At 43.5% G+C, this 72,089-nt stretch overlaps 1 long non-coding RNA gene across 1 annotated transcript; it reads right to left on the reverse strand.

Moving 5' to 3' along the window:
* Positions 1–11,767: 11,767 nt before the first annotated feature.
* On the reverse strand, positions 11,768–50,410 carry LOC134480009 (uncharacterized). Its single transcript, XR_010054110.1, has 2 exons — positions 50,275–50,410; positions 11,768–50,165 (listed from the first exon to the last, which is right to left on the reverse strand). It is a non-coding gene; the product is annotated as an uncharacterized LOC134480009 (long non-coding RNA).
* Positions 50,411–72,089: the final 21,679 nt, after the last annotated feature.

Raw genomic sequence — 72,089 nt, forward strand, 5'->3', positions numbered from 1 at the left:
GAGACAAAGACAGACATTACCTCAGAGTGAAAGGCTGGAAAACAATTTTCCAAGCAAATGGTCAGAAGAAGAAAGCTGGAGTAGCCATTCTAATATCAAATAAAATCAATTTTCAACTAAAAGTCATCAAAAAAGATAAGGAAGGACACTTCATATTCATCAAAGGAAAAATCCACCAAGATGAAGTCTCAATCCTAAATATCTATGCCCCAAATACAAGGGCACCTACATATGTAAAAGAAACCTTACTAAAGCTCAAAACACACATTGCACCTCACACAATAATAGTGGGAGATTTCAACACCCCACTCTCATCAATGGACAGATCATGGAAACAGAAATTAAACAGAGATGTAGACAGACTAAGAGAAGTCAGGAGCCAAATGGACTTAACGGATATTTATAGAACATTCTATCCTAAAGCAAAAGGATATACCTTCTTCTCAGCTCCTCATGGTACTTTCTCCAAAATTGACCATATAATTGGTCAAAAAACGGGCCTCAACAGGTACAGAAAGATAGAAATAATCCCATGCGTGCTATCGGACCACCACGGCCTAAAACTGGTCTTCAATAACAATAAGGGAAGAATGCCCACATATACGTGGAAATTGAACAATGCTCTACTCAATGATAACCTGGTCAAGGAAGAAATAAAGAAAGAAATTAAAAACTTTTTAGAATTTAATGAAAATGAAGGTACAACATACCCAAACTTATGGGACACAATGAAAGCTGTGCTAAGAGGAAAACTCATAGCGCTGAGTGCCTGCAGAAAGAAACAGGAAAGAGCATATGTCAGCAGCTTGACAGCACACCTAAAAGCTCTAGAACAAAAAGAAGCAAATACACCCAGGAGGAGTAGAAGGCAGGAAATAATCAAACTCAGAGCTGAAATCAACCAAGTAGAAACAAAAAGGACCATAGAAAGAATCAACAGAACCAAAAGTTGGTTCTTTGAGAAAATCAACAAGATAGATAAACCCTTAGCCAGACTAACGAGAGGACACAGAGAGTGCGTCCAAATTAACAAAATCAGAAATGAAAAGGGAGACATAACTACAGATTCAGAGGAAATTCAAAAAATCATCAGATCTTACTATAAAAACCTATATTCAACAAAACTTGAAAATCTTCAGGAAATGGACAATTTCCTAGACAGATACCAGGTACCGAAGTTAAATCAGGAACAGATAAACCAGTTAAACAACCCCATAACTCCTAAGGAAATAGAAGCAGTCATTAAAGGTCTCCCAACCAAAAAGAGCCCAGGTCCAGACGGGTTTAGTGCAGAATTCTATCAAACCTTCATAGAAGACCTTATACCAATATTATCCAAACTATTCCACAAAATTGAAACAGATGGAGCCCTACCGAATTCCTTCTATGAAGCCACAATTACTCTTATACCTAAACCACACAAAGACCCAACAAAGAAAGAGAACTTCAGACCAATTTCCCTTATGAATATCGACGCAAAAATACTCAATAAAATTCTGGCAAACCGAATTCAAGAGCACATCAAAACAATCATCCACCATGATCAAGTAGGCTTCATCCCAGGCATGCAGGGATGGTTTAATATAAGGAAAACCATCAACGTGATCCATCATATAAACAAACTGAAAGAACAGAACCACATGATCATTTCATTAGATGCTGAGAAAGCATTTGACAAAATTCAACACCCCTTCATGATAAAAGTCCTGGAAAGAATAGGTATTCAAGGCCCATACCTAAACATAGTAAAAGCCATATACAGCAAACCAGTTGCTAACATTAAACTAAATGGAGAGAAACTTGAAGCAATCCCACTAAAATCAGGGACTAGACAAGGCTGCCCACTCTCTCCCTACTTATTCAATATAGTTCTTGAAGTTCTAGCCAGAGCAATCAGACAACAAAAGGAGATCAAGGGGATACAGATCGGAAAAGAAGAGGTCAAAATATCACTATTTGCAGACGACATGATAGTATATTTAAGTGATCCCAAAAGTTCCACCAGAGAACTACTAAAGCTGATAAACAACTTCAGCCAAGTGGCTGGGTATAAAATTAACTCAAATAAATCAGTTGCCTTCCTCTATACAAAAGAGAAACAAGCCGAGAAAGAAATTAGGGAAACGACACCCTTCATAATAGACCCAAATAATATAAAGTACCTCGGTGTGACTTTAACCAAGCAAGTAAAAGATCTGTACAATAAGAACTTCAAGACACTGAGGAAAGAAATTGAAGAACACCTCAGAAGATGGAAAGATCTCCCATGCTCATGGATTGGCAGGATTAATATAGTAAAAATGGCCATTTTACCAAAAGCAATCTACAGATTCAATGCAATCCCCATCAAAATACCAATCCAATTCTTCAAAGAGTTAGACAGAACAATTTGCAAATTCATCTGGAATAACAAAAAACCCAGGATAGCTAAAGCTATCCTCAACAATAAGAGGACTTCAGGGGGAATCACTATCCCTGAACTCAAGCAGTATTACAGAGCAATAGTGATAAAAACTGCATGGTATTGGTACAGAGACAGACAGATAGACCAATGGAATAGAATTGAAGACCCAGAAATGAACCCACACACCTATGGTCACTTGATTTTTGACAAAGGAGCCAAAACCATCCAATGGAAAAAAGATAGCATTTTCAGCAAATGGTGCTGGTTCAACTGGAGGGCAACATGTAGAAGAATGCAGATCGATCCATGCTTATCACCCTGTACAAAGCTTAAGTCCAAGTGGATCAAGGACCTCCACATCAAACCAGACACACTCAAACTAATAGAAGAAAAACTAGGGAAGCATCTGGAACACATGGGCACTGGAAAAAATTTCCTGAACAAAACACCAATGGCTTATGCTCTAAGATCAAGAATCGACAAATGGGATCTCATAAAACTGCAAAGCTTCTGTAAGGCAAAGGACACTGTGGTTAGGACAAAACGGCAACCAACAGATTGGGAAAAGATCTTTACCAATCCTATAACAGATAGAGGCCTTATATCCAAAATATACAAAGAACTCAAGAAGTTAGACCGCAGGGAAACAAATAACCCTATTAAAAAATGGGGTTCAGAGCTAAACAAAGAATTCACAGCTGAGGAATGCCGAATGGCTGAGAAACACCTAAAGAAATGTTCAACATCTTTAGTCATAAGGGAAATGCAAATCAAAACAACCCTGAGATTTCACCTCACACCAGTGAGAATGGCTAAGATCAAAAACTCAGGTGACAGCAGATGCTGGCGAGGATGTGGAGAAAGAGGAACACTCCTCCATTGTTGGTGGGATTGCAGACTGGTAAAACCATTCTGGAAATCAGTCTGGAGGTTCCTCAGAAAATTGGACATTGAACTGCCTGAGGATCCAGCCATACCTCTCTTGGGCATATACCCAAAAGATGCCTCAACATATAAAAGAGACACGTGCTCCACTATGTTCATCGCAGCCTTATTTATAATAGCCAGAAACTGGAAAGAACCCAGATGCCCTTCAACAGAGGAATGGATACAGAAAATGTGGTACATCTACACAATGGAATATTACTCAGCTGTCAAAAACAACGAGTTTATGAAATTCGTAGGCAAATGGTTGGAACTGGAAAATATCATCCTGAGTGAGCTAACCCAATCACAGAAAGACATACATGGTATGCACTCATTGATAAGTGGCTATTAGCCCAAATGCTTGAATTACCCTAGATCCCTAGAACAAAGGAAACTCAAGAGGGATGATCAAAATGTGAATGCTTCACTCCTTCTTTAAATGAGGAAAAAGAATACCCTTGGCAGGGAAGGGAGAGGCAAAGATTAAAACAGAGACTGAAGGAACACCCATTCAGAGCCTGCCCCACAGGTGGCCCATACATATACAGCCACCCAGTTAGACAAGATGGATGAAGCAAAGAAGTGCAGACCGACAGGAGCCGGATGTTGATCGCTCCTGAGAGACACAGCCAGAATACAGCAAATACAGAGGCGAATGCCAGCAGCAAACCACTGAACTGAGAATAGGTCCCCCGTTGAAGGAATCAGAGAAAGAACTGGAAGAGCTTGAAGGTGCTCGAGACCCCAAAAGTACAACAATGTCAAGCAACCAGAGCTTCCAGGGACTAAGCCACTACCTAAAGACTATACATGGACTGACCCTGGACTCTGTCCCCATAGGTAGCAATGAATATCCTAGTAAGAGCACCAGTGGAAGGGGAAGCCCTGGGTCCTGCTAAGACTGAACCCCCAGTGAACTAGACTATGCGGGGAGGGTGGCAATGGGGGGAGGTTTGGGAGGGGAACACCCATAAGGAAGGGGAGGGGGGAGGGTGATGTTTGTCCGGAAACCGGGAAAGGGAATAACACTTGAAATGTATATAAGAAACACTCAAGTTAATAAAAAAAAATAAAAAATAAAAAAAATAAAATAAAATAAAATAAAATAAAATACGGCTCATGGTCAACCAAACCAAAGTAAACAGTGGGCTAATTGAGTACAAAGCTTCGTAGTGTTCGTAGGAATGTTTCATATCAATAAAGAACTGGTGAATTAAAAAAAAAAATCAGAGGCCAAGCTAACAAGCCTTGTGGTCATATGGGATGCCTCTGATGCTCACATTGGAAGCACAAATTCCAACAGGAAGCCTACTGTTGATGCAGGCTGCTCAGACATCTTTTGCTGGTCACCCACTATATTGAACCATTTCTGGAGGCCTGAGACCATCTGACATACCTGAGACAGGAGCTGAACAGAGGAAGAGCTCCCAGACTACCCAAAGGCTACCCTACACCAGAAAATTCTCCCTTAATTCTAGTTTCCTCTGTGTCTCTGCAGCATTACTCTTTCACCCACTGAACAAACACCTGCCAGTTCTACCATTTGTCAGACCTTGAGCTAGGAACAAGATCCACAAAGGTCTATTCAACAGGAAACCATCTTCAAAGAGGATTCTGTCTGAGAAGCAAATCACATCTACATCTCCTGGATAAACCCCATGAGTCTGAGGGAATGGACTTCATTAAAGCGATGGAATCCCAGGCTGTCAGGTCATCTAGACCCAACTCAGTGACCCAATTTATTTTTTTTAAGATTTATTTATTACATGAGTACATAGTCGCTGCCTTCAGACACAGCAGATGAGGGTATCGGATCTCATTACAGATGGTTGTGAGCCACCATGTGGTTGCTGGGATTTGAACTCAGGACCTCTGGAAGAACAGTCAGTGCTCTTAACCACTGTGCCATTTCTCCAGCACCAGTGACCCAATTTATTAAGGGCAAGAAATTCTTCCACTCTTTGTAACCTTTCCCCTCTCAGAGTCAAGCATAAGTGTCATGGATACACACACACACACACACACACACACACACACACACACACGCACGCACGCACGCACGCACGCACATACAAATCACATAAATATTTGTTGAATGGAAATAATAAATGAATGAGTATCCCATATCCCCCCTTGAGCCCAATGTCCTATTTTCCTTTTTTAATAAAAGCTACAATTTTTTTTCTGTCCCTTGGTCTCTGGGAATTATAGTTCCTCTTAAAAGCTGAAAGAATGTGGGGGGTTTGCAAAACAATGAATGGGGGGAGAAGAAACTCAGCCTTAGAGGGTGCTGATCCCTTATGCTTTCCAGGCTCTTTCAGCACCTGGTGCCTCTGAACTTCAAAGGTGGTCAACTTCCTCCCCTCTTTAAGCTGTATGCTGCTTAAGATAGGCACACCCTCCAGAGATTACCATCCACTTTGGGGGGCAAATTAGACACCACGCACAAAGTCATCATCAAAGGCCCACAACATGTGACAAAATATTTCAACAGGAAGTTCATGTGTGGAAGAATGTATCTAGGAGGCAAGTCTCAAAGACAACTGAAAAGGAAAGAGGACTGTCTTAGTAGTGGTTGGGTTGGGTTGGTTTGATTTTGGATTTGGTTTTTGGTTTTTCAAAACAGGGTCTCTTCGTCAGAGTTTTCTATGTTATGAAGCCATGCACAGCAACTCTTATAAAAGGAGACATGTAATTGTAGATTGCTTACAGGTTCAGAGGTTTATTCCCTTATCATCATGGTGGGAAGCTTGACGGCGCTCAGGAAGACATGGTGCTGGAGAGGTAGCTGAGAGTTCTTCATGGGTATCAGCAGACAGCAGGAAGAGAGAGTGACACTGGGCCTGGCTTGAACACTTGAAATTTCAATGCCCACACCCAGTGACACACTTCCTCCAAGATAGGCCAGACTACTCCAACAAGGCTACAGGTCATAATCATTTTAAACAGTCAATCCCTATGATCCTATGAAGGCCCTTTTCATTCATGTTACCACCAGGACTGAGATAGGTGGAGCCTAGGGCCTTCTAGGGCAATACAGAGGTAAGGAAATCTGTACTCGTTGCTATCTCAACAGGCTATCCACCTAATCTCATTTGATCTACCCCACAATCATGAAAAATAATTATTATTGTTTCTATATGATGAAACTAAGGCCCAGAGAGATTAAGTGATTTACCCATTATCATAGTTCATACACAGGTAGATGTCATCTCAAAGTTCATATACAGGGTTCAGAGGAGGCCTTGGTGCCAGTTACCTCAAAATGATGTAAAAAGGCAATTGGTAGACAGGTTATAATGTATATGAAACACCTTTGTTGTTTCAAAGAATCATTCACAGTGTTTTGCTTTGTTTTTTAAAGTCCTACTTCTATCATCGTTGTGATGGTTTGAGTAGGTTTGGCCCCCATAGATTCATATGTTTGAATGCTTGGCCATAGAGAGTGGCATTATTAGGTAATGAGGTCTTATCGGAGGAGGTGTGGCCTTATTGGAGGAGGTGTGGCCTTATTGGAGGAGGTGTGGCCTTGTTGGAGGGAGTAGTCACTGAGTCACTGCATAGCTAGGCTTTGAGGCCTCCTGATGCTCAGGATGCAGAAGAATCTTCTCCTGACTGCCTTCAGATCAAGGATGTAGAACTCTCAGCACCTCCAGCACCCTGTCTGCCAGATCACTGCTATGCTTCTCACCTTGATGGTAATGGACTGAACCTCTGAACCTATAAGCCAGCCCCAATTAAACGTCCTTTATAAGAGTTGCCTTGGTGTCTTTTCACACCAATCAAATCCAAATCAAGACAAGTTGCCATCATCACTGTCATTGTCTTCACCATCATCATCATGGGATGAGCAGCAACCAAGTCCTAGTCACTGACTAAGCTGTTATTCCACCCCAGTCTTCCAATAGTACAATGGATATAAGTATGAGACCATTGAACATTGCCAATAAGAAAATGGAATTCAGATAAAATAGACCCAAATCATACAAAGAGACAGAGCTAGGATGCAGTCCCAGTAACTGACCCCCAGAGCTCATGCCACAGAGTTACTGCTTATTGCTGGAGATTCTGTGTGTGTGGAAGTGGGAAGCAACCACGCAAAAGCAGGATAAAAGGCTAAACATACAAGAGCCATTGGTTTGATGGGTATGTAAAGTTCTGGGTAGTAATTATGGAGAGAAAGGTGCTACAGATGCACTTGGTATTAAATGCTATATGAAGGATATGAGGCTCCGGGAGCTGTTGATTAAGGGAGGACAGGGCCTCTTAGGCTGTGGGAAGTCATGCCTGACTGGCTTTGTAGAAACCCAGGGAAAGTGTAGACAGGACTCAAGGCCACAACTGTTGCAGATCTAGCCCTAGGCCCCATATGGGCCCATCCCACACCTGCTAAGCACCCCAATGGCAGCTGGAGTCCCCACAGTTCCTCTGTCCCTATGAAATGATGGATGCCAGACGCTTTATCCTTCAGAGAAGGAAATGTATCTTGGAACATGATCCCTTGTCAGAGTACATGTTGCTGCTTTTATAGGTTGTGAGTGGAATCCCACAGACCCCTGCCTTCTTTTCCTCCCCTCTCCTCATCCATTCCAGATCGGTGTTCCTTCATAAATCATCAGCTTGGTGCAGCCAAATTTTCCTCCCCCCCCCCAGTTTAATTCTGAGGGCATTCATTCATGCTGATAAGCTGTATTTAGACAGATCAACAAACCCCCAACCATGGCCAAGCTTATGAAGGTAAAATATTCATTGAGTTTTGTCCTGTTGAGGAAAAGAATTTATAGTATAGGCTCAAACTGGCATGTTTCCCGCCTGTTACTGTTCAAGGGAGAATTACTTTTGTCAGGGACTGGAGCATGTTTGGAGGTTGGCTGGAGATGGAAGTCAGGACGATTGCATCGGTGCATCCCACCATACTCCCTCAAAAGCAAGCAACACTGCGGGCTCTGGTTCAACCCTTGGACATAACCCATAAGGCCCTTCCACCGTTCATAGCAGGGATGCACACATAGCCATGCTTATCACCTTCCTGTATGAGTAGGGGAGCCCTGTGGTTCATAGCCAGGGTCCAGACATCCTCTGCGGTGTCTGTATTCCTCTCCTTCTAAAGGATTTTTGCCAAATCTTCTTACAGAGTCACTGCCTTGTGACACACACCATAAAATAGTGTTCATTCACAGACTGTTCAAGGATAAAAGACAAAACTCGTGTGTTTCCAGGAGAGTTGAGGGTAAGAAAGGGGATCAAGTCCATTAACCTTTTCCTTCCCACAGAAGTTACCACTGCCTATGGTTATCCAACAAAGCCAAAACAGAGCACAGGTCTGCTGCCCATCCACTCTGAAGAACAAATATGAGCACAGAAGGATTCAAGCAGCCCCATTCCTCAGAGGCTGTGTTCTGGAACACATTCCCATGCCCATAACCGTAGATGATTGACAGAGGGCAGGTGGTAAAAGCCAGGGTGGCTGGGCGCCTCCCAATGTCATGCATGTTTACCTCGGCATTCATTCCCATTTATCTTGCTATCATGGTCAATGCCATAGAAAGACATGAGAATGTTGAGAACCGGAATAAGATGCTTGTGGGAAAGTCATTCTGAAAGGAGGCTCTTGTCAGACTATAAGAAGGGTTAGTAGTAAGATGTACTGAGTGGGGGCAAGAGTGCTGGCTTGCCAACCAGCCTTGGAATCAACCTTCTGCTCTTCATCAGCTGTGGCTATCAGCCAGTCACCTAATTTTTCTGAGGTGCTGTTTCATCACCTGCAAAATGGGAGTAACATATTGATGTGGTATGAAGAGGTCTTTATGCATCCTGGGTGAAGGGTGAACGCCCACTCCCATTGCTCTGGGTTACAGCATAAGGGCATGTAGGTACCCTCCCCACCCTATAGCCATGCCATTGGGCTGGTTGGCTATCACATCATCTAGCAGACTAGCCAAACACTAGCTCATGCTTCCTTTTTGTAAACAGTGCCACCCTAGAACCTAGAATGGTTTAATACCCTCCAAAGCTAAGAAAACCCCAGACAGGGCAGAGTCTGGTTGTCCTAGAAACAGCATGGATCCTGGCTCCCAGATCCCTATGTCCTCTTCTCCTGGCTCATGTACTTCTCCCTGGTCACACCACGGCTTTTCCTGGACATACCCCAGGTTCCTCCATTAAGTTCTCTGCCCTCTGTCCATTCAGGAAATAGAAGAGGAAGGAATGTCCTGGACCACTTCACAGAGATCACTTTCAATAGGAAAAGTAACAGATTACTGAAGTCAGACAGTATAAAATTCCAAGCATAGGAATTTATTATACAATATGTGTACATTAAGTCTGGTATGCTTTACAATTACTTTTCAGATGGTACATATGTTTTATACACTCCACTGGAAATGTGATACATTCCACATTTATTTAAAATGTTTAAACAGTTAGCCTCCTACTCCAAATCCTGTCTACTTCCCCTGAAGGAACTACTAGGGCAGCTTCCTGTGCACACTTCCAAACTGTTCTATTCATGTACAAACATACCCTCAACTGTCACCCAAATAAAAACTTCCTGCACATAACGTTCTTTGCTTTATTTGGTTTGTCACAGATTTAGTTACTGAATCTGGGGCCTCACTAATGTGACCCCCCATTTTCCCTTTTTATTTTCAGACATAGAGCCATTTAGTTGCCTAGGCTGGCCTTGAACTCCCTCGGTAACCCAAGCAATTCCTGAAATTGAGATCCTCCTGCCTCAGCTCTCTAAACTGCTGGGGAGACAGGCTTGGATCCTTAGTTAACTGTGTGTGGGTGGTTGTAGCATTCCTCAGATGCTAGCTTCCTTTTTGTTTTTAAGACACGGTTTCTCATTGGCCCAGAACTTACCAAGTAGGCCAAGCTGACTGACCAGCAAAACCCAGCAAGACAGGAATCCTCCTGTCTCTAAAATCTATTTAGCTGTAAGACTGAAAGATTTGCTCAGTTTCACTTCCCGCATCTCCCTGTACAGAATGGAAGTCCTGCAAAGTTGAAGTTCATTCCTGCTGGAATTCAATTCTTGGCTTCTGAAAGAGTTCTAGCCATGAGACCCAGGCTCTGCCCCTAGGCTCCTACGGTTTGCATCTGGCTGCTAGCCATCTTACCCTCCTAGTCTATGTGTCTCTGGAGCCTAGACCATCTTGGATCGTTTTTCAGAATGCAGGCCCATGGGTACATGAGCCACAGCTGGTGTACGGTCCGACGGTGACCTTGTGCCTAGAGTTGCTGGTTACACTGTGGGGCAGGGAAAACAGTCAGTGACATTCTTTCTTTTCTCCAAGCAGCCTGTGATGATGTAGGCAGGCCTTTCAAAGGAATGAGAAGCCAAAACCAAGGCCAAGCCCTAGACCCTCAGAGCCCCAGGGAGTCTCCAACGTGCTGCAGCAGCAGACAGAACATTCACTTTGGTGTCTCCTGTCACAGCTCCCTGACTGTGACATCACTCTGGAGTGGGGTCAGGGGGGATGTAGTAGAAAGTTTTAGAGACTCTGGCAAAGTTTCCCAAGTAAGTTTCCCTAGTGAAAATTTAAAAACCAAAGCAGAAAACATTCCAGCTGACTTGGACCCCTTACTGTAACCTACAGACCTAGCCTCTTAGTCTGTCTTCACCATCTATAGGAAGGGAAGGACAGACTAAAATTCCTTTCTGCTTATCTCAAAAGCGAGCTGCAGGGGTCCAAGAGCCCACTGCGCATGCTCTCCTTTCTTTTCCCTTCTGCATTGGGCAGATGTGACTGGGCTCTAGCTCCTTTCAGGCATTCTGCAAGCAAAGGAAAACCCGTGGACATCAAAACTCCTCTGATGGCAGTGAAATGACAGCACCTGCCGCTAGGTCCAAATCCACCCATCCAGCACGTCTCTTTTGGATTTGTCAGTAAACTAGAATCATGTCAACCCAAGAGGAAAACTTCTATAGCCCCCCTTAGTCCCAGCCCCCATGTCACATTAGGAATATGTCATCTTTCTATGACTCTCACTCGCCTACACTCCTTTCTAGCACTTCTCCCCCGATTTTGCTCCATATTTGACTCCCTTCCAATTCCATCATTTTCTGACTTTCTGGGCACTAAAAAAATATCACTATGCTTCAGAACCAAAACAAAGCCTTGTAAACCTTCACAGGGGAACCCTAGCCTCTTCTAGGGGGATGTGGGGGGGGGGATGAAATTTATGAAAAGGGGAGTAGGCATGAATGTGTCTCATCCATCAGTCCCAAACACTTGCAGCACATAGCTAAGGGCAAGCATCTGCACATCTCCTCTTCTGTGGCTTCCCAACTTCTTCCTCTTTCTTCCTTCTGTACCAGGAAGTACTAGAAACCCTTCCTCTTCATCTCCCATAGCCACTACATACTCTTTGCCTCCTTACCCTGTTAGTAATTGTCTAATGCATCTGCTGCAAAATAGACCAGGGTAGGTGGTGATGATAATACAGCATGTGCGCAAACACACACACACACACACACACACACACACACACACACACACACACACACACCAACACCATGGCTTCTCTTTTCTAGAGAACTTTGATTAATATACTTGCCCTTATACCCCAACTTCTGCCCTCTGCTTCCGTACTTCCCTTTATCCTGAGACAGAACTTTTTCGCCTTGGGAAGATCTAACAAAATGTTCGTCTGTGTGCTGAGTGTGTGCATGTGTGTAAAGATTTATTTATCAAATTGGCTTATGTGGCGGCTTGAACAATAAATGCTTCCTGTGTCTCAGATATTTGAATGCCTGCTCTGAAGTTGGGGTACTGTTTGGGATGTTTAGGAGGTACGGTCTCATTGGAGGAAGTATGTCATTGGAGAAAGGCTTTAAGGGTCCAAAGACTCAACTCTATTTCAATTTTTACTTTATCTGCTTCATGCTTGTGGTTCAAGATGTGAGCCTTCAGCTTCCTGCTCCTGAAAGCACACCTATGCTCTACCACCATGGACTCAATCCCTCTGAAACAGTGATCCCAAATAAACATTCTCTTCTATAAGTTGCTGTCTTAGTTAGGGTTACTATTACTGTAGTGAAACACCATGACCAAAAAGCAAGTTGGGGAGGAAAGGGTTCATTCAGCACATACCTCCACATCATAGTTCATCATCAAAGGAAGTCAGGACAGGAACTCAAACAAGACAGGAACCTGGGGACAGGAGCTGATACAAAAGCCATGGAGGGCTGTATCTTATTGGCTTGCTCCTAATGGCTTGTTCAGCCTGCTCTTTTTTTAAGAACCCAGGACCACCAGCCCAAAGGTGGCACCACCTACAATAGACTGGAACCTCCCACACAGATCACTAATTAAGAAAATGCCTTATAGGCTTGACTACAGCCCAATCATATAGAGGCTGCCTTAAGGTTTCTATTGTTTTGAAGAGACACCATGACCATAGCAACTCATAAAGAAAACATGTACTGGGTCTGGCTCGCAGTTCAGATTTAGTCCATTATCTTCGTGGTAGGAAGCATAGCAGCATGCAGGCAGAACTCGTGCTGGAAAAGTAGCTAGGAGTTCTACATCCAGATCGGTAGGCAACAGGGAATGACTATCAGCCACTAGACTTGGTCTTGAACATCTGAGACCTCAAAGCCCACCCCCTACTGATACACTTCCACTAACAAAGGCATACCTACTCTAACAAGGCCACACCTTCTGACAGTGCCAGGTCCTATGAACCCATGGGGCCATTTTCATTCAAACTACCACAGAGGCATTTTCTTTATTGGGGTTCCCTCCTCTCTAATGACTTTAGCTTGCATCAAGTTGACATAAAACTGGCCAGCACAGTTGCCTTGTTCATGGTGCTTGACCACAGCAATAGAACAGGAACTAAGACAGCTTATGTGATGTGATCTGTAAAACCCCACAATGGCCTCCTGCACACTTGAGAGGATGAGAACACAGTAGCTGCTCACAGAGCTGGATGGCTTGGCAATCGGACCTGACACTTAATTGCTGGTATTGAGTGGACTCAGAAGGATGTAGAGTCTGGAGCCTGCTGTGAATAGAGGACGCCAGTAGGCAGCAATAAACACACTTGCTTGGAAGAAAAGGCAAAAGTAGGCAGGCGACATTGCTCTTTCTTGAGACCTCTTTATCCATGCCCCATCCAAAGGAAGGTGCCCACTTGGAAGGGAAGTCTTCCCCCTCAGCTAATCCTTTCTGTAAAATGTCCGTCTTCATAATCACCTCTGCATTTTCTAACTGGCACAGATGTTATTAAACACAGCTTTTATTCACTGCAACACAGGTAAATACTCACCAGAGGGACTGGGGATGGCGCTCCATTTGGTTGAGTAACTAACAGACATGAAGCCCTGGTTTCAATCCCTAGCAGAACATAAATGAGGTACAAACCTGCAATCCCGTCATTCAGGAAGCAGAGATAGGATAAGGAGTTCAAAGTCGCCTTCAGCTATGTAATGAGTTTGAGGCTGGCTAGGATATAGAGGCCAGCTGTTGGGAGAGGGGATGGTGGAGAGGGAAAACCATGCCCTACCCACTGGCATGGAAGTGTGAGAAAATGACAATGATCTGAGCCCCCTTCACATCTTTTACTTCTTTTTTAACTAAAACCTGACCAGCTCTATGATATACAAACAAGAAGCCTCCAACCCTACAACAGGATGGAATGGAGCTAGAAAGCAGCGAGAGACGCAGAGCTGTGCATCCTGAACAATGCTGGAGTCAGATGGTGGCGAGGAAGATGGTGGCGAGGAAACTGCTACAGCAGAGCGGGGGTGGGGGTCTGCTTAGATCATTGAATCTGGATGTCCCGAATCCACTGAGAGAACTCAGAATGGGACTGCCATGGCTTTTTGTTAACTGGAAGATGAATCATTCCCCACCCCTCCTCCCATGACCTTTGTCCTGCCCTGCACTGCAATGTCTCCTTACACAGCACTTACTGGCAAATGACAGAGGGAAAGGAGCATCTGGCAGGGTGACATTCTGCTTTTCTTTTGCCACAGTGCTCCCCCAACCCGGACAGCCTGGGAGCACTCTTTGCAAGCTTGGGAACAAACCCTCAGCAAGCCATTCTTCCCATGGAGCCTCCACCCTGCCTAAGACAGAACATTTCAAGACCACTAGATGATCAGAAAGTTTTCTAAGCCAAACTCCCTAAGGTCAGCAGCTTCTTCATTACCACTGGCCTTTAAGGGCTCTTCGGGCAACAAATGTATCATTTTTTGATGGGGAAATAGAGACAAAAAGAATTCAAAATATACAAAAATATAAAGAATGCAAAAAAGGATGATATCTTGATGGGTAAGTGTACTGGTTTGTGAGATAGTTAATCCCCAATTCAAACCTTTCATATACTTCTAGATCTGGAAGCAATTAGACCCTCCTTGTCATATTGTGTCAAGGATTTGAGTTGGTGCATTTGATGCACTTAACGTACTCCAGATACGGAGTCAGTAGTCAATAAAGAGAGCCGAGAGGCTAGAGCTGTTGGCTACCAAGCTGTTTTCAAGGCTGAGGTAAAGCTGGGGGTTTCCTCCAAAACATACATAAAGGGAACATGGCTAAAATACTGGCAAGACATTCTTTCTCCTGGGAACATGTGACGTACAGACCATGTCTTCCGCTGTAATCTGTGGCATTTCACAGAGAACTCAGAAAGTTGAAGAGCAGGCGTGTTAGTGTAGGCCTCTAATCCCAGCACCAAGGAGCCAGAGATGGGAGGTCAACCTGGGCTACATAGTAAGACCTTGTTTCAAAACAACAAAGAGAAAAGAAAAAAGAAAAAAGAAAAAAGAAAAGTTGCAAAAGAAAACCCACATGTAGTTACAAAATTTGACTGTCTGGTTTCATGAAAATTTTCAATTTCTTCTATTTAAAAAGAGTCATTGAAAGTGAACTCAACCTACAAAATAAATACATGGTTTACAACAAAGGTTGTGAGGGTAAATTGGCAGAATTGAGAGGTGACTCTTCTGAAATAGTTATTCCCGTTCCTCACTGGGTAAAGCATATATCCTTGCCCCTTAACTTTCCCCCTGACCATAAGACTCACTGTGACCAATGACAAAGTATGTCTTCAGAAATGCTCTTGCAATTGCACTCTTGCTCCTGCTCCCCTGTCACCATCTCATCAAGAACGTATCCAGCTGGCCTGTTGGGTCCCATGAGACTGGTAAGCCACACATGGAACAGAGCTTCCCCAGCTGGCTCCATCCTGGATCAAATAACCCAGGGAAGCACTGGGTGAAAGAGAAAGGAAGGAAAAGAAAGCAGGAGGGAAAGAGGGAAGGAAGGATGAAAGGAAGGAGAAAGAAACACAAAGGGAAGGAAGGAGAAAGATAGTTGATTTTAGTAAGGCTGGGAGGATGTTTCAGGAAATGTGCAGCACAGACTTCAGATATAAACTCACTACAATTCTCCTATGATTTGAGCCCTGGGAAAGTGGATACAGGGGATCCCCAGAGCAAGCTTGGTAGATAGTCTTCTTATTGATAAGCTATGGGTTCAACTGAGAGACTGCCTCAAAGAAGAAAATGGAGAGCAATTGAGGAACATTGCAACATCAACTTCAAGCTTCCACAGACATATGCACACACATACACACACCACACACACACACACACACACACACACACACGAACACATATTTGCATGCATATGCATGCCATGCACACGTACAAATACGATATATGTATGCAAAAATATTAATGTTCTATGCTGCATGAGGTAGGTCTAGTCACCATTTGTTATGTACTTTTCCTAGAACAATAATCAAATGGCACAGAAACTGATATTTTTAAAAGTGAATAATAGGAATTGAAACTGAACAGTGTGTAGAGACTAGAAAGAATAACAAAGAAATTAGTAGACAGGTCAGATAAAATATCAACTTGGGTCACACGGTTGTGAATTATTAGGCAAGCCAATAGTTACCCAGAAGATAGAAAATGAATCTGACGAACATGTAAACTTGGACAGAATTTTGGAAATGTGAGTTGGTTTTTTTTGGGGGGGGTGCATATGATGCTGTATTTTTAAAAAGATGGGCAATATAGCCTAAACCAAATACAATATAGCCTAGACCAAATACAGCTTGCTGCCGATGAAGCCTAGGATAAGGCCAAATTAAAGATGATTCTCTTTAAAGACTTCTAGAAGTCCTAGAATAGTACTAATAGAGAGAGCCTCTGACTTAAGCAAAAGAGGGTCAAGAATTTTGAAGACATGTTTCTTATGAAAACCATGAACAGTCCCTTCCCACTCCTCTGCCTATTGTGTGCTCTCATGGACTCTGTTCATTCTTTCACTCCAAGGTCATGCATACCTCCTATAATAGCTCCTAGAAAAATGACCCCAACTTACCAAGGAGTACAGGGAGGCCTAGGCCTAGGTGACATGGGCACCTCCTATATGGAATTCTCTAGCAACTTTAGTATAGTCTAAGATGCTGCCACCTTAGCCATTTCCTCTAGCCCTCAGCAGAGATTGGCTGGGTTACAGGCTGATGGCTCTCCTAGCCTCTCCACTGTATTTCTCTATGCTGCAACCTCCCTGGATATGCTTCTCAAATGACAAAGTTAACCCAGGGTCCCGGGACTTATCCAAGAATAAAGAAGTGTTAGGTGGGGATTGAGGATTTGTTGTGACTCATCTAACCAACCATCCTTGTTGATAGATGGGGTCCAGATAGTCTCAAAACAGTGGCTCAATTGCTAACGGTTTCCTTAGTGGTACCCCAGACGGCATCCCAGGTGAGAAGAATGCTGTAAAATTTTTAAATATGAAGAGAGAAATACCTACAAAGATAGCAGTTGACTCATTTAGCCACAATTGGGCAGACTGCTTTAAAGGACTTAAAGATTAAAGACATTTCACAAATAATGACTAAGCATGAAAGCCAGGGGGCTTCCCTCTGGAACTTCTAGAGTGACCATGGTCTGAAGATCTAACTACTAGAATCATAGAACTACAGAATAAGTTTAAATCTTCAGCTACTGCAGTTTTGTTTTTGTTTTTGTTTTTGTTTTATTTTTTAATTCAAAGCCAGGGCCATGATGGGAAAACCTCAAGTCTGAAATATGGGACAGAAACCACCTGGTGGAAGGTGCTGGCCCTTTAAGCTTTCCCTCCTGAGAGGAATGCTAGTATTTAATCCTGGAATACTCAACAGGAACATGTCCCCCACAAGGGAATATAATCCTCACAAGCCTATCAGAAACTGACTCTTCTGTGTCTCCTCATTTCTACGCCAATAACTAGAGCATAATTCGGCAAAGCCCAGCATGACCCGCTGAGCATATACACTGAAATCAGTACAAGTGTTCATCTTCATGTTCCACCAGGAGCAAGGGCAGTGCTCCTGCAACTGCAAAGTAAGAACATCTGATCAAGGTGGCCCGAATCCTTCACAATATTCATTAATTGACTTTGGGACATGTTCGCTAATTGCTGGATTTAACATTAGGAAGGGTCCAAGAGGATAGAGTCAACAGATTCTGGTAAGAGATATGCCTCGATATCCCTTCCAGACCTGTAGTTGATGTCTATATGCAGGCGAGGGCTGGCACAAGATGAGGCAAGGCCTGTGATTATGCAGTGAAAAAGTAAGGTGGGGACAGAGTTTTTGTAAGGGAGGAGAGAGGAAAAGAAAAAGGAGAACCAAGATGGAGACAGAGAAGGATGACCCAGATCCGTGTGGCCTTAAATGGCAACAGGTAGTTATGAATATTTCATAAGGGATGGGTTCTTATAGGACAATTTTTCTTATCTGGATGGGCAATTTATATCATTATCAATTGGCTGGGAGTTTATTGTGTGGACGCTTTGTGGATTGAGAATTTAAGATATAAAGCTGATTGCTAGATTACAAGCTTTACTGAGTTTTGATTTTAACAGGTTACTAGGAGTTGGGACAAGAACCACAGGGGGCAGATGCCAGTAATGTGAGCAAAGCCCTCAGTAAGAGAGCCTCAAGATAGGCAGACTCTGAATGGAGCTGGCGTGGTGATGACCTGCCTTGGGAACTAGATTCTAGAGTTGCAAGAGAGTGGCTGCTGCCAGGCTCAGAGAGTAGCTGGTGGCAGAGTGGGATGGAGAGTGGGAGCTTAGCAGTTGAGACGTTGTTGATTGAGATGAAAATACCCCACAGATGCCATGTGGCCCACCGGAGCCGGCACTAGTGTGGGATGGTGTATCTTTTTTTTTTTTATATTTACCATAGCACACACCAAAGCCACTTCTTATATTCCCTACCATAAAGTCAGAAACTCAGAGCCTGCCTGCCACCCCATCTACACTATATTATAATTATTAACTTTCTACATCCACAGTCATCCCTGTCAATGGGGCTGATTCCAAGACCCTTCCCAGTTACCAAAACCACAGAAGTTCAGTTCCCTTACATAAAATGGCAAGTGCTTGCTTATAGCCAACACATACCCATCAATATTCCTTAAGCCTTTGCTAATTACATATGATACCTAACATAGTATAAGGGTGTTACATAAATAGTTATCAAACTATATTGTTTAGAAAATGGTTGTAAGAAAAACGAATTCATGGTCAGTACAGTCAACTAATATAGACCTAACTATATAATGATCTATGCTTGGTTAAATGCATTGGTCTGAGGCCTGCAGACAACAAGGAATGACTGTAGTAGGTAGCATGGGAGGTCACTATGACTTAGAGGTGTCCACGGGAGAAAAGTGAGTAGATCCAGACCAATAGTGCCAAAAACACTATGTAACTCAGGCCATTTGATCTGGTACACCCCAGGGTGCTGATCAGTGTCAATGCTGGGAAAAGACACAGCCCAGAAAAATTTTCAAGCCCCAGTGGAAAGTCAGGATGGAAGCCTCTGGGATTCTGGTGTTAGGATCTGGCATAGAAAGAGTTCTGGACATATTGTTAAGTCTGTGTGGAGACATGCTTGGGCATGAGACACCAAGTTAGGACATACTTGGAACCAGTCGCTATGAGATGAGCTGTGTTTTGTCAGATCCACCCAGTTCTTTAAGATTTTTTTATTATTAATAATGTATGAGTAAGTAGCCCAGAATAAAGCCACTACACTTGTGGTAATTTGTTAAAGCAACAGCACCCTCCTCACCTTACCACAAGATTTCATCCTCCATATTGGAAGAAAGCCCAGCCCAATGGAGAGGCTATATGCAAGAACTCTAGCTGACAGATCAGCCATGCGTCTGTACTAGCTATGAGAGTTAGTCTTTAGGTGACTCTAGTCTAGTGTTCCAGATAAAGTTTATGACATCATGAGTCACAGACAAGCTACCTGTGTGCCCTGCCTTAATTCCTGACCCACAGAAATCAGGTTAATTTGAAATTATTATTATTAATACTATATTTATTGTAGGAGATTATTTGAGTGTGAATCATATATAATAGTATGTTAACAAAATTTGATCCTAAAGATATACTCTAAGATTAGAAAAACACAAATGTGTGGTCATAAAGTAAATGTGGATATTCTGTATGAAGCAGCTAGCAACACCACATTGTGAAAAATGATTTACAATGGGAAGTTTTTCATTTTTAGTACAACCTTGAAAAATGGGTATAGGTAGAAATATATCTAATGGTTAGAACATTTGAATAGCATTCATGGAGCCCTGGGTTCAATCACCAGTACTGGAAGAAAGGAAGTGAAAAAGGGAGGGAGGGAACAGAGAGAAGGGAGGGAGGGAGAAAGGAAGGGAAGGGAGGGAAGGAAGGAAGGAAGGAAGGAAGGAAGGAAGGAAGGAAGGAAAAAGGTTTTCTATAAAGTCTTTTTTAAAAGCCAATAGTTCATCTTTACCTGTATTTAAAACTGACCACTTGAGATTGAATAACTGTCAGCAGGCTCATCCCTGAAGAAACTGGTTCTCCTTCCCTAGGCAGCCATTGATGGCCTGCAGCAGTCCACTTAGAGGCAGCACCTTGTGTAATTTCCCCCATCCACATTGGCATGTGGAGTGATGCATGCCATGCTCACCCAAACATGTTATTGAAATGTCATGGTATAGCATCCCTCTTGTGTTCAGAAGACACTACCTAGCAGCACCTGTCCTGGTCCTCTGCCTCTCAGCATCTTTCCACATTCACCCCATTTTGCATAATGTTCCCTGTGCCTTTGATGTAGGGGTTGCACTGTGGATATACTGATTGGGATTGGGTTGCCTATGGTCACTTATTCTCTGCATTTTGACCAGTAATGGATCTGAGTTCAAACGCTGTGTGAAAATCCCATGTGCAGTAGCTTCCAACTGCTGCAAAATGGATGCTCTTCATTGAAGGGTGAGAGGTGTTACAGCTGGGCAGGACTACTGACTGCCTTTATCCCTCAGCAGCTTGCATAGTACCTTTGGATAGTATAAGAGCTAGCTCTCAGGGAGGAGGCCCTCAGCTCCTCATTCATTCAAGCCCCGTGTCTGAAGTATGTAGTATCTTCAGCAAGAGAGTCATATTCAAATTCTGGGAGGCAACGAAGGCCAATGGGGATAACTGATATTGTCTGAGGCATCTCTTGAACTCCCCTGACAAATGGACTCAGTAGGAGAGGTGAATGTAGAAATGCTAATTAAAGGAGAGGCCATTGATTTGAAAAGGAGAGTGATATAAGAGGAATTTGAGGGAGAACAAGGTAAAAATCATGTGACTACAACATTCATGAATAAAGTCCCCAAGTGTATATATTTGTGTGTGTGTGTGTCTGTGTGTGTGTGTGTGTGTGTTTAACAACAATGTTAGAGGTGTTGATTTCCACTTATCCTCACTAAACAAATTTTTTTGCTAGCTTAGTTTTACTTCATTTTTTATCAGACATTTGTGATTATTGTGAGTCAGAAGGCTTCTAAGCATGTAACTTTTGTGAATTCACTGTTTTTCTCCAATTCTATTGCAACATTCGCTGTTTGTCTCTGTTCAGGATGCCATTCTTTTACACATATGTCGCACATTTCTGCTTGTTTGGTCATGTGCTTTTCATTTTGCTTCTGATGTTCTTGCTTTTTTTAATTAAACCCAAATGCTGAGCTCACATAGGGTTTGCAATTCACTATGGGAGCTGCAAAGGAAGCAGGGCATGCCCCTTCAGCCCCAATACTCTTAGGATGTAATTTGGGGCATGCCAGCCAGCCACACATGAACCTCCAAGTGAGAAAGTCTCTCACTTAAATATATCTAAATAAATACATAGAGGTTAAAATATATCTACCATAGAGGAGCATAGAGTGGCTAGGATGATAAAGATGAGGAAAACATTAATTGCTTTAATGACTATTACAAAATATCTGACAAAACAACTTAAAGGAGGAAGGCTCTGTCTTTTCCTATGGATTTAGATAATTCAGTCCAGGGCTGTTGGTTCTATGCGCTAAGCAGAAAGGCAGCAGCGGAGGCAGGAAGAGGAAGCTGTTCATCTATGATGGACAAGAAGCAAAGAATGAGAAAGGGACTTGATGTCTAATTTTCAAAGGCACACCTGAGACCACTTTCCTCCTGAGGCCCAACCTCCAAAGAGTTTCTGTAATCTCCTAAAATAGAGTCCCCAAGTGGGAACTAAGAGTCCAACCCGTGGGACATTGCACATTCAAACTGTAACAGTGGCCTTTCAAGATGCTCGATGATGAAAAAGCACAATGACAGCGTGTGCCACGTGAGTTTGAGACAAGCTAGCCTGGACCATGGTTGACACATTTAGTCAACATGGAGGCGTTAAAGGAGCGGTGTCAAGAACAGGTGACAAGTCAGCACTGAGGTAGTTAACTCTGCTCCCCATAAAACCGCAAGAACCAAATGAGAGAGAAGGATGGGGTTCCTACTCATGTTGTCCTTATTTTCCCTTTGTCCCTGCCCAATTCCCTCACAGGAAAAGTGATCTCAGCCTGTTTCTGTAGCCCATGTGATCTGCATCTTGGATTCTATTGTGCATAAAGCCTTGGCCTTGGGGAGATGCCCAAACAGACACAGGTCCTGAAGGAGGAGGCCCTGCCTCCCATGGCTCTGAGCAAGACTCCCCTTCTACTCCCCTTCACCCAGGTTCAATCGTTGAGTGCTCTGGTGTTCATGCCTCTTAAATATTTGCAGAATGTTCAGCTCCACACTCTTCCTGGTGTTGTGATGAGGCCTACAAGCTCTGCTCATTCAGGGTTTACCCATAAATCACTCTGCTGCTCCCCTTCAGTGTTTCAGTGTCTCTTTCCTCTCAAGCCTATAGAGTTGCCTCAATGCTCTCTGAAGTCTCAGGGAGGAACCTGATCTCACCTCTGGCCTCTGAGGAACTCAGGCTGTAAAGCTTTCCCATGGAAGACTGACTGACATCCCCCTCTGTGCTTCAAACCAGAGCAACCAAGTAAGCTCACCAAGGCCTCTTGCCTCTAGAGAGAGCCAAGCCCAGATACAAGGAACATAATGGCATCTTATCATCAAGTATAAGGCAGGAATCCAGGGCACTTAGGTTAAATTCTTGGCTCAACTTGAAATTTGCACAAGTCACTGACTCTTTATTTCAGAGACACGACTTTCCTAAGCACATAGAACAGATTAAAATTTAAAAGTACATCCATCTCTGGTATCCAGGTACAAGAGCATGATGGGAAACCTGACCAATGAAACTACCACCTCCATGGGTGGCAATGCTACAATCATCACATATATATTCTCTCTTTCCAGAATCTCATGTAGGAAACAGCTATGAGACAACAGTAAGAGTCAAATACCAAGTTGTAAACTATAATCAGTCTCATTTGTTGACCCAAATAATAAATTCCAGTAGGCATATGTCTTCTCTGCCAGAAATGTACCATTATCTAGTAAAACTTCAAAGAAAACATCATACCTTTATAGCCGATGAAAGAAAAGGTCATCAGAAATTCAATGATTTACCTAGTCACTGGATAAAAGTAACGAGGTCTCCAGAGCCCTAAGTCACTCTAATTTTAGAGACTGTGTCAGGTATCTAGAAGACACTTGATTGAGCATTTTGGAAGGTGAGTAGGAAGCTATTTGACTTGTACTTACTGATCATGTTTCTAGAATCCATTTTATAGTGTTTCTTATACTCTACTCATGAAAATAGTCAGATCTCCATGTCCCTGGCCTCTATATCTACTGGTTTTTTAATCTGAGGCTTCAACCAATCATTGATTGAAAGTGTTTGGGAAATAAATTGTGCCTGTGCAGGACAATGCATATTTTTCCAATTAGTCCGAAAATCATATGGTATAACACTTTTGATTTAGTATTTATATCGTGTTACAACAGGAACTCTTCCAGGCAAAAGCCCTACATCTAGCCACTCGAACAGGCTAGGTTCAGTTTCCCATGCCAGCACACTAAAAAGTAATGATTAAACGGCAGAGAGAGGAAATTTAATCAATCCATTCACACACACACACACACACACACACACACACACACACACACACACACACACGTTTGACTGCAGGGAACTGATATGAGCTTCAGCTTTCATTAGAAGCAGAACTTGGGCAAAACCCAGAAGGTCTGCACCCCTAAGCCTGGTTGAGACTAGTCTGGTCGATCATTGTCTTAGTTCCTTCTCTTTGTGGCTGTCTGAAGAAGTCTGATTGAGGGTACCAATCAGGTCCTAATAGGTGATTGCTTTTACTCTGGGATGTAGCTGTGTGTCAGCAATAATTATTCTCAGAGGGTTTGCTCGTTTTTAGGATCTAAGATGACTGCAGGCTTACGACAATGATGTGCCTCTGTGCCTTCAGCCTTGAAAAGGTTCTAGATAGGAAGACATGACATGAATGACGGACACACCCCTTCAGAGAGGAATAGGAGTCTGACCTGAAGTAAAGGAGGCAGACATGAAATGAAGACATCTTACAGGCTTTCCTCCTGCTGTTAGCTACAGGAACCCAGGTAAGGAGTCCTTGCCTTTTGGTGAAAGAAATTTCTACATGCTTATTGTCATATTAGGTATTATATGTCATCTAGAGATGATTGAAAACCTGTAGAAACCCTTATGTATATTGCAGAGTGCTGTAAGCAGCCATATGAGTGTTTAGAACCAAACTAGGTCCTGTAGAAGAGCAGCCAATGCTCTTAACTTCCAAGCCATCTTCCCAGGCTCCAAACTTGAAACTTGTATGTAGAGAATCATCATGCTCTGTCTATACTTGAGAACACTTCCTAGAACAGGTATGGACAAGCTACTGATTGGTCCATGTGATTGAATGTATCTGTCACATTAGCTTAAGAGTCTAGTTGGTAGTCGTAACAGATACTTAGAAGCTGCTTCTGCTAGAGAACACTTGCTCCTCCCACAGACCCATAGAAACTATAAAAGCAAGATACAGGTCTAGCCTTTCTACTTTCATTTTATGCCTGCATTCTTTACTTTGACCTAGATTTGTACTTGCTTCTGCATGAGCATGTTGGTCACTGGCCAAGTTTGAGTCCCCCATCTCAAGGCTAAAGGCAAAAAAGAAAACTTAGGTTATTGTCCTTACCCTTTCTTCCTGAGTCACCTTGAATTACAGAAACAATGGGTTGCATATTTATACAAAATGAGACTCAGACTACCACCAAGTACCAGTGAGCCTGGAAGGTAGAGCATCCTTAAGATGAGAGCAATGTGATGAGCAGCTTTCCCTTGAAGCAGATCATCTTGTAGAAACCAAAGACTCCTCTGGCTGTGAGAAACAACTTAGCAGACCGCTTTGCAGGAGCTGAGACCATAATGAGCAGGACCACAACTTGACCAAACTACTTAACCTCTTGCACACTGCCCCAGTTCTTCCTCTGTTTAGACATAAGTCTTTATCAGTACCCTGAAGACACACATGGGATTATTAAACCTCTTTATCTGTTCCGTTGCCCAGTGTGGCTGCACTGAATGATCTCCCTCCTCTGCTTCTCACAAGCAGTTATCTCTTTAATTGACATATTGAGATTAATAACTGACCCTAAACTGTTGGGGTTACTGAAGCCCAGTTTTTGCCCTAAAAATTCTCATTTATGGTAAGACTTAATCTGTCTATAAAAATAGACAACGGGATTCCATGGGATGACATTGTTACAATTGTTAATGGTGTGCAGACACTGTATGGGGTTCTTCTTCATCATCCCCCACTTCCTCACGTCCTCACAATTCTGATGGTTAATTCTAGGACTCTGAACTCCCTCTGGGGCCCAGCCTAGAGCCACCCTGGCCAACCCTAGGGCCAAGGCTGTTCATCTCTTGAGGCCTATGCCTGTGAATGGACAAAAGAGGCCCTTTGTTACCATTACAGTGAGACCTTGTCTTCTCCCAAAAGCCACTAGCTTCTGTGTGCACAGGTCCGCCTTCTCTCTTCCCAAGACACTTTGATCCCCCTCCTATTTCAAATCTTGCTGACTTTTCAACACCCTCCCAGACAATCGGCTTCCTTTCTTTTCAATAACCAAGCTGTTCAGATTTCACCTCCATTCCCTTCAACAATTCTAGCAAAGAGTAGTTCAGGGAGGCAGACCCTGAAAAGACACCTGAAGTACCAGATTGATTGGTGAGGGAGTATGGAAGATCTTCCACAGTGCTCAAAAACATCTGGCCAAATGAAAGACTTACTGAGTATAGAGCCCCGGGAAACAGCGGCAAAAGTTAAGAGAAACAAATAAAGTGTCCTAAGAAATCATAAAAGCTGGGGGTTTTTTCCCATGAGTTGTTGGTCAACTCTGTTTCCGTCATCATCTTTGACTTTGCCGTGTCCTTACTCTCCCAGAGCCACTTGTCATTTCGTTTCAGCTATCTTGTCTATATCCCTACTCTGTGTTATTTTAAGGTTTTAGATTTTGGAGTCCTAGAAAGACACCAAAACAGGCTGTCTCTGGGGATTAGAAAATTATTAGCCATATATAGAAAATGTGGTGGAGCATTTGAAAAGAGTTCAGGCCCACAAGGCAGTTGGTATCCTTTTATAAGTTTCATAGAGAATGTGGAGATACCACACCATGTAGGTAATGTTTGGTATTGTTTACACTCAAGCCATCTGATTCTTGTGTGTGGCAGGGAAGAGGGAAAGGATCAGCCTCTTAGTTAGCGTGTGTCCTTTATATGGGCTATGTTTCCTGTAGCCCTGAGTAGCTTAGGGTGCTTAGTAAATGTCTACGGAGGAAGTTATGATGGCAGGTTCACAAATATTCATACTATAATACCTGCCACTTCCTTTACAGCATGTATGAAACTATCCATAGACAAAGGAAAGGGGATTTTCATCAGGGTACTATGTGAGAAACATAGACTAACATGTTCATGTCTTTCCATAATGTTGAAATTTATTGAATAACAATAGAGTCATAAGATGTAGTGGTTTCAAGGGCAGCAATTTGCCAGATTATCCCACCTGCCTTGGTAATCTGGCCAAGGGGAATGCAGGTTCTTTTACTCTGATCTTAATTTCTAGTAATAAGTCTCATATCACTCAGCACTTGTGTGTGTGTGTGTGTGTGTGTGTGTGTGTGTGTGTGTGTGTGTGTGTTTTACAAAATGAATACAAGAACCTACATGGTTGCAGCCAACCATTGGACTGAGAAGGAAACCCCAAAGGAGGAGTTAGGGAAGGGACTGAAGGAGTTGAAGGGGTTTGCAATCCCATAGGAAAAACAGCAATATCAGCCAACCAGATCCCCCAGAGCTCCCAGGGATTAAACCACCAACCAAAGAGTACGCGTGGAGGGACCCAAGGCTCCAGCTGCATATGTAGTAGAGGATGGCCTTCTCTGGCATCAATGAGATGAGAGGCCCTTGGTCCTCTAAAGGCTCAATGCCCCAGTTTAGGGGAGTGGCATGGTGGTTAGGTGAGAATGGATGGGTGAGTGAGGGAGCACCCTCATAGAAGTAGGAGGATGGAGAGGGGAGAGGGGAGAGGGGGTTTTTCGGAGGGGAAACCAGGAAAGGTAATAACATTTGAAATGTAAATAAATAAAATATCCAATAAAAAAAAAGGATGTCAGAAGTGAACTAAGAGAAAACCAAGCAAGTCATAGGGAAAAAGTTCCTGCTATGGCTGCAAGAGTCGGGGTTGAGCGCAAAGACATGAAGTTGGAGAACTGGGTCACAGCAAAAATGGCAGATTCAAATCCAGATGGGTGAGCAGATAGATAGACAGAGGGCAGTCAAGTAGGCCATGAGAAAAGCAGGAGACCAAGCCTAGCTGAAGCCTCCTGGACAGTCAGGAGTTCTTTGTACATCAATCTTCGATGTAGTCATCAAGTATCAGAAGACAGGTTGCTGTGACGTCACTTGCCACCACAGCACTAGGTGTCCACCACTTTATGAGGGTTCAAATAAGAGAATTCTACACTTTCCTTAGTTTGGTATGTCTGGAAAGTTCTTGAGCCTTGTTTCCATAAAATTACTTTAATAAGCCCAGGTGCCCCTACAGTCTCAACTCACCTGATAAATTTATAGCTCAGTGTAGACTCTGCTCCCAGGAATAAGTCATTTATAAGTTTGTGCTACATGGGTGGTACCAGATAGACAATAGTGTTAATGGGTCCACCCACATGCAAATCGGCATCCTCCACCCTAAAAATGAACTCAGGAACTGCTTGTAAAAATGGAAAACAACCACACTTCTACACAACATGGAGTCACTCAGAGAAGGGCGTAACTTGATCTCTGTATGGCTGCTGCAGGTGAGCGATGCCTGAGTAGACCCTGGCCCAAGCCTCACAACTATCTTATAGTTAGTCTGAGGGGAGTCATATTGGCTGGATCTACTCTTTTAATCTAGGCCGCAGGTCCTACATGCCATCATCAGCTCCTTGGTGTACAGCCTTACTCTGAACCGCCCTACTTCAATGACAGACAGGCTTTCAATGTACAAACATCTTGACACTCATGAGGGTTTTTCTATGGTCTTCCTATTCTACCACTCCTCCCTGAGTTCAGTCGTGTAGAATAGAGAGGGGACAGGGGATGCACTGGGGAGAGGCTATGGACTAAGTGTCTAGATATGTCTGCCACTCTTAGCCAAGTAACATTATTCTCACAATAAAATGAGGAAGTTGAGACTACCACCTCTTGCAGCCTCTTCCAATGCTAACACTGTATGATCGCATAATATGTACCTATGTCACTGACTCACAAATAGGCCTCTTACTTGCCTGACTTTGCTCTTATAAACACATCATTTAAACTACAGTGGCCTTCCATTCTTCCTATTCAAACCACACATATCTTCCATGGAGCTGCTGAAAACCCACCTTCTGTATAAAGCTTTGTTGTCCCATCAAGGAAGAAAAGGCCACTCCTTCTGCTCCAACTTCCATCACACCCATGGTACATGTTACATATGCTTCAGACACTATTATTGCTGTGTATATATATGTGTTTTATTGGTCTAATCACAGTCAGCTTCATGCTGTAGTAGAAAGGATCTTTCATACTCTTGCATATACCAGCAACCCATGACTAGGTTATGACCTGACAAGAGAACTAAACCAACAGTCAGAAAATCTCAGTGTTTCTTAGATTTCTTTTGTAGAAAAAGTATTGGGACCAGGACATTGGCTCATCTCTGAAGTTTTTCCCTGTGATTTTCTGAGCTCATGCTCATGCCTTCTTGATCACCCCAGATTGCTGAGAATTTTCTAATGCTATTTGTGTGGGTTCTGGGATGAACAATAGAAGTTTGGAACAGAACTTCCAAATAGCAGAAGTTCCAAATAAGGTACACAAGTCTCTCATCTAGTCTCAATAGACTCATCCCTCTGGATCAAACTGGAATTTAACTGTAGTGGAAGTCCCACTGTAGATTTCCAGATTCCCTCACTGGCCTCAGAAGAAAGTTCTGTTTACCCAGGAAAGATGGGCTTTTTGGCATGGAAGAAACTCTCATTGTGTTCTTTCCCCTAGCATGATCTCCTGCTCCCACAACTGTATTGCCAGCATCTTAATGGCATGGGTTTAATAGAGTTCCAGAACACTCTCCTTAGCAGATGGGCTAGTAACCAAGTAGAAACCACAGGGTCTAGACAGAAACCTCCATTCAGTTGCTTTTGCTGTTGGCAGAACCATAATATTTTTGTCATTATTGGTTCAAGTTCAATCTAAGAAGAAGTTGGCAACCTTTGTAGATCTCAAAGAATAATAACAATACATATTAACAATATATTGATATATAACAACATATATTAACTTACATGTTAATCCAGACAATTGGAAAAAATGGACCATCACAGTAATACATTTCACCTGCTTGTAGGACTATCACAGTATGTCCAAAGAATTAATAAAATTATCCTTACTCTCTGACTTGATTCCATGTATACACACACACACACCCCATTGGTGGGTTCTTTCTTATATCATCTTGGGAAAGATATCTAACTGTAGGCATTACATAATTAATAGGTATTATTAAAAATGTGCCATGGGAGAAAGGCAGTAGAATAAAATAATAATTTCTATGGTAAATGTCTGTTTTGTGCTGAGTAATCTGTTTCTTCTCTTTCCTTCTCCCAGCAATAATAAGAAATATCATTGATTATGTGATTAAGAACCTCTAGGTCCTAGGCTGAAAACCTCCCTCAATCCAAACACTTCTTAGTCAACCATGAGAGGTGAATATTGTTATTATACATTTATAGGGATTGGAACTGAGGGTCAGAGAAAGCTAAGTCCCCAGAATTCCAGAATAAGTAACAAAGCCAATCAGAATGCCCAGATAGCTGTGTCTCCAGAACCCATGGTCATGTCCACTTTGAAGCATGACTTCAAATTCATATCTCTTTGGCCTTATAAAATTCCCCAGGCCATTTCATTTGCTTGGCTCACAGATGGCAAGGCTCACCCTAAGCTTGTTGTATTTTCTCAACAGCTGTTCCTCAGAACTTAGCAAGAAACTTAGCCAAGGTTACCCAAGGCCACTTAGCAACATGAACTTTAATTCCTTTCTTGAGTTGAGGGGAAAGATTTCTTCCCAACATTAATATCTATCTAGTTCCACTTCCCTGTCTGGTTCCCAAAATGAAGAGAGAACACTGAGTATCAATGAGAGAAACTGGTCCCATGGCAGCAGGTTTAAATGCCTCTGTCTGCTCAGCATCCTATGAAGATAAGAGAAGGTGTGGTCGGGAGAAGGGAGTGAATCATCTCACCAAATGCTCTTTTGTCTGCAAGACACATGTAGCCACTAATGCTGGCTACCTTTCTCTCCCAGAGAACAGTGGTACTCCACCTTTTCTCTGAGTCCCTTTCAACTGTGTCCTTTTGGCTATCTGACCCAGCCTCATAATTGATACTCAAGCTGTTGACCTTGGCTATGTGACTGACATCCATGCCAGCCCAAAGGATGAATCGAGTCCAATGGTCTGTGGCTACATACAGTGCTCCAAGCTCACCCTTTGATGAACAAACCAGAAAAAAAGCAGGGTTTCATGTTCCGGTAAGGTAGCATCTCCTAGATCAAAATGGACATCTCTGTATCACGGGTATCTCCAGGTCCCCATACATCCCACCACATGAGAGAGGTGGTCTCAAACTGAGACTCAAAGCCCATGTAAGTCTAGATTTAGACATCCATCAAAGGGGTGCTGAGCACTTTGATCAGAGCTGTCAACAACTCCTACCCAAATATTGTGCCTAAGCAAGTTTAGAAACTAGATCGGACCGTGATTAGTGGGGTGGGGCTTAGTCATTCCTGGGTACCTCCCAGTTGTAGTATCAGTAACATACCATTATTTATGGAGCACCCAAGACCAGGTTAAATGAGAAAATGTAGTTTTTAAGTCTAACTTGAAACATAATCTAGAAAAGCAGGTCTCTAAATTTGAGAACATTCCAGAAGTAGCTTTTCCAATCTACTTCACTCATAATTTTCCTATTCAATGTGTGTACAAGAATGATCTGTGATTTATAACTTTTTAAATTTACTTACTTTATTCTTCACATATGAGTGTTCTTTCTCCATGTATGCCTGTGCACCATATGCATGCCTGGTGCCCGTAGAGTCCAGAAGAAGGTGTCAGATCCCCCGGAACCACCATTATGGAACCAAACCTGGGTCCTCTCTCAGAGGTCTATCTCTCCATCCCCGAGCTTTAAATTTTTTTAATCTCAAAGTAAGTGTGAAAGACTTTTTATAGAGTATAAAATAAAAATTCTGTTGGGAAAATACCTTAATTCGCAGTTACCCTCATTTGAATGTTTATGCCCCTCCCCAAAGTTCATGTATTGAAACCTACCTCCCAGAGGGGTAGTACTAAAATGTGGGACTTCCACACTCATGCAAAATACAATCTGATACTGATGGATTTTAAAGGACATGGGGACATAAAGTTGGAAGTGGATCGAGGCTCCAAGAAGGGTTAGAAGGGAAAGCAGGGGGTTATGAATATGAGCAAATATATTTTAAATAAAAATAATCAATAGATTTAAAAGACATGTCATTTTAAAAACAAAAGGTGGGGGGCTGGAGAGATGGCTCAGTGGTCATGGCTGCTCTTCCAGAGGTCATGAGTTCAATTCCCAGTTCCCATGTAGTGGCTCACAAAAACAAAAGGTGGGGTCCTTGAGAGATGACAGGTCCTAAGAGCTGTTTACCTGTTCCAAGATGCAGAGAGAGGCACAGACCACGACATAAAGACTAATGCCCCGACTAGATATTGAATTTGTAGATATCCAATATGGTGGTAACTGTAATACTGACTGGATTTCTCAGTCTCTAGAACTATAAGACATGGGTTGATGTTGTTTGTAATTAATGAATCTATAAGATACTTTATAATAGCCCAAGTGGATAAAATCAATATTTTGACCCAAATTCCCCATACAAGATAGAAATCAGAGTGGACCCCAGCCCCAACACTTTTTTGGTCTGACTCCAACCCCTGTGAGTAACACTGGGTTTTCACATCAGATATGCTTTAAACATTAGCTTGATCACTAGAGGAAAAAAAGAGCTATGGCCCTGTCCTGCATTACACTGCAAAGAAAATTCACCCCCTTGGCCAACCTTTAGCCCAGACATTCCACAGTTCCCAGCCTTTTAACAAAAAGAGTGCATGTTCTGACCCACACTAGGACTACACACCAAGTGGACATGACATTAGCAGAGGGAAGAACAGGCAGAGAGGGGGACAGAGAATGACATCATTAAAGCACTTCCCAGAGAGAGAGACGGCATGATGATCTGATCAGGGAAGACATGAGCTTTGCCACCCTCAGGTGAGTGTGCAATATCAACCCAAGGCTGTGGCTTGCCCTGGATATGCTACCATCGTGAAAATCTCCGGAAATCATAACCAGTCTTTTGGTGGCTTAAGGAATATGAGAGGAAGGAGCCAAAGTAACAACTTTTGAGCCTGGTTGTCCCCTGGAAAGACCGGGTTGACAATAGGAAGTTACGGTGGTCACAGTAAAGAAATTAGGAGATTGAAGAGTCTGGTGATAAAAACCTTGGCACAATGGTGGAGTATGCCTTTTGAAGACTATTCCAAAATCTAGTCCCAGCTCCACCATTTGTGTGCCATGTGGCCCCAGCTTCCTCATTTGAATTGGGGGTGTTAAAATAAACACTTTGACAGAGTGTTGGAGAACAAAATGAAACAATGTACACAAAGCACTTGGCTCCTAGCAGGTGCCCCCCCAAATATTTGTTCTGTCTTCTGAGGCTTGAAGATTCCACCAGACAGTGTTATGTTTAAAAACATATTTTTAAACAATAGAGGCCTTTGTAAAATTGTCAGGAGCTTTCCCTTAGAAGCTGTGAGGTTTGCAGTATGCAACTGGATATCATTTTAATAACTGTCTGAGCTGTGTGGTCCTATACTGGTCGGGAAGAATGCGGAAAGAAGATAGAATTCCATCAAGGTCAAAGGTCACTGGAGCTACATGGAAAAGAAATTAATATAGCCTAGGCAAAGAAAAGTAAAATCAAGTCACGTAGCAGCCTCAAATAGAGGAACAATTCCATGACCATACTAAATAAGGCTCAATGGATAGAAATAAACAAGAAGGGATGCCCTTAGTTCTTGACCTTCTCCACACGGCCAGTCCTATCACAAAGGACAAGTGCTGGTGGTCCACAGTTGTGTAGCCATACCAGGCTGTGCAGACCCGTGTGAAAGAACCAACATTCATGACAGCATGAAGTTCCCAGTGTCGACCTTAAATAAGGATGACAAGAATTCTGGCCTGCCTCATGAATTCTCTCTAAATTGCATGAGATGGCAGTCTGATCTTAACTCTGGGAATATTTAGAATTAATAATAAAATGCCTAGCAGAAAAAAAAGAGTATAACTATAACTATGTATGCATTAATAACCTATACAGTCAGTAGCAAGGATATTTATAATATTTAAGAGAACTTTGAGTATAATAAAATATACCTGCATTGAAAATTCTTATTAGAAACACATGGTCAGAGGACTGGACTAGCTCCGTGGCAGGGTGTTTGCCTAAAAGTGCTTGGTTGAGATTCCCGTGTATGTATTTAATGGGAACTTTCCCAGGTTTATATACAGTCATAACAGTTGATTAATCGTTACATGTGTAAGTTTATTTATGTTATTTATGAGTTATTTAATAAGCTGGAAGCATGATGTTGTTAAAGCTTTAAAATAAGATAAAATATTCAACTTACAAATACAGCTTTGGAAGTTTAGAGAAATTTCACACAGAGGTTGCCACACCACGCAGCACGGGCAGGCAGAGGACACCCAAACACCCAGATGTTCTCAGAGCACTCTGAGCAGGCTTGGAGAAAACACCCAGAGACACAGCTGCCACCTGCTGCAATGCCACACAGCAGCTTAGGTGAGTGGAGGACACACAGAGGCTGCCCGTGACCACGAAGAGCAGGTGGGCTGTAGATGATGCACAGAGGCCCTGCCCACAGCAAGAACCACCATGATGTGCACATATGTGCTGGACAAATGAAAAAGGAAGGGAAACAGAACAGTTTGAGCATTGTGAAGAGAGGAGACAGGAGGGTAGAGAGGGATCATGCTGCTGGGGGCCATGTCTGAGTCTGTGGCCATACAGCAGCAGGGGTCTGTGTTGATGTCCCTAGCTCCTATTAACACTAAAGACCTTGTGGATGTCCCCGGTCTGGGCAACCACCTGGGACCACATAGATGTCCAAAGCTCGTGCAGAGCTGTCTCTGACCTTCAGCTGCTGCAAGAATTGGGAGAGTGGGGCTGCATCTCGCCTGGGCAGCACAGTAGAGTTGGCCCTGATGGCAAGGGTGTGGGTAGGCTGGCCCTGCCTATCATCTGCTGACAGTGGAATAGGCACAGGGGTGATTCCCCACTTCACCCATTGCCACATGTGGTAGTCGGGACAGTTGGCCTCGGAGTCGTGAGAGTAGGAGAGCTGTCTCTACCCCCTCACCTGTTGCAGCACTTGAAGAGTGGGCCCCACACCCTAACTGGGCAGCTCGATAGAGCTGGCTCTGGTGGTGGGGATGTGGATGAGCCAGGCCTCAATGCATGAGAACAGGAAAACTGACCCTGCCTGCCTCCAGCCAGCTGCAGCACTGAGTGAGCAGTGCAGAAGAGCTCACCTGGTGGCAGAGTGTGGGAGAGCTGACAGGCTGACCAACCTAGCTACCACCCGGGCCCAGATCCAGGGCTTTGAGGTGGCCCACCCCAAAATCTACCTCATCTATGGACTGCTAGAGTGTGGGAAAGGGCCAGTCCTGCTGACCCAAAGCTGTAGGATCTCCATGACACTGGGCAACAACAAGGTAACTGAGAGAAGTCCTGGTGAGGATCCAGTATCAATGGTGGAGCACAAGCCAGAGGCCTCAAACCAGACCAGTGACTCCCTGCAGTGATCATTTCCAAGTAAAGCCGTTTGGGCAAAGGGGTATACTGTGACACACTGTGACACTCTATGACATACTGTGACACATTGTGACACTCTATGACACACTGTGACACGCTATGACACAATACAGCTTCCACAATGAGATGTTTTCTTTATTTTGTTTCTTTTCGTTTTCTTTTGGTGGGGAGGTTGTAAAAGCAGAGGGAGGACACAAGACAGGAAGATAAGAGGGACAGGGATGCAAGATGTATAACTCACAAAAAAATCAATACAAAGGTTTATTAAGTTTAGAGAAATTCCTATAAATGCCCCCCAAGTATTTACCCCAACACAGAAGATTGGTCTATTGAACCTTTGATGCAACTTTAAAGAATTAAATGTAAATTTTTCAAAACCAAAGGAACCTTTGAATACCACTGTTCCTTTAAGTAGGAGAAGTCCTCTATTTAGAAAAGGAATGAACCAGCAGCCTCAACTAACCCGGACCCCAGGGAACGTCCAGAGACTGAGCCACCAACCAGGCAGCATACACAGTTTGGTCCAAGGCTCCTGGCACATATACAGCAGAGAACTTCCTGGAGAGGATAGTGGGGAGGACTAGTGATAGGGGAGCACTCTGTCAGAGGCAAAGGGGAGGAGGAATAGGATGAGTAACTGTGGGATGGGGGGCCCAAAAGAGCAATAGCTGGAATGTAAATAAATAAAATAATGTTTAAAAGAAAGAACTAAAAAGGAATGAAATCTTAATGGGAAATTTTCAAGTAGACAGAGCAGAGCTGTCCATTTGCCACAGGGCTGGAGCCTGATCTGACCTGCAGCTTCTCTTTCAATGCCACAGTGAGGCAAGCACCCACAGTACAGTTCTATCTCCGCCATCCATACCTGGCTCACTCTCCTCAGCAGGGAGACAAGTTCACCAGCACCAGGACTAGACAAGGGGAAGGTGTACCACACAATGAGATTACCAGCTTATAATTTGCATAGCCCTGACTGGAAATGATAATCTATGAAAACTCAGGAAAAAAAATTATCTAACTGCTCTGTGATGTAGAAAGCATTTTTTAAAATGCCCACTCTGAGGGTGGTGAGACACATACATGCAGTTACATACTTTCAACCTTTGCCAAGAGCCACCAGGGATAGGCTGGGAACAAGACGCCACCCCACCCAGGTCCAGCTAGTTGTGACTGCCTATGTGATTCATGCTCAGCCAATGCCAGATATGTCAGGCATTCACAGCACAAAGGACATTGGCACAGAGTCCAGCTCTGCCCCATGCCAACTCATGGAACTTTAGGCCAAAGAACTAAGGACCACTAACCTACTATAAAGAGTAGTTGAAGGCTGATGTGGGAACATCTGGCAATATGACCAGCATATTTAGGAGACTGTCTCCATATCATATGGTCTACAAGCATACTGTAGGTTCTCATCCCTACTCTGCTAAAAGCAGACAGATAGCTCCAGGCCAACTTCTGGTCAATCCAGATAAGGAGAGCATCAGAACAGCCAGTGCACAGGAAGCCTGGCATTCTCTCCTTCACCCATGACCCTGACTGAACCCGAGGAACCAGTCATTACTCTGGAACAGATAAAACACATCTGGTTCTATTCAAACTTTCTCCCTTTCACCTCTGAAGAAGTGCATTCAAAATTCTGCAGCAATACTTGCCCACTGCCAACCCAATGTCCTTTGTTCTTCTTTCTTTTTTCCCAGTGGAAAAAATTAGCCTGGGGTCCCTGTGTTTGCACTGCATTTCTCTAGACATCTGTAGGGACATGCCTCTGAACCCCTGCAGACCCTAAGTTTAAGGGCCTTTCTTTGGCCTGAAGGTAAGACATCCTTAGAGAAGAATGGTGGCTGGTAAGTTAAGAACTCAAACTGATTCCCTGGAAGCTATACTTCATACCAACAAAATACCCTTCAAAAAGGTCAGCCCTTCTTAGACTCCCCTATCCATGGAGGATCCTCACCCAAGTAGGATTCCCATGTTTTGAATCCTGAGACTTAAAATACTCAGAAACATCTTATCACCCCCTCTTTGAGTAAGTTATAGCCTGAAGTCACAGAGCTTTCCAGAACGCTGCTGCCTTACAGTAGACTTTGAGTTTTTCCAAAAATCTACTTTTTTTTTCCTATTCTTTTTTTTTTTTTTTGGAGCTGGGGACCGAACCCAGGGCCTTGCGCTTGCTAGGCAAGCGCTCTACAACTGAGCCAAATCCCCAACCCCATCAAAAATCTACTTTTAATAAGGATTCTTAAATCCTTTAACCTCCCTTCTAGCTCACCACCCACCAGAGGTAGTGGGAAAGAAAGGTTATTAGGATACGGAGGAAGTGGACCTGTTTAGAAATAGTCCTTTGGAGCAAATCCAATCTGTGTTGTCTGTCAGGATATAACCAGCATTGCAATTCAGTAGTGTCAGGATAGAAAACAGGAATCAGCAGCGATGGCGTGACCCAGCAGAAACAGCCAGGCCCCCACAGAACATGCATCCATTCACAGGTCTGCTTTAGCAAAACATCCTTTCACCTGTGTGCCCTGGCAAAGCATCGTTTGACATAACTGACTTTCCAAAGAAACCAGTTTTCCACTTCATCTTACTCATTTCACACAGTCCCCATCTCTCTTTCAACTTGTGCACAAGATGAGCTGCCTGTTTGAAGTCCCATATGGCTTCCCTAACCCCAGAGCATTCTATTCCAGGAAACAATTCTTCTGTCTGGAGAAACACATGCTTTCAGTCTAGTAGTTTTGTGGGACTCCTGAGTGTGTGAACAAGTGGATCTCTGATGTAAGTGCCTCTTCTTGGGGCTCTTTTCCTTCTTTTGTCTTCTCCAATGTCTATGTGATGGACTTTGTTTTATCTTACGATATTTTATCTTGTTATGTTTGGTTGTTATCTCTTAGAAGCCTGTTCTTGTCTAGTGAGAGTCAGAAAGGAAGTGGATCTGGATGGGAAGGGACATAGTGAGGAACTGCGGGGAGCAGAGGGAAGGGAAACTATAATCAGGATATATTGTATGAGAAAAGAGTCTATTTTTAATAAAAGGATATTTGCTTCAATGACTATGTCCATTCACTGTTCCACTGACTAGAACCTCTTCAGAAGAATCAATCATTCCCACTCTGTTACAGGAAGTTTGGGTAACAGTGAATTCATGTTGGCTGCAGGGTGAGCCTTAAAGAAAAGCCACACAGTGGTCTGGCCTCAATGTTTACTACACAAAATACAGTCTACAACACAAAACAAAGTCTACTACACAAAACACAGTCTACCACACAAAACATAGTCTACCACACAAAACACAGTCTACCACACAAAACACAGTCTACCACACAAAACACAGTCTACCACACAAAACACAGTCTACCACACAAAACACAGTCTACTACACAAAACACAGTCTACCACACAAAACACAGTCTACCACACAAAACACAGTCTACCACACAAAACACAGTCTACTACACAAAACACAGTCTACCACACAAAACACAGTCTCGTCTACTACACAAAACACCGTCTACTACACAAAACCCAGTGAGCACTACACACATGCATGGCAGATGCATTCTTGCCCACATGCCTACACATACACATATATACATATACATACACATACATATTTACATGTACATTTATATTCACATATACATTTACATACACAAACACATGTGTAGAGCTTGTAAGCACTACCTTTATTGGACTATTGTGATTCCAGCAATCTACTGCAGATAGCTCATGAGAGATACTTACTAAAAGCTCATTAATTATGAAAGCCATGTGTTAAACACAATCGTCATTGATGAATAAATTATGTCCTAACTAAAACTGTTTTACTTCCCAGTGACATATGAAATCATACCCAGACAACCATTCCTTTTTTTTTCTTTCCTTTTTTCCTCCTTTTTTTTTGGCTTTTGATATAAAATGCTAAATAAATTGCAGGTGTTATAAGAGAAGCTTCCTATTAGATACTTTGCTCATGTGGTTAACGGAAATCTTCTGGGCACATTTAAGGTAGGCTAGGCTAAGTTGTTCTGGCTTGGTGGTTTCAGGATACTAAATATATTATACTTCATTCCTGATGATGTTTTCTGCTACGACAGGTTTCATCAGGATGTGACATATTGAAAACAAAGGTAGCAGATACCAAGACCCAGCACTCTGTAACTCAGTTATAGTAAGTTGTGCTTTGACACTACCATAAGCCTGGTGGAAACAGACATGGGGTGAGCCACTGTCCACCTCTTTTAACTATCTATTAAGTGGCTTAATGCAATAATCAGCCCAGCAGAGGTGTCTACACCAGGGAAACTGGCAAACAGCACAAGCTGAGGCCTGGTTTATTACTTTGGATGGCCTAGACTTAAGAAAATGATGGATGAAATTTAGTAATGCAGATTAAATTTTAAACTGCACCATGTCTGTGTTCATTACATTGAAACCAATAAATATCTTGGGGCAATGTTCTGGTATTTGAAAATTGTTATTATTGAGGAAAAATTGTATCTAAGGACCATTATGCTAATTGTGAGCTCTGGACTGTTGGGGGAGGTGGTTTCAGTCATTTGCTCAAGGTCAAGTGTCATTTGAAGATAAAGCAGTAAAAATTATTGGTTCTGTAGAAAGAATGATTGATAAGAAGTTAATGACTGCTTATGGAAGGAGAAGGATTTTCTTCAGTAGCTTAGACATTGGTAAATCACCTATGTCTCTACAAATAATGTCTTGCCCATGCTTTCATAAACAACCCTAATAAAACTCATTGAGTCATCAAAGAAAGAAAGAAAAAAAGAAAGAAAAGACATAGAAGTAGAAGGGGAGCTAGTTGCAAAGTAAAAGGGGCTCAGCAAAAATTGGAAGTGGGCAAAAGAGGTTGTATTGGTCAGGTTGTAGTGAAATACCATGGCCAAAAAAGCAAGTCGGGGAGGAAAGGGTATATTTGACTTACACTTCCGTGTCAGGGTTAATTAAGAAGTCAGGACAGGAACTTAACCAGGGCAGGAACCTGGAGGCAGGAGCTGATGCAGAGGCCATGGACGAGTGCTGCTTACTGGCTTGATTCTCATGGGAGCTCAGCCTGCTTTCTTATAGACCCCAGAACCACCAGTCCAGGGATGGCATCACATACAGTGGGCTGGGTACTTCCCTATCCATCACTAATTAAGAAAATGCCCTTCAGGCTTGCCTACAACCCAATATTATGGAGGCAGTTTCTTAATTGAGATCCCTTCCTCTTAGATGATTCCAGCTTCTGTCAAGTTGACATAAAACTACCGAGCACAATTGACCCCTTGTCAACTTGACACACGATCACCTTTAAACCACAACCTTTCCTTTCATCACGCTTCCACAAGAGCTCGCATTAAAAAATAAATAACTTTTAAAATCCCGCAGTCTTTACAAATTCAGACACATTGAAAGTTCAGTCTCTTTAAAAAATAGCCAATCTCTTTTAAAAATTCAAATTTCAACTGTGGGCTCAAGTATCCCAACAAAGGAAAAGTTATACTTTAGAAGTTCTGCTATCTTGGTAATCACAGCCCCAGCTAACCAGCAACAAAGATTCTTCACCCCCACCCCTCAAAAGGCCAGGTAAAGTCTGCTTCACTCTGAAACTTCACACACCAGGTCTCTGTCATCTGCATTGCTTTCAATAGTCCTATCTTCCAAGTATCACACACTCAATGGCTTTTCTTGCACAAGTTTCAAAGTCCTTCCACAATTCTCCCCAAAAGAACATGGTCAGATCTGTCACAAGAAGCCCCACTCCTGGTACCATCTTGTCTTAGCTATAAGCCTGACTACAACCTGATTTTATAGAGGTATTCTCTTATTTGAGGTCTCCTCTTCTCAGATGTCTCCAGCTTAGGTCAAGTTGACATAAACTATCCAGCACAGAGGACAATATGGGAGTGAATATGATGGTGAAAGTGAGCCATATTGTCAGTTTGGCAGGTTCTAGAATCACCTAAATAGCGAAGCCACATGCCTGAGAGGGATTGTGTAGTTGAGGTATGACGGTACACCCTAAACGTGGGCAGCACCATTCTGTGGACAGGGGTCAAGAACTGAATTAAAAAGGACAAAGCAAGCCAAGCTCTAGGACTTATTGCTCTCTGCTTCCTGATTACAGACATGATTTGACCAGCTGCCTCAAGTTCCTATGCCATGGCTTCCCCAATAAGACGGACTTTACCCTGAAAGCATGAGCCAAAATTCACTCTTCCTTCCTTAAGCTGCTTTAATTAGGTATTTTATCACTAACAAGGAGAGTAACTAACACCACTACCAAAATACTGCACAAATCCGTGTGGGAAATGTTGTAGTGAAACCCCTTATTTTGTGAATTAGCATATGCTTTATAGGAAACCTTTTTATATAGAAGTCCACAATGTCACTGTAAAGATAAATCCAGCATTCGTCAGAAACAGCACATAATGGAGTCTTCACAGTCAGAGTGGCAGACATCTGCTATGTACACCTCACCCACACCTGACCATGCGTATGTGCCTTAGTACTGGAGAGAGCTCGTGAGAATGAAGTAGTGTTAGCATCCTGCCCAAAGCATCACTCCAGGCAGCCTCCACTGACTTCCTCTATGGTGGGGTCCACTGGGACTCTCCATCCTTGGGGAGCAAAGGCAGGAGGAGTGAGAGTTGGAAACAGCCTGGGCTGCATAGCAAGCCTCCCTGCTGGATGTCAGAGGAGAAAGAATGACAGTACCTTTGTGGGTTTTAAAAGAAAATGTGGGCTGTGCAAACAGTAAGATATTGCTGAAAAGAGCTAAAGCCTATGGTTCAGAACACCCTGGATCCAACCAGAGGACACTGGGCTGAGTGAAATAAGCCAAGAGAGCAAATGCTATGTGATTCTACTTATCGGAGGTCTCTAAAGTAGCCAAAGTCAGTGAAACAGAGGGGAGAATAGTGACTGACAAGGACTGGGAATGAGAAAATGTGACGTTGGTGTTCAGTGGCCTTACACTTCCTGTTGCGTAACACAAAAAAATTTACTAAAGTTTTATTTGCAGCACCGTGCCAGCAGACAGTACTGCACTGCTCACTCTGGGAAATCTCAAGATTGATGGATTGGGTTATGTAATCATTCCAATATACATGCTTCTGTTAACACCTTGATTGTGGTAATGTCATATCTATGTGCATAGATCCAAATCATCACTTTAAATACTGCAGAGCATTTTAAAATATCAATTATACCTCAATAAAATCAAATGTCTTTAACTTTTAACTTAATTTTTTACCTTAACTTATTTTTGTGCACACACATGAACATGCACACAGTGTGTCTGTGAAGTTTAGAAGACACCTTATAAGAGCTGGTTCTCTTCTTCTAACATGAAGGTCCCAGGGATCAAACTCCGGTCACATATATACTGTGTAATGTTCAAATCAAGGGAAATGTATTTATCTCCTCGAAAATGTATCATTTGTCTACAGAAAAAAAAACATTCAAAATCCTTTTTGCTAAATCCGAAATACACAACAATACATCATTGTTTCTCTGTAGTCACCCTACCGTACAATCACATAGCAGAATTTCTTTTAGAGGATTATTTAATATAGACTAATATTTTTAGTGCAACATCTCCAGACCTACCCCAGATAATCAAAGTAGAAACTCCAAGGGTGACCCCAGAAGTCTGTGATTTCAGAAGCTCTGGAATTCAGAGTTCCACAAGCAGACAAGCCCTGGACTCTGCTTTGCTTCTTTGAGGGAGGAAGAGGTTGCTCTCAAGGGGTACTTAATAACTCAAGTGGCCTTAATAACTACACCACGAGGTAGTAATGGCAGCAAGAACATCTCTCCCTTACACAGGTGAGAGGAGCCACCATAAGAATTCTGATGGGGATAGAGCCACCGGAGGGGCAGGGAGGGAAATGACACTTATGCAGTACCCCATGAGGATGTGCAGCTGAGCCTAGGCTGCAGCCAGCTTTCCTGTGCCAGAGGAGTGTTGTTTCCATTAGATGCAGAGCGAGAGAGGCAATGGTGGCTCTCTCCAGTCCCTCTAGCCTCCCAATTTCCTCTCTCACCTTCCCAAGGAGCTGGCCAGCCTCCTGACAGGCTGGGGAGAGAAGGCCTGGGGTGGGAGGTAGAGGTGATGACAGTTGCCTGACAGCAGGAAGGTGACTGGGTTTGGTGCTGAGCCTCTACTAGGCTCATCCCCGCAATGATGAAAACAGCATCCCTTGTGGACCAATACAAGAGCTGGAAAGTTGAAAGCGCCATGGCCAGGGATGCTCAGCCAGGCACAGAGATCAAAAGCACTCAGCTCATCAGATGCCCAGCCCAGAGCTGGCTTTGGGCAAGAATGTGGAAACTCGGCCTCCAGTGACCCCAGAAACATAGCCATGGGAGCAGGCCCAGGATCCAGCACCTGTGCCAAAGGCTTTTAGGCAGATGCAGGCAATGATGCCCACAGGTGTGAGGACTAAGGGCCCAACACTTGCAGAAGTCCTGGCAGAGCACTTGAGTCTGCATTACTCAACGCTCACCTCTCTCCTTCATTCTTCCCTTGGGAGTTGTCTTTCTCCGTCTCCATGGATCCAAGAAGGAGAAGCCAAAGCGGTGAAAGGGGAGTGCCTGCCAGAGCAGAAGACAGCTTCTAAAGCTACCTTCCCATCTTAAATCATAAACTTGCCTTGTGTTGAAACCCCATGTGTGAGCTGTTTGCTCCATTAGGAATGCCTTACCAGCTCTGTCCACCGTTCACCACTCACTATGTACAAAAATGAGCCGCCCTGTAACTTGTGCATTATCGGGCATTAAAGAAATAAGCAGGAATTGTCCATATTCCCCCTGTTTTCTGAAGTTAACTGCTAATTATCAGGAGCCAGTAACAGGCAAAAATGCAGCCAGGGGTCAACCCCAAAACCCACCTACTTTGGTAAACAGTTTCAATGAGACACAGCAAAGTTCATTGTCCACACACCAACTGTGGCTTACACTGCAAAAGTAGACTTAGTCTACAGGATCTGAAATATGTGCTGTCTGGCTCTTTACCAAAAAAAAAAGTGTAAATATTTCTGCTCCAAAAGAAAGTATACCTAAACCCAATGGTGGCAATTCAAACAGTTTCGGGAGTTATGGACTCTATGAATGCCAATTCTTAAGAAAGCACTCGGCGTTGTTAGAGTTACACTCTGATTTTTTTTTTGACAGAGTGACTGAGGAGGTCTAAGATATGTAGCGTTTCTAAGATACAAAATATTTTAGGGAACTTATATAATATGAGATGTAAGGTGAAAACTATTTCATTGCTATGCAGTGGCAACAGCAAAGGCTTGTGAGCTTGGAGATCTGACTCGAGTGGCTTTACCAACCTTGCAAAGCACTCTGTGCTCACAGTGTTCTAAGGGTCAGTGTTGACTGAAAAGTCATGTCAAACCCTAGTGCATGTGAGGACTTTGGGGAAGATGACTGGTTTAGAGTGCGGAACCCTCGTGAATAGGGGAACGATGCCCCTGAGAGCTGCCTGGCCCCACTTGAGGACTCAGAGAGAATGTGTCATCTGTGAACAAGGAAGAAAGCACTCACCAGACAGACAGTTCCATCACTAGACCTTCAGTAAAATAATGATGGCACCTCCTGAGTGCTCAAACGAGTGTGATTCCTTGTGTCACTTTTAATACCTCCCTCACTGCCATCTATAATTCCACTCAAACGTTTAATATTTTCAAACTTTCACTGCTACCAAGCATTTCCATGAGCAATTTGACATACCAAAGAAGATGTTCCTCATCTGTCTACATATGCAGATATATACACATAAACAGGCATGGATCTGCCATGTTCAGTGTTTGCTCCCTGAGATAAAGATCTCACGGACCAGACAGAGGACGATTTACAAACAACGTTGTGGAAAAGGCAAAACCAGTCAATCCCAACTCCTCCCAGCTCAGCTCAACTCCTCCCTTCTCATGTACCAGGAGGACTTGCCAGCCCTGGGAGCTATTGCCTGGTCTGTACCTGAGGCTCTGTCTCACTGCACTTCCCTGAGCTGTCTGACCAGGTGTGGTACAATGAGAGCATGCAGGGATCCACTTCTTGCTTTCTTGTTTCTTAGGTAATCCACTGCAAGATAGCCAGGCCCACCAGGAGGTGGCTCTTTGAAAAGTTCCTGGTTATGTGTAGATCTGTATTTTCCCTCTCCATTGTGTCAGCAAAAAAAAAAGTCTTCCTAAAATACTGGGACCAATGAGGTAAAGTGATTCTGTTTGTGAAGACAGAAGACTTCATGGTGACTTGGATACCAGCAATTCAGCACACCCAGTGTCACAGGGCCTTCCTGTCCGCTGCTACATTTCTGATACATTATACTGAGTGGTTTTGCTAGGCAGAAGTCCTTGTCCCTGATTGGTTTGTGATTTCTTCTGTTTCTCCACCAGACAAGCACCATGTATGTATACACACACACATATGCATACACATACACAGATGCATACACATGCACATATGCATATACATGTTTATGTCTCTCTCTTCCTCTCTCTCTCTCTCTCTCTCTCTCTCTCTCTCTCTCTCTCTGTTAGCTCAGGAAAGAAGAGATCAGAGTGACAGGATGACCAACATAACCCAAGCTCCACCCACTTCCGTCTGTTAAAATCACCACTTTTGCTGTGTAGTGTCCTCCATCCATGATGGAGGCTCAAGGGAGGCTCCCTGCTCATCATCCTCACTTCTCTCAGATGCTATTTTCTTCTCTAAAGCCTGGTGAAGGTGGCTTGGCTCTGTTCACGGAGGCTGTGGGGTTAGATGGGCCAGCAACTTGAGGCAGACACCAGCAATTCAGCACATCCTGTGTCAGAAGAACCTCCCTATTCACTGCTACCACAGTCGGACAGTACCTGCTCCCCAAGTTCTGTAGGACTTCCATGCAAAATACTCTTTCCATTTCTCTCCCAGACACGTACCTCTGTGAGGCAGATCCTGAGGATGGAGAGACTAGCCTGGAGGCTCTCAGTGTTTGAAACCCCATTTGATTCTAAGGAGTTACGTCCTCAATGAGGATGGCGACACAGTCGTGGTCAAGCTGGTTTGGTTGCCTGTCGCCTTCACAAAGCTCCTAGATCCTGCTCTCAGGTGTATGTAGTCAACACAGGCTTATGAAACAGCTATATAGTCAGGTCCGCATAAAAGATGGATGGATAGATGGACAGACAGACAGATAGGTGATATATCACAGATGGCTATAAATTGCTTATATCATAAAGTGCATAAATGGTAAAGTGAACCATTATGATGCAAATAGCAACTGTATATATATATACATATATATATATATACACACACATAAGACATATAATACATAAGGATACTCCCAGATGTGCAATGAAATACTATCCAGCAAACCCATCAGAAGTTGAAATATTAAGAAATGCACTTAGTTCATCTAACCTGTGGAATATCATATCAGCCTAACCAACCATCATCTATTTGTCTGGGAAAACTCCAAATAAGACAAAATTTATTTTGCGATAAGGTGTTGAGTCTATTATGTATACGCTCAGGCATTTTGTAGATGTGGTAGGATAAAATCATGGTGCCACTTGTGTGTGATACCAGCATTCAAGATGCAGAGGCAGGAGCTGTAATGCTCTAAGTTCAAGACCAGCTTGAGCTACGGAATGAGTACGGTGGTTAGTTTTTGTCTACTTGACACAAACCTAGACGTAACCCGGAAAGATGGAGTCTCAGTTGAGGAACTGTCTCCACCATGTTGGTGCCTGGGTGTATCTGTGGGGCACTGTCTTGATTACTGACTGATGTAAGAAATCTGAGCCCATTGTACTCAATGCTATCCCTCGGCAGGCGGACCCAGATATATATTAAAAAGCTAACTGGCTTTATGCTATATTGGTTTATTATATTTTATTTGTGTTGTATTACATATATAATACATATATATATATTGTTTATATATTATTGATCTAATAAAGCTAAAGGAAGCAATCCAGTAAACAGTGTTCCTCTGTGGCCTCTGCTTAAGTTCCTACCTCCAGATTCCTGCCTTAACTTTCTGCACTGACTTCCCTCAGTAACAGGCTGTCATTGTAAAGTATAGGATGAAATAAACCTTTCCTCCCAAGTTGCTTTTGGTCATGACGTTTTATCACAGCAACAGGAGGCAAACTAGGACAGTGAGTTTGATCTTGTCCCAAAACTCAGAAGAAGGAGGAGGAAGAGGAAGGAGGAGGGGGAGGAAAGAAAACACAAAATGTAACATCCCAAACCAGCTGGCAACACAATACACCAGAGTACCTGTTTTTCACCCCTTTGGTCTTGGAACTGGTTAAAAGCTATGACTTCATGCCCTTGTCCAGAATGTCATGAGACTGTATCCTTCAAGGGATTGCTAACCTGGGGGGGGGGAACCAAAATGCAAAGTTTAAAGCACAGATTGTACCGTTGAGTATTACTTTTGCATTAACACCAAGTCCAGAAATGATAAACTGGGCCATTATTAAGTACAGGGCCTTCGTTATGTTTGATATGCATGTATAATAGAATGCATATTTTCTATTCAACTGTCATTAGCCTTGAACAGGGAACCAAGCTAGGGCTCAGCATGATTCCATAACTTTCTCAGAGGAATCCCTGCCAATGGGAAAGCTGGAAAGTTTTAATAAAAGTATCATTTCAGCTGGTCCTTAAATGTTCGGTGGAATTTTAATTCACATTTGTAACTTGGGGTTATAAAAATGATGTATGTTCATTGTGCAAATTTTAAACATAAAGAAAAGCTCAAATGGAGGAGTTTATTTTTTTTTTAGAGCTCATAAATCCTACGGCTCTAATGTTAAAAGGCCATTGACAGTTTGTTGTGTGTCTTCATAGGCTTTTGCAACTACTCATCCCTCTGCTTTAAATGCTATTGCCCTGGTTAGTCACCAGTGTTTCCATGGCATTTGTTAAGTTTTCACGGCAGCCTACAGTGTCAGAAGCCTCATCAACCCATTTTAAAACAATAACGGGGGTGGGGGGTGAGCACAGAAATATTAGCTTGCCTGTGTCACAGAAGAGAGCCAAATAGTATCTAGGATGTCTCTGAAGGGGAACCCACCCACTCCCAACACACACACACACACACACACACACACACACACACACACACACACACACACTGTTCCCAAATGGAGAAAGGCCTGCAGGCTTGGCAGGGAAAATGACCAATGAGAGGTATTGCTTAATTGGTTGGTTGTTTTGTGGTGATGAGGATGGGAACCCAGGGCCTTGTGCATGGTAGGTCAATGCTCTGCTACTAAGCTGCCTCCCCCCCCCCCCGCCCTTGGCTGTATGAGACCAAGTCCTGCTATTATCCCAGACCGACCTTAAGGCAGGAATCCTCCAGCCTCTGCAGTGGCAGTGCTGGGAACTATAGGCGTGGGCCACTATGCAATGGGGAGAAAGGTAGTTTTAATATTAGAGTTCCTGACTCCTTTGCCAAGGGAATAATGGTGTATTAGTTACCTTTATGTTGCTATGATAAAACACCAAGACCAAAGCAATTTACATTTTTACAAAGTTTATTTAGGCTTATGATTCCAGAGGGGTAGCATCCATAATGATGGAGGGGAATGGCATTGAGCAGTAAATAGGGCAAGAGAAGCAGGAAGGTGACAGCCCACATCTCAGAAGGCGAGCATGAAGGAGAGCAACTGGAAAGGGGGCATGAGTCTTTAAACTCTCCAGTCCTACATCCAGTGACAATCCCTCCAAGGCCACATCTCCTAAACCTTCCAAATACCAACAACCACCAAGGACTGTGTGCTCAAAGGCATGATCCTATGGGAGAAATTCTCACTGAAACCACCTGTGCTGCCTAGATTTTATGTCAACTTGGCCCAGCCAGTATATCTGAGAGAAGATAACCTCAATTAAGAACACACCTCCATAAGATCAAGCTTTAGGGAAAGTCTGTAGGGCACTCTCTCAATTAGTGATTGATGGGAGAGGGCCCAGCCTATTGTGAGTAGTTCCATCCCTGGGCTGGTGGCCCTGGGTTTGCAGGCTGAGCAAACCACTAGGAGCAAGCCAGGAAGTCGCGCTCCTCCACGTCTCCAGGTTCCTGCCCTGACTTTATTCAATGATGAACAGTGCTGTGGAAGTGCAAGCAGAATAAACTCTTTCCTTTCCAACTTGCCTGTACATGGTGTCTTGCCACAGCAGTAGAAAGCCTAACTAAGATACCAGTACGACTGGAAAGGGGGAGAGTTTGTAGGGTTTTTGTTCTTTCAGACTGGATGGCTAGAGATTTCACAAATGATACTGAGCTCAGAATCCGTTCAGTAACTTCCACCAGGTGGAAACGATCTGTCGGCTCAGACCCGCCCCTAGTTCAGGTAAGGCTTTTTGTGGACCTTTCAATCCACTGAGGTATCAACAGCTGAGCCAGACTTGGCCAAACGACTGTGGAGCCAGCAGAGGAAGGATGGTCTAATCCATCTTGCTTATCTCGCCCACAGAGCAAGCCACACTGCGCTTTCCCACAGGGGCACAACTGTAATTGCTGTATACAGAGCAATACCCATGTTGGTCAGGAACCGTCCTCCCCCACCTCCACACCAAGTGGAGTTTATTTCTGCCCCAGTCAGGATGGGAACAACAAGTTTTTTCTTCCAAAAGAAAAGAAAAAAAATCAAAACATTGAGAACCCTTCTTCTCTGGGCTGTGTGTTCCTGGCTGGACTTAAACATTGCTTATGTAATGGTGATGTGATTTATTACCGCAGCCCGTGGAGTTTTAGGAAAGCCAGAAATACCAGCCTGGAATGTGGGGGCCCCTGAATCCAACACAGAAAAAGAGGAGGGAGGAGCCAGGGGCGGGGCTTCAGCATAGCTTCTGATTCAAGTGTCTACCCCCACACTGCCCTGCAGGAAAGGATATGCAATATGGCTGGAGAGATGGCTCAGTGGGTATGGATAACGGAGAATGAGCCTACAGAGTGAAAAGGGCTGTGAGACCAGAAGAAACCGAGGCCACGGTCACTCCTCCTGGTACTCTTGGCGTCTCCCAGCTCTCGAAGGTCAACCTCTGGTGGAGAAAGCAGTGATCCATCAAACAAACTGCTACAGTTCTGCCATTGCTCACCCAAAATAATTTGCCACTTGCAGGAGCTCACCCGCAGGGAGCTAATTCTTACATGACTGTCAATGTGCTGCTTCATCCTGATCAAAGTTGTCGTCCGTTTCTCAGTAGACAGCGTTTGGCTGGCCCTCGTGTACTCCGAAGCCTGGCAACGCCATCGGATTCTGTCTAGGTTTCGATGATGTGAAATTTATTGGCAATCTCCCTCCCAACATATCCTCCAAATCACTCACATGGGAGTTTCAGTGCTTTGGCAAGAAGGCCTGGTCTTAGCAGTAACACAGACAGGCTTCCTCCAGACTCTTTCCTCCTGTCAGTTTCTCTAGTTTCTTTGCCACTTCGTCTACATCTTATAGATAGCCAGCAACTGTGTCCTCTACCATGTAAAGGGATGAAAGATCCAATAAGCATTTGGTAAGTGGGACCACTGTGGGTGAATTTCTTCCCCATCGCTCTCCCTTCTCATCCCTCTTTGCCTCTTACACAATGATGACCATACTCTGTGGGCCTCCAATCAACATCTCTCCCTGCTTGCTAAGCCTGGACCAATATGTGGGTCCATCATCTCCTTAGCAGAAAATCTTAGAAAGGCTTCTGAAGTGGATAGATACAAGCAGAAGTGCTGGCGTGCTGGCCTGACAACCTGAGCTTAATCAGCTCCCACAGAGTGGCAGGAAATGACTGACTCCTGGGAGCTGTCCCCTGACCTCTACACATACATACATACACACACACACACACACACACACACACACACACACACACACAGATACACACACACATACACACACAGAGAGAGACACACAGACACACAGACACACACACACACAGAGAGACACACAGAGACACACAGACACACATACACAGACACACAGAGACACACAGACACACACACACATACACATACACACACACAGAGACATACATACACACACACAGAGACACACAGACACACAGACACACACACACATACACATACACACACAGAGAGACATACATACACACACACAGAGACACACAGACACACAGACACACACACAGAGACACACAGACACACAGAGACACACAGACACACACAGAGACACACAGACACACACAGAGACACACACACACACACACACGCACACACACACACACAGAGACATACATACACACACACAGAGACACACAGACACACACACACATACACATACACACACAGAGAGACACACAGACACACAGAGACACACAGACACACACACAGAGACACACAGAGACACACACACACACAGACACAGACACACACACACACACACACACACACACACACACAAAACAATTATAAAAACGTTCTTCAGGCTAGGGGTATAACTCATCTGGTAGAGTGCTTGTCTAGCACGAACCAGACATGGCAGTTCACGTCTCTGATTCCAGCAGCTGACGAAAGTAGCAGGGTCAGAAATTCGAAGTCATTGTTAGTTATGTGGGATGTTTAAAGCCAGGCTGGATTATATGAGACCTAGTTGAAAGAAAAAAAAAAAAGATCTTGAACAGGACAGTCTCGCTGTGCCTCCACACCGTGAAATCTCATTACCAGGCTTTCATTCAGTGGTGTTTATTGAGTACCAACCATAATCCAAGCATTGTTTTCGCTAAATAAAGTCCGACTCCAACAGAGTTTATGCCCTCAGCGCAGGAGTTCAACTGGGAAAGAGAAAGCAATAAAGAGCTGAAAGGAAAACTAACATAGACGGATGGAGGACAGAGATGGCTTAAGTGAGCCTGTCCCCCACATCCTCAGGTAGAAAGTCTCTTCTCTTGACTTGCTTCAGCAGTATCATGGGTGCCTGACCCACAATCATTTGCCTCTGCCACGAACCCTTAAATATGGACAAGAGCAGTTTCCTCTTGTCCTCAAAATTAACCAAGTGAGTGATCTTTGAGACACTTCCGTTCCTAAAGCACGCTAAGCAAAGCTGGAACTGGGGAGAGCTACCACTGGCTAAGGCCACCTTCCTGTGCTCTGACATAAGCTTGTCCTTATCTTCAGACAGCCTGGAGTTTAGTGAGCAGCTGACCTTTGAACTGAGAAGCTGTTCCAGATAAAGACCTCAGTTAAATGTGACAGGATAAAGAGCTGGCAGGGCCTCCAGGGGAATGCAGGCTTAGCCTGACAGTAGCTGGTATCTCTAAGTCTCTGTCTTCGGGATCCTCCTCCCCCTGCTGACTTACTGATTATCTGGCCTATAGGCCAGCCTGACAGTGATAGCATTAAGACGCTATTAGGCGACCCCGTAGGTCTCTCAGCCAACAGATAAGCATAGCATTCTTGTGAGCTGAGGCAAAAGATCTTCACACATCCCACAGGACTGAGCCTCAGCCTCCCCACCCCACCCCCAGGTGTTCAAGCTCTATCCCACATCCTGTCTGTCTTTCCTACTCTGTCTATCTTTCATTTGAATCCCTCTCAAAATAATTATCTTCAAGCCCAGCTCTAGGTCTTGGAAGAATGGAGGCTAAAACAGTCATCCCTATTGACAAGTTAGGCTTTCCTTTTAGAGTTCGCCCCAGTGTGACATATTTCTATACAAGTATATCTATAATTAATCCTCAACCTCCCCTCTTCATTTACCCTTCAAGTTAGAAAGTTTAAATATCAGAAATTACTCTTCTCTTGGAATCTCGGGGACAGCTCTGTCAGCATGCTCAGCGTAGCCACGCTGATCACGATGGTTTCTGTAAATGCGAGCAGAGCCCAGGAGACACATTTCTTGCTATAGAAATCCTCTTCAATTCAAAATGCCATGTCTCTTCTATATATAATAGACTACCTGCCAGAGGCAATACCTTCTAGAGGTAGAAAACTGATGTTTGGAGGGTTCTAATCAACGTCCACAGTTTAAGGTACCAGCCACCCCTCTGTTCGAATGTGTGATATGAGTAGAACTTGCAGAACTGCTGATCTAGAATGTCTTTTTCTTTTCTCCCAACTGTATTTTAGCTGCGGTACAACTGAACTGTATTTGTTCTTGGCAAAATGAAAAAAAGACAACACCCTGGAGAAGTGAATAAAAGTGGTCAGAGCCACCAAGAGTCCAGCAAATCGCTGGAGCTGCCCAGCTAGCACAGGAGGACTGAGCAGTTACACATAGCAACTTTTCTCAACATAGTGGCAAAATGGATGGGGTTTATTTGGGCCCACAGTTTCAAAGAGTTTCTGAGGAAGGCTGGACGTTAGTTCAGCTGCTGTGAGGAAGGCATGCTAAGAGCTACTCTGACCTTCTGTGGCAGCAAAAGCATAAAGCAGTGGCTTGTTCACAGCATGGCAGACAGGAAGGAAAGTATATTGGCCAAATTAAGGGTGAGTATAACTTCCTGATGCCCTTGCTTAGTGACCTACTTCTACTAAGGCTGGGCAGCCTTCAAAACAGTGACACAACCTGAAACCATGGACCTGTGCAGGACACTGCAGGGTCACTATATAACAGCTTACTTTGGAATTCCCCAAAAAATTATATGAAGGGAAAACTCTAATAAAATACTGAAAACAGAACCATCATAGAACAGACATATACTGTTGTTATATGTCATAAGTTAACTTCCCAGAGCTGGAGAATCTGGGGATACAAACAGCCATGGCCCCTAATACTCCACACATTTCACTCAGGTCTTTTCCCTTCCTTTTGAAGACAGGAGTGCTAGAGTGTTTTAATTATAGGACTCCTTGGCCTTTAATATGTTGATCCATAGCCTAAGAGTTTATGCTACATAATGCTTCCCTCTTTATTAAATCATGACTTAAAAAAAAATCTTTCAGGATAGCACTTCTTGGGCATCTGGTTTGCTAGAAGATGCTTTGAGAAACACTGTTTTAGCCTTTTCTTGTGTCTTAATTAGGGTTTCTATTGCTTCAACAAAACATTATGAACAAAAAGCAATTTGGGGAGGAGAGGGTTTGTTCAGTTCACACTTCCACTTGCTATTCATCACCAAAGTAAGTCAGGATGGGAATTCAAACTAGGCAGAAACCTGGAGGCAGGAGCTGATGCAGAGACCATGGAGAAGTACTACTTACTGGCCTGCTTCCCATAGCTTACTCAGCCTGTTTTCTTGTAGAACCCAGGACCACCAGCATAGGGATGGCGCCACCCATAATGGGCTTTCCCCTATTGATCACTAATTGATACAATGTGTTATAGCTGGATTTCATGAAGGCACTTCTTCAACTAAGGCTCCTTCCTCTCTGATGACTCTAACGTGTATCAAGTCGACACACAAACCAGCCAGTACAGCTTGACTTCTTTCTGAGAGTATCTAGTCCATTTCTTGTTGCTCTAACTAAATATCGTAAAAATAATTTATTATTTTTTATTCTTCTCTCATAGATTATATCCTGACTGCAATTTTCCCTCTCCCCACCACTTCTACCAGTTAGCTCTTCCATTTCTCCTCTCCCCCAAATCCACTCCTCCTCCAGTTCCTTAAAAAAATGCAAGCCTTCCTGGAACATCAAATGAATATGGCATAACAAGTTACAATAAGTCGAGGCACAAACCAAGGCACAACAAGGCTGGACAAGGCAACCCAGTAAGAGGAAAAGGGTCCCAAGATTAGGCAAAAGAGTCAGAGACACCCTACCCCCACCATTAGGAATTCCACAGAAGACCCAGCTACACAACCAAAAACATATTCAGAAGACCTAGCACAGACCCAAACAAGGTCTGTGACTGTTGCTTCAGTCTCTACAATACCCTATGAGCCCTACTTAGTTGATTCTGTGAGACACGCTTAGATGATGCCCATGACCCCTCTAGCTCCTACAATCCTTCTTCCCCTTCTTTTGCAGGGTTCCCCAGCATTGCCCAGTGTTTGGCTGTGGACCTCTGTTCCCGTTCCCATCAGTTGCTAGATGACTCCTCTCTAATGACAACTGAGCTGGGCAACTATCTCTGAGTATAGCGGAATATCATTAGTAACCATTTCATTGATTTTTTTTTTCCAAGCCATCTTTGCTCCTACATTGAGTCTCTGGACTGTCCAGTTCCTGACAATCCAGACGGTGTCAGGTGTGTGAGCTCCCTCTCATGGCATAGGACTGGTCATCCGTTAGCCACTCCCACAAATTCCGTGCCACCATTAGCCCAGCACATCCTACAGGCAGGCAAGACAGGTTATAGGTCTAAGGCTTTGAAGCTGGATTGGCGTCCCAGTGGCAGGGTAATTTATAAGGAATGAATGTTTACTTAGTTCACTGCTCTGGAAATGGGCAGGTTCGAGAGCATGGTGCCAGCTGCTGGTCTCAGCCTACTTGCCACATCATAACATGGCAGGGGCATCACATGATGAGAAAGCAGGCGTAGCAAATAAGACTAATAAACAGAGCTGGGATGAGGGTTTAGCCATTAAGAGCCCTTACCGCTCTTGTGGAAGACCGGGAGTCGGCTCACAACTATCCTTAACTCTAGTTCCAGGGTATCTGATGCCCTCTTCTGCCCTCTGCTAACACCAGGCACACACGTGGTATGCATACATGCGGGCAAAGCATCCACACACATAAAATTTAAAAAAAATAATTTGAAAGACAGTAATACTGCTATGGAATTGCTACCATTATGGCCTCACCTGATCTTAATTACTTCCTAAAGGCTCCACCCCTGAATACCATTAACATGAATTTGGGGATTAAGTTCCTGCTACATGGGCTTCTGGGAACACATTCAAATTAAGGCAGCTGTTCCTCTATGCTGCTGATCCGGCTGTAAACAACGTGCCCCTAAGACAAAGAGCATCTCAGGAACTTGCTGATGCCAATATAAACCATAAGATAGTCAAAAATACACACGCTCTCCCCCCTCCTCCCTCTCCTATTTTTCTCCCTCTCTTTCTCTCTTTTCCTTTTGAGATAGAGTATTATTATGTAGCCCAGGCTGGCCTTAAATTCATGATCCTCCTGCAGCAGCCGCCTGACTCATTCTCTTCCCTTCTGCATACCAGCTTGGAAACTGAGTTTAGCATTCGGCCTCTAAGGCAGTCTCTTCCCTGTGCTTCCCAGGAGTCACAATTACCTATCAAGTACCTTCCCAATTCCCAACGACATTTTTTAAAGTCAAAACCTATGAAACGGGCTTTTGTCATTTACCCTATATCATTTATCAGGAAACGTCACTAAGTACTTCTTATATGCAAGGCACTTTGTGGATAGAAAAATCAAAAGACACAGGTCCTGCCTTAAAAAACACCATGGTGCTGTGTCTGTGACAGGCCCTTCCTGTCAACTGTGGGTCAAAACGTAATCCTGAGCATATGATGTGTCTTAATTTGTCAGTATCCCCTGAATAATGCCACATAACGATTTGTCTACCATCAACTTTGAACTAGGTGTTGTAAGCAATCCAGAAACACTGTGGTATACATAGGAGGACACACAGATATGCAAATGCCAAGCCATGCTATATGAGAGATTTGAGACTGAAGATTTGTGGAGGTCCTGGAACCAACTCCTCATCGACAGAGAAGGTATGGGTTTTGACAGCATTAACTCTGAGTTAATGGATGCATAGATAAAACTGAGTTTAAATCCTAACTTAATGTTTCTATAATTTTTGAACCCCTTCTCTTTTATATTGCTTAACCTTTGAATCAGTTGCCAATCCTGTCCAATGGAGATAATTACAGCTCTTTTCATCTCTGTCATGTTGATTAACTGTGATAAAGTATCCAGTACAATGGGAACCAGAACTAATGGTTAGAGCACCATCAGGAGACTTAGGAACAGTGGAGCAGTCTTATCCCCAGGTTAGCTGTAACCTCAGCCACTTCTCCGAACCCTCCTAGAACTGCTGCATTTGAATTTGCACTTGGGTGCATGCGTGTCCTTCTATCTTCTATTTCCTTGTTGCTTTCAAGCTGAGGCAACTTCGATGCAAACAGGAAGTCACCTTGGACACGTCTGGCTCTTCTGTCACTCTGGCCCTCCATGCTGGCCGAGCCTCTGTGGTTTGGCCTGGTTCACAGAGATATTTTCAACAAATTTGCACGCTATTACTGGGGCTTTTTTTTTTATCATTATCTAGTTTTGACAAATAAGTAAGCTCAGGCTCAGAAAAAATAAATTCATTGGCTAGGGTCAGCCTACTAACAAGTGGCAAAGCTGTGCTCAGGGCGCTGATAGAAGATAGATAACAAGAGAAAAGGTGGACGATGGGAAAGTGTTACATTTGTCTAGACATAGGGAAGGTAAAGAAGATGGACTAGAAAGCTTAAACACAAAAGACAAGGAATACAGTGGAGGGAACATGCCTCCCCTCCCCAAGTGTACATGCTTGACACTGAATCCTTAGAGCAAGCGACTTGAGGCTCTCCCCTACTCTTTCTTTTTTTTTTTTTCTTTTTTTTTCTTTTTTTCGGAGCTGGGGACCGAACCCAGGGCCTTGCACTTGCTAGGCAAGTGCTCTACCACTGAGCTAAATGCCCAACCCTCCCCTACTCTTTCTGTCTCTGTCTCTGTCTCTGTCTCTGTTTCTCTCTCTCTCTCCTTTTCCCTTTCTTCTCTCTTCTCTTCTCTCATTTCTCCTCTCCTCCCATCCTCTACCATGGGATGAGACAGGACAATGACCCTAACTTCTGCCTGAACTCTGAACTTCCTAGCCTCTAGACATATGATAATAAGTCTCTTTTCTTTATAAATCATCTGGTCTCGTGTATTTCACAGTGGCACAAAATGGATGAACACAATGATGGGTGACAACTTTTGACAGTGGAGGAAACCGAGAGCCTTACTGTACCCACTGATCTTTCCCCAACTCTATCTACAGAGGGGGAAATGCATTTCCACTAAGGAATAAGTGCGTACATACACATGGACATCTGTCTTAATGCTAAACAACAACCTTGGCTTATGTTAATTTTATAACCCCTACTTTAAAAGAGTTAAAGATCTAATACTATCAAAAATAGAAGAAATACTAAGACTTTTTGGGATAAGCAAAATGAATCTTGGCAGATCTTTGCTATCAGAAATACAGGTAGCTGTATGTGTATATACCCGCACACCTGGGAATATTCTGGAGGTCAGAAGTCTTCGTCAGGAGTCTTTAGACAATCTCTCGCTAAATCTGGAGCTCCCCGTTTTGGCTGGACTGACTGTCCAGCAAAGCCAGCAGATACACCTAGATCTACATCCCTAGTGCTGGGATTACAGAAACCTGTGCCCAGCTTTCATGCGGGTTCTAAGGACCCAAACTCAGGTTCTCATGCTTGCATAGCAAACATGTTAGCCACTGAACCATCTCGCCAGCCCTAAAGAAAGTTCATTAAAGGAAGTAAGGTAACAACTGAAAAGTAAATCCACATTTGAAAGTGTTAACCAGATTGTGGTACAGTACAGATGGCTATGATTAACACTCTGAGTAGAAGAAGAATAAACTAGTTAGGGCAATGAAAAAAATCTAGAAAGGACACTACAAATAGGAGAGGAAGCCAGAGGTTCTCACATTCAGGAAACCCCGAGTCCAGGATTGATTTTCCTAGGGAACAGTCACCGTGGACAAAACACAGGACTTCATTGATTCACTTCCTCATTGCTCATTCTACTGCAAACTCAGAAAGAGTTTATCAGCTCCTTACTATGTGAGAGGAGGCCCTGGAGTTACAAATATCCCTGAGCCATACTAGCTTACAGTCCAACATGAAGACAATGCCACAACTATAGACTTCTCTTTCTCATGGCCTATGACTGACCCCTGACCCCTGTCATGTTTTCCTCCAACACATGGCTTTCGGTCTTCATCCCTCAGAGCTTCAACAGTGCCATCTTGATCACAGCTATGACTCACGGACATGAGCTACTCATGGGACGACTCTGACTTTGACTGAATCCATCACCCGTGCTTGAAGACAGGAAACACACACTAGCCATTATGCTGCCTCTGAGCAAGGCCTGCTCAACATGGAGAACGAGGGTCCTCAGCCACAGGCATCTTGTGAGCACAGGCAAGGGGCCCCAAAGCTTAGGAAGAGCAGTGTGCAATGGCTAGGCATGATACATACATTCCAAAGAAACCACAGATCATTAAAAAGCACGTCATGTGCACAACTGTTTCAAGGGAAGAAAAGCTGAAGCTAGAGGGCTGGAATATCACAATAATAAAGTTATGTTTCCTGATGGAATTTTAATAATAAAAGTGATTTTAATTGCTGTAAGTGTGTAGCCCATAAAAAGCAGCATGTGAGTTAGTAAACCCAGCCTTTGATAATTCTAGCTTTTAGGTCACAGAAGAATGATTATAATCTCTCTGTTATCCTTGATGCTACCACATCAAGCTTTTTATCATTCTGACACATAGAAAACAAAGTCCAAATTTCCCAGCAAAGCAGTGAGGTTACACATCACAGCCCTACCGTGCAAACCCAGTGCTCTAGCACATAAGGAAATCTGCCTGTTTTGTGGTCTGTAAAAGGAGGACGCTAACAGATCAACCTCAAAGAGCTCTAAATGGGATCAAATCACCTGTATGTCCAATGTGCCTGGAGCAGCTCCTAGAACTCAGCATTTCTGTATATATGATAGTGATTAAGTAAATAAATATATAAGTCCTATTTAATATCCAATTTCTGTTACAGCACAGGGAGCTGCAGTGAAGCAAGGTAAGAGACAGAATATGAATCTATCATAGCCAGGGAAATATGGAAAAAGAGGAGCTTAGGTGAGCTACCTATGCTGTGTCTCTCGCTATGCTCTGGCTCCTGGGTATGCTACACCAAATATGCACATTTCAGAATATATATGCTTATATACTTCTGTGCTTACATGTGTGTGTTCAAACATAAATATGTGACACCTAACTGTCCTGCTTAGAAGCCAGACTCTGAATCGGAGGCAAGAACAAGAAATTCATTCATTATGCCCTACTTTTCTCTCCATAATAACACACAAGAGGTTACAAACCTCAAATTGGGTCCAGTCCCAGAATTTAGTTAGTAAATTGAAAACAATAAGAACATAAAATGTCTGAGCTTCTCCATCTGCAAAAATGAGCCACTCTGGAGATGGTTGTAAATGTGCCATTGATGGGAGTGGGATCCCTGCCCCCATCTTCTGTCAAGGAGAACAGGATGCTGTACAAATTCAATTAAAGACACTAGAGTCTCCCCTAAGTCCAATCAGGGTGACCCCAGGGTGCCTCTCCAGTAAAACACGTTGGAATGTGGTTTATGGTAACCTACTCAGTTGAATTGCAATGCATGTGAGGTAATGTTGTGTTGTCATAACAAAGGGTGGGGGTCCACAGGAGTCTGGAAAGGGGAAGCCATGCGATCAGACTCTCAGAGTGTCCCTACCACCACCCAGGGCTCAGCTTCTAGATCATCAATCCTGTGGGTGGAAGAATCCCTTAAAGACAGCCAATTACCTTTGGTCGAATTCCAAGGAAAACCGTATCTATTGCTTGGTGTCTCTAGTAGAGTCACTAAGCAAAAACAACACAGGCCTAGCAAAGATGAGGGTCCTCACTGAATTCTGTAACCAGGGGCCCAACTACCAGAAATTAGTGCATAAATTAGTGATAGTGATTAAGTAAATAAACATATAAGTCATGTTTAATATCCAATTTCTGTTACAGCACAGGGAGCTGCAGTGAAGCAAGGTAAAAGACAGAATGTAAATCTATCATAGCCAGGGAAGTGTGGAAAGAGAGGAGCTTAGGTGAGCTACCTATGCTGTGTCTCTCGCTATGTTCTGACTCCTGGGTATGCTACATCAAATATGCACATTTCAGAATATATATGTGCTTATATACTTCTATGCTAGTTTTCTGCACTCTAATCAGTAAATTGCACAGCATCAATTAAGGATAGGCTTCTAACCATTAGTGGCCTGAAGACATAGAACAAATCATTTAATATCTTTTGGTCACAGTTTCTCACCACCAAAGGGATAGTATCAGTACCTATTACATGGATGGTTAGAGACGACTGAAATAGAAAAATCTGGGGAGGAAATGTTTGGCTTTTTGTATGTGCAATAGCGGCTGGTAGTTTGATTTGCTGTTGGTCTGCTTAAAGTTTGACTTGTCAACATCATTCTGTGAAGACCTTATCATGGACCTGTATCTCAAGTGACTCCATTAAAGTTCTTCTATCCTACCATAAGTAGACACTTCTTTAGAACAATTAGCAGCAAAGCTAATGCCAAAAATGACTTTGCAAGCTGAGAATAAATACTTTCTAAATGTACATTGCTATGTAAAATAAAGTGTTATAACAATGTCTTAGTCTTGCATTGCTAATACCCAACAGTCTGTGAGATATTGTTACGAGATAGGGATATTTGGGGACATTGATTAGAACCCAAGCACCTGGTCCTCAAAAAATGGGATTAATGCTTTTGTAAAAGATTAAAGAAAACTGCTTAACCCTTCTACCATTAAGAACCCAGCTAGAAGTTATCATCCATGAATCAGACAGTAGCCCCTTGCCAAAACCTAATCTGTGGATGCCTTGATCTTGAATCCCCAGTTTCTAGAGCTCTGAGCAATAAATTTATATCGTTTACAATTTACCCAGTTTAAGATAAATAACATGTGTGCTGTGAGACAATACCGGCACTTACCCACAGCAAGACAAGGCTCAGTGACCTCTTGGGAACTCAGCCTCAGTCTGGGTTTTTCCTACAGTGAAGCATTTAACATGGAATAGTAGAACCAGTTAGGACCAGAAATATAAAGTCTTTCTTTTAAGTTAATTTTTACCTTTCTTGGAACAAATCTAACCAGTTGGAATTTATAGATTTCAGATATTCAACCTGATATTTTGATATATGCGTTGGCATACCTGTCACCTACCGTGGTTAGCCATGTATGGTGTAAACAAGACCCGCCCACGGCACACTTTAAGTGCAAACAGTTAACAATAATGTTAACTAGGTTATGTGTCTCCAAGATCCTCTCATCCCCTCTCTCTCTCTCTCTCTCTCTCTCTCTCTCTCTCTCTCTCTCTCTCTCTCTCTCTCCATTCTCCCATCCTCTCTCTGAGAAGATTGAGACCTCTGTGCTCACAAATCACCATCAACACCAGACCCATAAAGAGAGCAACTGAGCTGTAGATTTGAATTCAGAACACACAACCTTAAACCTGACTCCACTGGGTGAGCATAGTCATACTGGTACTTCTTCTGAGGACCATGTCCCCATTCTTGTAAATAAGAAACAGTAAGGCAATTCTGGCCATTTCTTCTGCTCAGGCTCATTACAAAGTTGGGTCAATAATGAAGCAAGGTGCTTTATAACTCTAAAGTGCTGTGGGGACGGAGTGGTTTTGTTATTGGGAAGCAAACTTCCCAAGTTAGCTCTAGCTATACATTATGAGAGGTGCTCTGTGGATGGCATGGCATGGATGGTGGAAATCAGAACCAGGAACGCAAATGGGCCATTAGACGGTCTAAGAACGCTTTTGAAAGGAACCGGGAAACTGCTCATTCTGTCCTCTTTCCGTGCCTCCTGGGTCCCCAACCATCCTTAACACATTCAAGAGTCAGGGAACTGAGAAAAAGGGCTCATGCTTTGCTCAGAGAAACAGGTGATAAATCACAAAGCAATCGAACCTGTGGCGGGGAACGGGAAACATATGGCAGGTCTTTCTAATTAACTCTTCAGTCTGTTGCCCTGGGTTGGGGTGTTGCTTCCAATGGTTTACATTTGACTTGTTCCAGGCCACTCTCTCACCATGGCAACTCAAGTTTACTAGAAAGTAGAAAAGACTGCATTTGAGAAAGTTAGAGGACTCTGATACAGCTTGGCTGAACACTGTTAATTTGGGAGAAAAAAATGAGAAAGTATTTCTCTGTGGACAACTGAGTCATAAACTGTCCCTCTTTCTCCTTCATTTCATTCTCCTCTACCTACTCCCCCTCTCATGCCACCTCCCTAAAAACCCCTTTTCACCAACTAAAGAGACAGAGAGAGTAAAAGGACCAAGTCCTCCCATGCTCTCTGCAAATACCTGGCTCTACAAGCACCAGGAGGCAGAGACACAGAAGAAAGCTCGGTCTTGTGATTTGTTGTACACAAGGAGCTCAAAAGAGTTTTTGGAACAAATGAGTGTCCTGTCTGCTTTCACTGGAGGACTGGGGATTTGCATTTGAAGCCCCTTTTTCAGTGAGGCATCAAGACCCAGTACAGCAGACCATGAACCTACTGCCCCAAGAATCTGAAGGTCAGAGGTCAGCACACCCTGCCCCTGCTGTGCTCTGGGGGCCTCGAGTTAAACATGTCTGCTTTCTGCTCTGTATTTCCTTCCCTTGGAAACAGTGCTTTGAATGAGCTTCTTCAGTACCTCTTCATAGCCTTGGCTTTCATTGGGGAGCCTGCAAAGAAATAGCCATGTTCCACAGATTAATGAGCTAGGTTCAAGCTGTTTGTCCCCACTGACTACAGAAATGGGTCAGGCTAGAAGAAAAAAAAAAGTGTGGTTGTGTCTGCCTCTCACCCAGCTTTGTGGGGTGGGGAAGACACTGAATGAGAAAAAGAATCAACTGTCTGGATATATGTGAGGTCTGAGCTCTGGTATCAGGATAGGAAGTGTCATGGATTTGAAGAAAATGTGAGGTGTCGTAGACTAATAAGACACATCTTCTTTACTAGCACACAGGCCACTGTGCATGCACCATCAACAGGCACCAAAGTCCATACAGGCTACACACAGACGGGCATAGATAAACATGCAGACCAGTACACTGGCCACATGGAAACAGGCACATAGGCCTACAGACAGACAGACAGACAGACAGACAGACAGACAGACAGACACAGTCTGGTGAACGTAAAGACTCAGACCTTTAACCTCAAGGCCATGTTTATAAAGAATTACACAAAAGTGGCACTCTGCCAAAAAATAGTTATATAACAGATGACATCACCGTTTACTCTGGAGTTCTCCAGACATCCTGTGTATTAGTTACGTTACTGTTGCTGTGATAAAACACCATGACCAGAGAAGAAACTTCAAGAAAGAAAAGCTTATTCGAGCTTACAGTTCTGGATGCGTAAATAAATGTCCACTGTGGTGGGGAGGCAGAGGAGTAGAGGTAGGCATGGTACTAGCAGCAGGAAGGCGAAAGCTCACGTCTTCAAACACAGCAAAGAGTGAAAAGGAAAAGAGACAAGACTATAAACACTCAAAGCCTACATTCCCTCCAGTAAGCTTCTACCTCCCTAACTGCACCACTAAGAGAAAATCAAGTTTTCTTGTTTGGTTGGTTTTTACTTAATCACTTTACATCATACTCACTGCCCCCTCCCACAACCCTTCCCTTATCCACCCCTCTCCTTTGAGCAGGTGGGGTCCCCCCCGGATAACCCCTCACCCTGGCACTTCAAGTCTCTTTGAGGCTAGGTGTATCCTCTCCCACTGAGGCCAGACAAGACAGCCCAGCGAGAAGAACGTATCACACATACAGGCAACAGATTTTGGGGTAGCCCCCAACCCAGTTATTTGGGATTCAAATGAAGACCAAGCTGCAGTTGTTCCAGGCCCACATGAAGGTCAAGCTGCACATCTACTACATATGTGTGAGGAGGCCTAAGTACAGGCCGTGTGTGGTCTTTGCTTGGTGGTTCAGTTTCTGAGAACCCCAAGGGTATGCGTTATTTGATTCCATTGGCCTTCCTGTGGAGTTCCTATCCCCTTCAGGGCCTGCAATCCTTCCTCCTATTCTTCCATAAGAGTTGTAAGCTCCATTCTCTGTTTGACTGTAGGTGTCTGCAGCGTCTGAGTCAGCTTGCTGGAGGGAGCCTCTCAGAAGACAACCAATGCTAGGCTTCTGTCTGCAAGCATAACAGAGTATCATTAAAAGTGCCACGGATTGGTGCTTGCCCATAGGATGGGTCTCAAGTTGGGCTGGTTATTGATTAACTGTTCCCTTAATCTAGGCTCCATGCCCTGTGCCTGCATTTCTTGTAGACAGGATAATAAATATCATCCTGAGTGTGGTAACCCAGTCCCAAAGGACATCATGACATGTACTCACTTGTAAGTGGAATGTTAACCATAAAATATAGGATACCCATGCTACACTCCACAGTCCCAAAGAAGCTGAACAAGAAAGAAGCCACAAGCAAGGATGCTTGAATCTCACTTAGAAGGGGGAATAAAATGTCATAAGAGGCAGATGGAGGAAAGGAAGTGAGAGAGAGAAGAGATGGGGAGGGGAATGGGGGTTCAGGATCGGGTATGGGGAGGGACAGGAGAGATGGACAGATGGCCATGAAAATGAATAGAAATCTGCAGTTGATGGGATGGGGGAGGGGAGCATCTCCAGGACAAGACAGAGACCTGGCATAAGGAATATACCCAAGAATCAATGGTAGTGACCTTAGCTGTGACTCACACTGTATTGGGAATATGGAACCTAAAGAGGCCACCTCCTGTAGCCAGGCAAGAACCCAAGAGGAGCAACAGGGACACCAACCCACCCAGAAAACTTTCAATCCAAAATTTATCCTGTCTACAAGATCAAGTTTTCAATTACAGGAACCTAAGAGGGACATTTCTCAGCCAAACCACCATATCTGGTATCAGCTTTTTTACACTTGCCCATAGCAGATGTCCGATATCAGCCATGTTTTAGCTGACACACACAGGTGCCTACATTAGCACCATGTCGTCTAAACATAAACTGGCCCTTATGCCCTTCAATTCCCAACAACAAAATGAGGACCAGACCGTGGCCTAGCTGTCTTACATAAGCAAACTGCTCACACTACGTCCTTTCATGTGACAACTCCAGAAATCTTCATTATTCCACATTCATATGGGCAACACTGGAAACTGGAAAACACATGAGATTAAAGAACCGATCCAGACATTCTAAAGGCTAAGAAGAACAGAACTTAAATTATCCCGGCAGATAATTATCTCCTGCCCTTGACAATCATCAAGGGTCACTTCTGGGGCCTAGGTACTCATGGTACCATACCACCTTCAAAAGCTGAATGACAACAGAGATTTGCATGAAATATGTCTGGAAGCTTCGCAGCTAAAAAACCAAACCATGCTGTGCCTTCAGTGCTCTGAAACTGGCTCATTTGTTTGAGCTGTAGTACTTCCCTTGGGTAGTGGCAGCTTCCCACATAGATACTAGGACAAGAACTCAAAGACCTGATCAGTTTTGAGACCCTTGAACATTTTTTGGTGATGGGAGTGGTTAGTTGGTTGGTCCTTGGTCATTTGGGATTTTTTTTGTTTTGTTTTTGTTTGTTTTGGCTTGGCTTGGCTTGGCTTGGTTTGGTTTGGTTTGGTTTGGTTTGGTTTGGTTTGGCTTGGTTTGGTTTGGTTTGGTTTGGTTTTTGAGACAGGGTTTCTCTGTATAACCCTGGCTGTCCTGGAACTGGCTCTGTAGACCAAGCTGTCCCTAAACTCAGAGACACACCTGCCTCTGTCTCCCAAGCAGTGGGATTAAAGGAGTGCTATTGATCACTTCTGCTGACACTCCTAGATGAGCTCTCAGGTGTATCAGAGGCTGAGGACTCATAGACTAGTGCTGGGTAAAATGGAGATGACTTTTTGTATATCTGGCCTCTGTCCATGAACTGCCAGCTTTGAAAGGGTCACTTCAAACTAGCCAAGTTAATGTTTTCAGAGCTAAATAAACAGGTAGACTGTAACCTTCCTTAAAGCTGTTCCAAAGAGGACATCAACTGGCAGGTCATTAACATGAAGGAAATTTGCTAGCTTTACAAACTCTCTTTCCTTCAATGCTTTTTTTGTCCCCAAGGGTTTCAACTCACTCCACTTTACAACCTCAGCCCCTTTGAGAAGAACTGCATGGTCACTTGGATCCACTAATCAGAAGTAGATCCTTAAGAATGCTGGTGATCAGCTGGATGAGTTTGAACAAGGTCCTTCACTTCTCTGTCTGTATTTTCTCACTTGAAAGTGAGTAATGACCTATAGACCTCCCTAAAAGCCCAGGACTCTACAAGAAGTGGCTGGCTAATGTGGAAGGGACAGGCTGTAGAGTCAAATGCCACTAGTTTGAACTCAGCACAACTAAGGGAAATAATTCATGTGTCTGACCAATCTATACAAATGCAGAGTTCAAATACTGCTTTGAAGTTTTGTTGTTGTGGTTGGTGGTGGTGATGGTTGTTTAGGGGGGTTTGTTTGTTTTATTTTGTTTTGTTTTGTTTTTCAAATTCTCTAAGCTCTGTGATATTTCTGCAGAAAGCTTGCTATCTCTCTGTTAAGGTTAAAGTGTCTGTGAGTTTTTCAGGAAGTGCAGTGTTTGCTCAACCTGAATGATCCTATCCTCACCCAGATGCTCCCCAGATCCTACAGGATATTGGACTCAGGACTCACTCAACACTCACAGCTTGTCCTGGAGCCATGATGATTTCCAAATTAGCATAGCTAGGAAAACAACATGAGTGCCAACATTACAGATTCTCTCTCTCTCTCTCTCTCTCTCTCTCTCTCTCTCTCTCTCGTATAGAAACATGTTTTTGTCAATGCACATGTATATGTGTGCATATGTGTAGAGGGTAGTCCATCCTTAAACACTGTCCCCTGAATCACAATCCTTGTGCAAGGTACAAACTGATACACCATGCAATACTTGACCTGAGCACAAACCTCAGCCCTTGTTTTGAGTCTAGTGGGAGACTAGACTTCCATTTGATGATCATTCTCTGGTCATACCCTATCTCCAACTGACTCTTTCCCCTCTTTTTACTGTAAGACATTTGCTAAGTCAGTATACTAAAGAAGTAACTGTATCCTAAGGTCAGAATACCACATGCCAACCTAAGGGCCACATATGTGTAACTGAAAATACTTCCCAGGATTTCTGTGGCCTGATCTTTCTCCTTCCCTACCTGAAGAATGAGCTGAAATCATTTGGCATCCCTTTCAGTGAGCAGACCATTATGTCTTGCCTTATTGGAAACGGTAACGTGTGGATGGAAATACAAGGCACTCAATGGCGAGGGAGGCAAATGCATGCTTGAAAAATAATACTGGTACATGGCAACAAGTATTCCCTGCCCTGGATACAGAGCAAGTTTGAAGTTTCACTGGCCGTACTTCCCCCCTCACTAGTTGTAAAACTTACTGCCACACTTAGTTTCAACTGGCAACTTGACCCCTGGAAAGAGGAAACCTCATCTAGAGAATTGTCTCCATCAGACTCCACAGGCATGTCTGTGAGGCATTTTCATAATTGCAAATTGAGTAAAAGAGCCCAGCCTACTGTGACTAGTGCTACCACAAGGCAGGTTGTTCTGGGATATATAGGTGAGCTGAGCAAGCCAGGGAGAGCAAGCAGGTAAGCAACACTCCTCCATGGCTTCTGCTTCAGCTCCTGTCTCCAGGTTCCTGCTTGGGTTTCTACCTTGATTTCCTTTCATAATGGACTGTGGCCATTAAACTAAAACAAATCCTTTTCCTCCCTGAGTTACTTTGGGTCATTATCCTTTATCACAACACAGGAAGTAAGCTAAGACTCTTATTTATTCCCCAGCTAAGCCAGACTTAAACAAAGGGTCATGTAGAGGCTGGAGAGATGATTCTGTGGTTAAAGGCACTTGCTACTCTTCAGAAGGATTTGAATTCTGTTCCTAGCATCCACACTGGGTAGGGATCCAACACACTCTTCTGGCCTCTAAAGGTACACACACACACACACACACACACACACACACACACACACACCCCAAATGCACAGCCATACACAGAGATAAATAAAAATAAAACAAACCTTTAAAAAATTAAGTTGGGTACTAAGTGTGCTGTTTGCATTATATTGTCTATATTATGTTATATTGTCACATTCTTTTTCTTCATTTTATTTATAAGGCTTTAAAACCTTTAAAAACCCCTCTTAACTATAAGCTATAAAACAAACAAGTCCTCAGACTGGATTTGGTCCAGGGGCAATAGTTTGCAGCCCCCTAACCAATGACTGCATGAATCTTACTATTAATAAACCTCACCTGGGAGAGGGAGAAGGTGTTGGGAAGTACATTTCTGGGCACAAATGCAACACATTGGACTGGAATCTCTAAGATCAATTCCTAAACCCCCTGGTGATTATGACAGAACAAATATAATGCTGACTACTAAAGTTGTCCTGAAGGCAGACACATCACCTCTCCGAGTTCCATTTCCTTCCTCCAGTGATTCTCCAAGGAGCTCTAGTGTGATTACAGAGCGACTTCTGTTGTTCTATAGCCCCATTTGTAGTATGTTAGTCCACTGCCTATTACTGTCAGATACCTGAGATAAGACAACTTAAGGAATGGAGGAAATGAAAAAGGTAAGAGAAGGGGCGGGGAGGAAGGAAGGGATGGGGGGACAGAAGGAGAGAGGGAAGATGCATTTTGACTCACTATTTTGAAGGTATCACCCCATGGTCAGTTGGTACATTGTTTTGGGGCCTGTGAAGGGGCAGCATAACACATCTGGAATGTGCAGTAGAGGAACTCTGTCCACCCTATGGTTACCAGGAAACAAAGAAGCAAGAAAAGAAGGCAAGGTCCCAAGATCCCTTCCAAGGGCACGCCCCTAGGAACTGAACCACCTCCTATTCAGCCTTACTCTTAGAGGTTTTTCCATCTCCCCATAGTAATACCACAGGATTGTGACCAGGTGTAGTTGTTCTTGGCGACTGTGTGGGTTCTTCTTTCTTCCACCCTTTTTCTCCCAACCTTTCAACCCCCTAATGTTAGATAAGAGAGGAAAGGAGATAGAGAGGAAAGGAAAGAGATCCCAGAACAAACTAAGGGGTCAGAAAGGGGGTGGTGTGTTTGCTAGATTACTTCCTGCTGATTAGGGTTGTCCAGTTCCTTGGGGCAAGTTTGATCTTTGCCAGCAGCATATCTGATTCCCCCCTCCTTGTCCTCTTCCTCTTCCTCTTGCTTCTTCTTTGCACGTGACTACTTAACAAACTGTGACCAACAGCAAACAACAACCAACCAAATTCACCCACAATCTGAAGAAGCCCCATATCCTACACCTGGTATTAAAACAAAGCTATATTCATATCTCTGTGTTTTTTTCAAAGAAAGCAAAGTCAAAAATTGTCAGTGCAAACCTTCAACACACAGACCAGGAGGGGATACCTATCCAAACCATTGCCCTCCTTATGTAGTTTCATCTATCTGCTCATAAATTAATGGCATTTAGTCGATTATTTAATAACCCTCCCTAATAATACCTTACATAATTTTATCGACAGCCACTTCTCTATGCTGCTCAATGGAGGAAGCAATGTTGGTTCTGCTCAAAGAAAACTCATAGCCATATTGAACTTGGCATCACTTATCTGAGCAAAGAACTGAACCATCTGTGCACAGGCCAACCCTCAGAACTGGAGGAGGACCTGAGAGTTCAGCTTTAGCAACAGGGAGAGCGACTTCCACCTCAGAATGCAAAAGCTTCATTGGCTCTAGCTAAGCAGCTCCTAGTGGAGGTGAGATGGCGAATTATGATTGGTAGTCTCCAGTCAGAGATTAGTTGGAAGCTTGGGATTGGTAACAATCTCATTTTGCTATTTGGGCTTCAATTTTTGTTTATACAGAAACCCATAGCTCTGGCACCATCATGGCCTAGTGGCTTCCTGATGAAAACTGGGAGTTTTGTTGTTTTTGTTGCTGCTGTTGTTATTGTTGGCAGGGGGTGATGATCTGTGTATACATGGACTATACATAGGCACAAAAGCCTATGTGTGTACATTCAGAGTCCAGAGGAACACAAGGTTTCTCACTGAAGCTAGCTGGACTGGTGACCAGAAAGCCCCGGGAATGCTCTATTCTTCCTACCCAGAACATGAACATTTCATTCATACAACATGGTCACACCTTACATGCTGGGATCCAAACTCAGGGCCCCTTCCTTGCACTGCAAGTACTCTCACCCAGTGAGCTGTCTCTCCAGTCCCTAAATTGTTACTAAGTGCTGTCCCCACCACCCCATCTTGGATGGCATCACAGTTCTCCCTCAGCCCCATCTTTCAACTGAGCAGACAGCAGCCGTGGCATACTGATAACTCTAGCTGATTGGGACAGCAGTTAACAGATGCCTGGAAGATAAATGTCGTGTTTTGCAGAAGGCCTCTGTGTTGCAATGATAAATTCCTGGCTCCTCGGGGTCATGGTACATAAGGAGTCAACTTAGCTACAATAACCAAAATTAAATCTTTGCGATCTTAAAAGAAAGTATCTAGAGTACAGCACACATCAAAAGGAAAGCCAAAATTAAAGGCAACTAGGAGTGAAAGCCAAGCCCCCTCTCCCACGTATGAGGTCAGCATAAGATTTTGAAAGAAACTGGCCGTCCATCCCTAATGCAAGCTGGATCTGAATTCTTCTAAGGTCACTGAGGTAGAACCTCCATGAGGGTGCAGATGGGTCTCAGAGTTTCACAAAACTGTTGTGTTCGGTTTCCTCACAGTGTTCCACAGGCAGGGAACATACCAGGAAATCAACAGCAGTCACTTCCAGAACATTGTCAACATTTTAGAACTACCGGACATGAAGTCTTGACCAAAAGGGTTCCAAAGGCAGTTCCATCTCAGTTTACTCTTCAGTCAAACAGAACAGGAGGGAAGCCAAGGCTAAGACTGGGGGGGGGGATGAATGGCAGGAGCAGTGAGTCAGGGATATATCTATTGAAATACATCTCTCTGAGTCAAATAACCAGAACACTGGGGGCTACCCTGCTGACCTAGGTCTCCCAGGATCATCCAGCTGTCTTAGAGTTAAATATTTTCCTTTCAGATCTATTGAATAGAAGAACTGACATGTGTTGCAAGCTGGATACATGACTTGCACTAGATACATTGCTCTAAAAATGCACATATAAATTTACTTTTATATTAAAGCAGAATTTAATCTGATATTT

Source organism: Rattus norvegicus, chromosome 8 (assembly GCF_036323735.1).
Source record: "Rattus norvegicus strain BN/NHsdMcwi chromosome 8, GRCr8, whole genome shotgun sequence".
NCBI lineage: Eukaryota > Metazoa > Chordata > Mammalia > Rodentia > Muridae > Rattus > Rattus norvegicus.